This window comes from Solea senegalensis, linkage group LG7 (assembly GCF_019176455.1).
Source record: "Solea senegalensis isolate Sse05_10M linkage group LG7, IFAPA_SoseM_1, whole genome shotgun sequence".
NCBI classification, from domain to species: domain Eukaryota; kingdom Metazoa; phylum Chordata; class Actinopteri; order Pleuronectiformes; family Soleidae; genus Solea; species Solea senegalensis.
This window is the reverse complement of record NC_058027.1, coordinates 21406509-21477242: the sequence shown is the minus strand read 5'-3', so window position 1 is coordinate 21477242 and position 70734 is coordinate 21406509. Positions and strand designations below refer to the sequence as shown.

At 39.9% G+C, this 70734-nt stretch overlaps 6 protein-coding genes across 7 annotated transcripts in view; all 6 read right to left on the bottom strand.

Annotated features, from left to right (window-relative positions):
- tcf25 (transcription factor 25 (basic helix-loop-helix)) overlaps positions 1–10148 on the bottom strand; it is a 16442-nt gene extending 6294 nt beyond the window's left edge. The window contains exons 1-14 of the mRNA XM_044030522.1: positions 9794–10148; positions 8926–9066; positions 8754–8825; positions 8542–8663; positions 7929–7994; positions 7738–7820; positions 6428–6558; positions 5895–5994; positions 4036–4129; positions 3834–3926; positions 1280–1385; positions 985–1144; positions 763–850; positions 504–662 (exon numbers count right to left, since the gene is read on the bottom strand). Coding sequence (XP_043886457.1) covers positions 504–662; positions 763–850; positions 985–1144; positions 1280–1385; positions 3834–3926; positions 4036–4129; positions 5895–5994; positions 6428–6558; positions 7738–7820; positions 7929–7994; positions 8542–8663; positions 8754–8825; positions 8926–9066; positions 9794–10009 — 1631 coding nt within the window. The 5' untranslated portion in view covers positions 10010–10148. The remainder of the gene's footprint in view (positions 1–503; positions 663–762; positions 851–984; positions 1145–1279; positions 1386–3833; positions 3927–4035; positions 4130–5894; positions 5995–6427; positions 6559–7737; positions 7821–7928; positions 7995–8541; positions 8664–8753; positions 8826–8925; positions 9067–9793) is intronic.
- A 1320-nt stretch (positions 10149–11468) lies between these two features.
- On the bottom strand, positions 11469–15124 carry LOC122771932 (cytochrome b-245 light chain). The gene is made up of 6 exons (XM_044029512.1): positions 14975–15124; positions 14695–14764; positions 14062–14136; positions 13877–13960; positions 13660–13741; positions 11469–12932 (listed from the first exon to the last, which is right to left on the bottom strand). The coding sequence occupies exons 1-6, from the start codon at positions 15030–15032 to the stop codon at positions 12747–12749; spliced, it is 555 nt and encodes a 184-aa protein (XP_043885447.1). The 5' UTR covers positions 15033–15124; the 3' UTR covers positions 11469–12746.
- An 875-nt stretch (positions 15125–15999) lies between these two features.
- On the bottom strand, positions 16000–19459 carry mvda (mevalonate (diphospho) decarboxylase a). The gene is made up of 10 exons (XM_044031110.1): positions 19144–19459; positions 18863–18933; positions 18187–18301; positions 17953–18099; positions 17556–17755; positions 17378–17452; positions 17018–17236; positions 16726–16841; positions 16530–16638; positions 16000–16428 (listed from the first exon to the last, which is right to left on the bottom strand). The coding sequence occupies exons 1-10, from the start codon at positions 19211–19213 to the stop codon at positions 16348–16350; spliced, it is 1203 nt and encodes a 400-aa protein (XP_043887045.1). The 5' UTR covers positions 19214–19459; the 3' UTR covers positions 16000–16347.
- A 128-nt stretch (positions 19460–19587) lies between these two features.
- On the bottom strand, positions 19588–24539 carry pdcd5 (programmed cell death 5). Its single transcript, XM_044031111.1, has 6 exons — positions 24350–24539; positions 23233–23273; positions 21854–21915; positions 21676–21767; positions 20588–20659; positions 19588–20495 (listed from the first exon to the last, which is right to left on the bottom strand). The coding sequence occupies exons 1-6, from the start codon at positions 24413–24415 to the stop codon at positions 20448–20450; spliced, it is 381 nt and encodes a 126-aa protein (XP_043887046.1). The 5' UTR covers positions 24416–24539; the 3' UTR covers positions 19588–20447.
- Positions 24540–25414: 875 nt separating this feature from the next.
- On the bottom strand, positions 25415–27657 carry LOC122772059 (5-hydroxyisourate hydrolase-like). Of its 2 annotated transcripts, none has more exons than XM_044029719.1 (5): positions 27574–27657; positions 27159–27256; positions 26232–26368; positions 25999–26134; positions 25415–25663 (listed from the first exon to the last, which is right to left on the bottom strand). In XM_044029719.1, the coding sequence occupies exons 2-5, from the start codon at positions 27210–27212 to the stop codon at positions 25574–25576; spliced, it is 417 nt and encodes a 138-aa protein (XP_043885654.1). In that variant the 5' UTR covers positions 27213–27256; positions 27574–27657; the 3' UTR covers positions 25415–25573. The 2 variants fall into 2 exon arrangements, with proteins under 2 accessions (XP_043885654.1, XP_043885655.1); XM_044029720.1 differs by having other exon boundaries at positions 26232–26365.
- Positions 27658–29457: 1800 nt separating this feature from the next.
- Positions 29458–70498, bottom strand: si:dkey-234i14.2 (heterogeneous nuclear ribonucleoprotein C). The gene is made up of 7 exons (XM_044031222.1): positions 70220–70498; positions 65446–65521; positions 41805–41855; positions 35135–35304; positions 33215–33328; positions 31399–31556; positions 29458–30808 (listed from the first exon to the last, which is right to left on the bottom strand). Exons 1-7 carry the CDS (start codon positions 70239–70241, stop codon positions 30770–30772), a joined length of 630 nt encoding a protein of 209 aa, XP_043887157.1. The 5' UTR covers positions 70242–70498; the 3' UTR covers positions 29458–30769.
- Between the last annotated feature and the right edge of the window lie 236 nt (positions 70499–70734).

Sequence of the window (70734 nt, the reverse complement as noted above, 5' to 3'; positions counted from 1 at the left end):
TACGTAAACCGCCCCATCATCCACTGATTGATGATGAAGTCATAATTCTACCAAAGCACGCTGTAACAATGTCACTGTTCTTAATCCATGAGTGAACGACATGTGTCACTGAGCTCAACTAAGTAAACCAGCTGGAAGCAAAATGTAAAAAAAAGTTAAATGTTTTTGTAGGAAAAACGAGGAACACTGAGCCCACACAAATCCAATCACTTCATCCTCAAATCCAACTAGATATTTGGACCAAATCTGAAAATATTCCCTAAAGCTGTTCTTGAGATGTGTTCAAAAGAATATGACAAGATGTCTGGACAACCCTGGTAATCCATTGATGCAAAGAAAATTATCTGGTCCAAGCAATACACCTGCCAAATTTGAGGTTGACGAGGTGAGAAATGTTTGAGGAAATTAAAAGACTCTCACAATTAAAGACATCAATAGCAAGGATGAATGTCTGAGATCAAAAAGAAAAAGCAGAAACGAGTTAAGCAGCATTGACTTCTTACCTGTTTTGACAGTCCAGCACCAGAGGATCTTTGGCATCAACTCGATGCAACACTTCTCTCACCGACTCTTCCAACCAAAGCATTACTGCTGCCTCCTTCCACATGATGTAAGTCCTCCCCACGTACAGAGCTGTCAGTTCAGCCAGAGCTGGCAGCTGCCTAGAGACAGACATAGCAAGACAACAAAAGATTAAGAAAAGCAAAAAAGTGCCTTGTGAGGTAAATTATCATGCAATGCTTAAGATTGAGGGGACTTTACCCTATGCGACATTTTGGACCAAAGAAAGCATGTGAGGTGACTGCTGCATCAGGCTGCACAGTGCACAGATCCAGTAGAGGCATCAAGACTGAGGAAAACACATTAACAGCAACATAGGTGAGAGGAAATTCACATTTACAACTTCCTGGATGTAAATGGCAAGAAAAGAGAAGAAATGACTGGAGGGTATTAATTCATTAATGAAATATTTGCTGGTCTAACCTCCAGGGAACATGACGAGGGCTTCCTGCAGCATCTGGTCAGCTTTGCATCTTTGTTTGACACTTTCCTCAGGATCCAAATCTTCCTCCTGACTGAGATGAAAATGGCAAAGTGCGGCGGAGAACGCAAAGTTCGGCAGCTGGGACAGGTTTCTGTGCTCCTAGAATTGCAAAAAAAAACAATAGATTTTAGCATTAGACAGAAAAATAATGAATAAATATTTAAATGAGTCATTTCATTCTCAGTTTAAAATCACATGTTAAGACACACATATGCACATAATAGCACTCCTTACCCCCCAGTCCTGATATAACTGGAGGAGAGACTGGTACTCTCTGGAGCGCAGCATCAGAAAATCAATGAGCAGGAGCATGCAGAGTGGGTCAGAGTCTGGGTCCAAACTAGAAGAAAACAGTCAACAAGACCACAAGCAAATCGTTAAGACAAGCAGCGCCTCACCAAACGGGAGTCACCAGAAAATGACACCTCCATGTGTCGAATAATAGTAAAGGATAGACTGATTTTAGTTCATGTTGCTGGTTACCTTCAAAGCCAGAACAATGTATTTAATACAGAGAACACACAATGATACAGATATCTATATTTAGTGTTAAAAAAAATAAAAGTGAAGCACTTCTTCAGGCTGTTTTTTCAAAAGATTCTGTTATCGATCACATTTTAAACAGTGATTCAAACACCACTAGATGGAGAGAGACAGCTGTCAGCTTTTATTGTCACACTGCTGCTTTACAAAAAGACCAGACCATCGTCGTCATTGTTACGGCCATGAAGTCAGGAAGCCAGAGTTTGATGAAAATCATAGATAAAGGTTGACCATATGTAATATGCATAGGCTGCAGATCTCAAGTTATGGCAGACCGATGGTACAAAAGCAACCCAATGAAGCCTTATGTTAGTGTTATCAGTACCAACATGACACAGTGTTGTTGAAATGGTCGACTTTAACAAAAACATTTCCTTTTATTTTTTTTTACATATACCCAACATCAATAGCAAAAATAAGTAATGTTTTAATCAAACCCATGATAAAATAAGCCTCCTTTTCACTTGATTTATAACAATACCTGAGGAGTTCATGGTTTCAATCACTAGTTTTAGGTCTTACACAAAAATGACATTCAATGACTGTGATCAACACACAAGACTAGGAACAACATCATATACATATTAATGTTCATTCATTATTCATCATCATTCATCATGTGTACATGGGATACAAAAATTATTCGTGCAGATTAATAATCAGTCAACTTCACTTTATTTTCAACACATGTGGCTATTACAGCTGGCCTCCATGTAATATTTGAAAGGTTTAGATTTGCAACAAAGTTCTCACTCCTAAAGTGCGTACTTAACCATCAACATAAATAACAATTAACAAATTAACATTGAGTGCAAATACTTAAATATTAAACCCAACATCAGCATGAAGAAGCCTTTAACAGTCAGAAAATATCACATAATTTAAACATCATGGCTTTGTTTTATTCCAGTCTATCGTAAATATTTTACAGCAAATTAAAACTTAATTACGAAACTGAAAATTAAAAACATTTTATTGATATTTAATGACCCACACTGTGGGAATCACTGAACTAGACAAAGCACAAAGAGAGCACAAGCCTATGCCACAGACACCCCAGAGTTTGTCACAGTGTCAATATACTCCAGAATCTGTATCTGTGTCACCACTAAACAGGGCTGTCACTTTTAATCAAAACTCAACAAGCAACCCCCTGCTTGTTGGTAAGATATGCTGTGCACTGAATAATCATTAACAACTTAACCTAATACTTTCTGTAAGCTGGCTCATAAATATCTGTGTGCCAGGAACATCTGTGCACTCTCAGTAGGTGTTCTCCTCCCGGGTTATATTGTAAATATAAAGAAAGGAGTCACAACAATCAGGTTGAAAGGGGAGTTACAGATCATTTATACATTTTGTTTGAACTTGATTTTTGAAAAAAGTGACATCCTTACTACCAAAATATAAAAAGAGGTCCTTCCTTGAACAATGACCTACATCCCCAGAAATGTTGGTCCTTTATTTTTTTAAGTTGTGCTGCTCACAAACACAAACAGGCAATCCATTCAGTACAATAAATGTCACTCAGTAATGGTCAGCAAGCTAGAGGCCACTTGCTAAGCACTACAGTTAAAATCCAATCATGATATAAAGCACATTTAGTATGGCACACTGTAGATTTACTCACAAAAAAAGATGATTTCAGGACAGAGCACTAATGAGTTTTGCTTTCTAATGTCAATTCATCACAATACTAAAGTCATTCAGAACCCATGGGAAAAACCCGTCCCAATATCTAAATGAACACTCTTCTATTCCTCAAAGTCTGATGACTACTCTCAATGGTTCTTTAATCACGGAGATAAGAGTTATTTTTGTTCAAAAATAACTCATGTGATCATATCTACTAAACTTCAAACAAGGAAACTACAGACACAATTAAGAGAACAGTTTCCAAACCCCCACCCCACACAAACAGTACTGAAAAACACAGTTGAGTGTGTGTGTGCTTGTATTGTGCGAGAGAGTGAGAGTGAGAGAGAGAGAGAGAGAGAGAGAGAGAGACACAGCTGAGTGGGTGTGTCTGTAAACTACATTCTTGGTACTCCCAGACATGTTTTCTGCTAAGCTGGTGGAGTAAACTGATCATTCCTGCAATTACTACCACAGCGGGAGGCATGTGTGGTGCAGCAGTGAAAAGGTTCCCCCCCCCGTCCAGCAGCATTTTGCTGCGTCACATTCCGTTTTGCGTCATAAAGAGCATTCAGTGTTATAATTGATAGATAAAGGGTAGGAATCTCACCTAAGGATGAATTTGCAGAACTCCAAAGCCGTCCGTGGGCACCCACGCTTCTCCAGGAACATCATGTGCTTATACAGAGCAAGATAAAAAGCCCTGCAACATGAAGTAATTCAATGAATACATTCCTAAATCATGAAGACACATTTTGATTTCTGAAGGATTGCAAATCAAAGTTAAAAGGAGAAAAGAGGGAGCAACCAACCTGTTTTCGGGTCTCAGATAATCGAGTCTGCTGGCACCTGATGTCAAGCTAAATAATGGGTGACAAGCACATTCAAAGCAGTACAAGCCCCTTTCTTAAAAAAGAAAAAGAAAAAAAGATTTTAGCAGTGATAGCTTTGTCAATAATTGGACAATTACTGTGTCCAAAGTTCAGACAGACAGACAGACAGACGACTTTATTGATCCCTTTGGGAGGTTCCCTTGGGGAAATTAACAGCTCCAACATCAGCACACAGCACTGTAAGGATTAGAGTCACACTTTTCAGGAGACTGGAAAGAGTAATTCCCCAGTTACCAAACACCATAGAATATAGAATAGAATAAAATAAGCTAAAAATAAAGTTAAAATAAAAATAAAAATCTAAGAGAATATAAAAAATATAAAAATACAAACATAAATGACCCATGCTATATATATATGTATGTATACATACATACACACAACACATATATACACATATACACACATACATACATATATATATATATATACACATATACACACATATATATATACATACATACACATATATACATATATATGCATATACATACACACATATACATATATATGCATATACATACACACACAGGTACACACACACACCTACAGTTACCCCGTATTGCCCAGGGTTTTATTGCACTGTCTATAAGGTTTTATTGCACATGTTATTATGTTGTTATTGTTGTGGTTATTGCACATTTCACTGAGTTGTGATTATGGACATATGTTTAGTTCATACTGCTTGTTTTGTTTGCCCTCCTCCCCCCCAGTGAGGAGTTGTACAGTTTGATGGCCCGGGGGACAAACGAGTCCCCCAGCCTGTTGGTCCTGTACTTTGGGAGGAGCAGCCTGTTGCTGAGGCTTCTGTGGCTCCTCTGTTCTGTACAGTTCTGTACAGTGTCAGCTTTAAGGTCCTGAAATAGAATGATCTTACAAAGACGACTTAACAACCTGACCCGACCCAAACAGGAAAATACTGTCTTTCTTCTCAATGTGACTTCTTAGTTGCGTAAAACTTCCGGGAACCATGTGGTAAATTGTCTGTTTTAATCCTTTTCCTAGTCTTTTTTACAACTCAAACGCGATTCATCCACTTTACGCAGTACTATTTTCTATCATTAAGCATTGCTGACACAGCCACTAGTAGCAATTTGGGGTTCAGTTTCCTGCCCACTGACAGTGTGCAAATTAGATGAGCCCGGGATCAAACTGCCTATCTTCTGAAGGAATTTGTATTAATACACGCACAGTGAATGCCTGGTCCTTTTAGAAATGACGAAAAACAGACTTGGACTAAGGAAGCTTAATCATGTCTGAGTATCGGTCGTACACACGGAGCATGTCTGCTGTGAAGCCTCTGTGCAGCTTCTGCTATGTTTTACACAGAGTTTGCCTTTCAAATTCACCATGAACTAAAACAATACAGGGAACTGAAACGCTAGGGCACTTTTACTTTAAAACAGGTGTTGTGTTTGTGACATATGCATTTCAATGTACATTTTTGCTGTGAGAGACGAATAGCTTGAGGTAAAAATAGACCAGAGGTCTATTTCCAAAAAGAGCCATGCAGCTTACTCGTGTGCAATGCACTTGAGACTACGAGGGCAATGTGAGTGCTCTCATCAATCGCCATGTGTGCTTAAATGAAAAGTGGGACGGCCTGCGACGCAGACGAACCGCACATGCATCCAGTGTGAAACCATCTTAAGTTGTATGTTTCATACAAAAATATTATAATCACCCTCAGTCATTGGTTGCTGAGTGCTTAACACAGACTTAGTCATCTCATCTCTTTACAAATTAATGTAATATTTGAAATTGCCAATGATCCTCACCAATCAGGTCCCTTGCCATCTCCTGATCCTCCTGTATGCGACAGACATCTGATAGCTGCAGCAACGAGTCAATGTGGTAAGGGTTAAGCTGTAGCAAGGCCTGGAGGAAGAAAAGGACTGTCAGGAAAATCCTAGCAAAACAGGATTTACTTAAGTATAAGATTTTAGTGAAAATTCACAGGTGAAGTGATTACACGGTCTCTGCAAGACTGTAGATTTGTCAATAAATTTCCATACACATGCAGCCATTAATGCAGTAACGTCTCCCAACACTTTGAACGCAAACTACTAAGAACGGACAGTTTAGTTTTCTGCCTGTGTTTCCTGTGTGTGTAGTTGAATGCTAATTGTGACTACATTATATGGGTAGTACTGAAGAACTTGCACAATTTCTAGCTGAACTAAAAAGATTAAAAAGTCAAAGTTAACTATCAAAATACTGCCACTGAGCACAATGTTAAATTCACTGGACGGAGATTCATTGTCCGTTCCAACTTTCCAAGTTGGAACAAAAGAGAGTGTATTTCTCTTACAACAATGTTGTTAGGATCCATGGACTCGACCGCATCCAGGAACTTGAACTGCACTTGTTGGTAGTCACGACTGTGCTCAAAGGTGAAGTAATGAATGCCATCCTTTGACTGCAGTAACGTCATTGAGATTCCTGTGGAATACATAAAGAAAGACATTATCAGTGTTTAGATCGACTGTAATATTTCCATTGTGCAACACAGTGTCCTAAGTTTATGGGTTGTTTTTAGAATGCTCCACGCTCAGGATGTCCTGTACATGACTTCCCATTTCAAAATATCGTTTTCACAAGGTCCACTTCAACGCAGCAACAGACACAGTAACTCGTGAGGCAGTTAGCCAGAAGAACAACGCCCACTCCTGCCGCCTCAGGAACATCTCAGGACCCATCTCACCCTGGAAACAATCTGTTTGAGTGTCTGCCTTCAGGCAGGCGCTTTAGATCCACGAAGATGAAGATATTTTGATCTTCATCATATATGCTTATGTATATTGTTTACATCTCTTTTAATCACTCAGTCATTCTTTCCATCCATCCAGCACATCCGGGGTTTATGTGTTCATAGTTCAGGATACTTGCTATGTCTGTGTGTGACTTTCTTTCTCAGTTAGTTTAGTATTTTGTAGTCTTTTTAACACATTTATATTTATCTTTTATTTACTTACTTTCTATTTTTCTATTAACTGGAAAACCTGCACTTTTAAAATTTCACTGTGCAATGTCTCGTTGTCACAATGACAATAACAATTCTGATTCTTACTTCAATCAATCAGCATAATCAACCAAAATAACAATTTCACAATACATCTATGACGACTTTGAGTGAGAACACAACAACGTAGTCTTAGTGATGACGTTAGTTTAACAAAAGCAACATTCATTCAAGAGTACAAAGGTTAAATGTAAAAAATATGTATTGCTCAAGGTACTTATAAACTAAAAAAATACAGTAATTCATTGTGGTTCCTTCTGACAACAACACAAAGAACCCTCATCAAGTCTTTGGGCTATATTTTAAAGAATGATCAATTGAGAAATTATAACTGCTGAATGCAAAGCTCAACATTGACGCACATTTGATACTGGCCAGTATGCACACTGCTGACTACCACAAAACCAACACATCATACAGTACGTCAGATTACAGAACAATCCTTTTTAATAAATTTTAAATTTTAAATTTTATTTGTGAGGTTGTTGTTTTTAGTCATGGGGCTGTCTTTATCTGAAGCACTTTGTTTTTTACTACAAATATATATAAATCAGTCTCATTCAGATTTTTATTTATTGCAATAATTACTACAGATGTACCTGTTCGGCTGAAGCGAGGCCAGCTCTCCTTGGGACTGGTCATCCAGGTGCTACGGTGAAACTGCCTGTTTCTATGTCGAGGTCTGTCAAAAAACAATCAAATAAAGGATCATGAAATATTGTACATACAAGAATTCTGAGAAGACGAATTTCAAACAATGACACATAATAGTCCCTTTCCTCTTCTTTACCTCTGATCCCCAACAACAGCCCGAGCACCAAAATATTTCTTTAGCTCCGTCTCTGGGTTGAGATTCCTGGTGAATTGGGTGAGATAATAATTGATAATATGAACAAGGATATTAAATATAACCAAAGGAAAATATAGAACCCTATTCTGTCTCACATTTATCCATTTACGTCTGATTTTGACATTCTGGAAATGTCAGTCAAAACAAACGCAAATGATTCACGGCATTATTTTATTAAGATGATTTAAATCATACGAAAAGCTTTTCATTGAATGAATATTTTGTACACTCAATCAGTGATATAACAACCTTAATAGCGTTTAACTACAACCATTACCATTTCTCATAGTGTGGTGTCAAGCGCCACCACATGATGGCATTGAGGAATCACAGACTTTCACATTACAGTGAACTGCTGTGTGCTAGTCAAGAGCAATTTAAATATTGAATGTGCAGATTAATGTACAGTTGTGTTTATTTAATTATATGTACTACGTCATATACTGTGTTTGTAAATGTATCAGCACTGCTCACACAGGCCAAGTTTATAAATTGTTTAAAAACGATTTTCGACACACATACACGACAAGACACGAGAGGTTAGTCTCCTCACCTGTGCTCCACGTGTAAAACAGATCTTCTCTCAGAGCCTCCACAATCTTCATTTTGCAAACTCAGACTATTGGGCTGGTCCAGATTCTCCAGCAATACATCTATGTTATCATCCTGAACAGCCTTTTGAAACCACATAGAGAGGTCATTAAAAAAAATTAACAGTGATTTAGAAGTTCTAATGGCAGATATGGAGCTTCTTTAAAAACGAACCTGTCCATTCTCTGACCTTCCTTTTGTCTTCTTCTTTTTCTTCTTCTTTTTAACTCTGTCTTCAGATGTAGACTATTAAAGAAAGGAGAAATTACTAGGTTGCAAATTGAGATCAAGAATATTTGAGTCAAATCAGAGGTAAAGTACCTTTGTCGCTTTATTTAATCCTTACCTTAGAAGATGTTTCCTGTTCCTTTGCGTCAGGTTTGTCAGGGTCTCCATTATCATTCTTTTCCATGCCACTTATTTTGTTTACATCTGGTTTCTCCACTTCTTCATCAGGTACGATTTTCTCATTGTCTTGATCACATATCTAAGAAAATGTGAATGTGGTAATTAAGGGTTCCGGATAAATTGGCACCAGTGCCCCCTCAGCCCTCATATGGAGGATAAAACGGAAGAAAAAAAAACTTAAGTTGCACCTTGCTACAGAGCTTGATTTATTCAACAAGTATTCCATTGTTCATATAAGCTTTATCAGTCAAATCCAAAATCCATTTGACAGAATTAAATCTGATGTGTTTACTGTCTCCGAAACAGCAACAATAGAACTTTGTCATGGCTAAGAGAGCAGTAACTTAAGCTAAAAGTAAAGCAATAAATTAATTAATTAATGGATAAATACAATAAGATAAATTGACTCCAGACATGTATTGTACATTTGACTAAAGGAAATACCTGAAGTGAGTCAGTTACTTAAAAACACATACAAGTACTATGTACTGTATATTTAAAAAGTACCAGTGCAGACAACTACAGTAAAGGTTGAGTAAGTAGAGGTTGAGGAATAAGTTCGATTATGTGCAGCATACTGTAGAGAAACTATGTCTCTATGTCTATGTCATAATTTTATTACTAACAGTGATGTTCGAAGGTGGAAAACACCCGTTTTGACAACATTGTCATGATACAAATAACATGTTTACATAGAAGAGCTAACTTGTATTAGCAGCGGCTAGCTTGTTTTAGCAGGGACTATCAACACATTGATAATAGTTTAAAGAAAATTATATTTCAGTTTATTTGTAACGTCCTCTTACCAGCTCATAAATGTTGCTGACGTTTTTCTGCGCCTTGCTCTTCTTTGCCTTTCGACCTCGGTCTTTGTTGTCAGTCGGGTGAGAAGTAGTAGCCTCTTGCGGCTGTTCCTCCTCGGACTGCTCCTCTGGGCTGCCATCCAAAGCTAGTTCCCCGAGGTCCAAGGCCTCCTGACCCCGCTGTTTGCCTCGCAGCCTTCGCAGCGCCCGGCTAGACATTGTCCTCTATCCGCGGGACACATACACGTCAATGTCCGTGATTAAATCACTTTTACATAAGCTGCCAAACACTGTCAACCCAAAATGCTCGATGTGCTTCTTCTTCTATGTGGCCCTTTTCTTCTTCGTGGAATACATTTCCGGCAGGCTGTACGCTAACAAGCGCAATGCTGCCCTCCATCGGCACGAAACAAATGAGCTAAAAGCAGCTGTGCCCCGATTTATTTTATAATCGCCAACAAAAAAGCAACAACTTTAAAAACAACAACAACAGGATACTCTGTGATACAAGTGAGTAAACTTTAAGTTTTACTTTTATATGAGTGAAGAGAACATGATGAACTGTTTCTGAACTCCCACATGAACAAAAAACACATCTTTGCTTCCCTAATACTTACAATATTACATTACATTACATGTCATTTAGCAGACGCTTTTATCCAAAGCAACTTAAAAGGGAATTGAGTACAACCTGCCAGGGGTGGAGCTGAACTTGCAACCATGAAGTCTTTTGCACACCACTGAGCCACTCCACCCCCCAATGCTACAATCTATACCACAATGACCTTATAGCAACTTCATCTTTTCAGTTTGATCTGCAATAAAGCCTTTCCTTTTCACTGTGCTGTGAAAGGACAAATAAAGTTCAAAATATCAGAATACCAAATGTCAAATTAGATAAATCCATAGAACAATAAAAACACAAAGGTATCGCACCATGCTTTTTAGACAGGCTTTTTTTTTTAATTGAACAAGGGTTTTATATGATTGTTTTTATTATTATTGTTCTGTATTCGGTTATCATTTCATTTTATTGTGAAGCACTTTGTGATTTTTATCTGTGAAAAGTGCCATTATAAATAGAATGTACTTACTTTACTTACAAAAAGCAAGTAAGAATAAATAAAATAATAACTCACAAGAAGAATAGATAAAAGATAAAAGGATAACATGGACGTGATGTGTCTGGGGCAGAGTAGAGACACTAGCAGTGAAATTCACTCCAGAAAGTTTACTGAATAACAATTAAAAAATGTAATGGACTACTGTGCCTTGAAGGTGTGTTTCACACTTTACTGCCACACACAGAAAGAAATGAGGAAGTACGATTTCACCTCTGATTTCCCCAGACTCCAGCTGCTTGACAGGTCAGCTGTGACCAACAAAGAGGAAACACTGATAAGTGTCACAAGAAAGAAGACACGACACCAATGTACTGGTCTGACAAGAGGCAGAGTTATTAAATTATTATTTTTGTTATAAGCCATTGCACATTCTTTTCCCTATCGTTAGAAAACAATAGACGCCATTGTGTCAAACTACTGTACATGGGCAGACAAGCGCTTGAGAGGATGATGGGAAATTCTGCTGTATTGAAATCCATTGTGCTTGCATAAGGAGGAAGTTGCACATGTTATTACAAGGTAGAGTAAGACGGAACAAACCAAGTCAGGCAGGATTCAGAGGGTACAATGGATTTATTTACAAGACTGTAAAAAGGTACAGAATTCACTCAGCCTGTCACTTTAGTCCTAGCAAACAGTACAGAGTACAGTCCGACAATAATTTGATTATTTGGCTTCAAAAAAATAAAATATACAATGGATAAAAACACAATCCAATATCCTGTCTACAGTTGACAATATTTTGTTCTTAGATCTGTGCATTACAATGCAATACAGTGGATGTAACACAGTTTAAAATACAGTATATGGTGGTTGGAGGAAAAACACTTTTATCACAGCAGTAAAAAAAAAAATACAACATAAACTCTTTTTACTTCATTTATATGTTGGAGTTAAAGCAGCTACAGCATTAACATGTATCACTTATGGCACTTGATTTGTTTAACACTAAGCTTGATATTCACTTAACTCATCCTGTATGAATGCAAGTGTGAATGGTTTGGGTGATGATGACATGGCCAACGTGTAAACCTACCTCTCACCCAGTGTCAGATGGGATTTGCATCAGTGTCGTCGACGCAAGATTTCAAGCCAGGTGCACAGGACACCACTTTCTTAAATGCAAAGTAATTTAGCTCAGTTTCATATCTCTAGGTTGAATATTATAGCAGACGTTCAATCATAAGACGATTAAGTAGAGAGCAAGCAGAGCATCTGGCTGACAATCTTGTAGCATGAACTAAGCCTCACAGCAGAGCTTCCCCAGTTTCAGAGGTTTGAGGCCTAATAATTTTGTAAAATTTGTCCGAGGCCAGATTTGCAAGAATGCAGAACAACATGAAAGTAAAGTTACCAATAAATAATTATGATTATTCTCAATATTGATCTTACAATTTTGCTCATAAGTGAGAATCCCTATGTAACATATGTCATTAAAATTTGAATAACGAAGTGGGATATCAAGTTTTATTAAACAAATTTAAAAAGTCTAGCTGTTTTTTTTGTTCTTTATTTTCCCAGAGCAAATCATTTGTTTGGTAGATACCTGCAATACCTTTACCTGCACTTTGAGAAGTAGAGCTCTAAAGGATAAGCGGTATAGATTGATGTAATATAGATTGACGCATGCACTTTACCCATCATCCTTTGAATTCTCTCGTTGAAAAACACATTCACCTGCAGGTTGAGGTATATTGAGGTATAAAGGCGTGGACAGAACATGGCGTCCAGTCAACGGTAACTAAACTTTGTCCAGAATCACAGAACTTCATTGTTGAGGATCTCAGGCAGTCAATGGAAGCCAAAAACACAGGACGGGACACACGCACTGGTTACTCATCTGCAACAGGGATGGGGTTGTCATAGGCTGCTCCCTCCAGGTCGTCTACTCGTTTCCTGCGCATCTCCAAGGGAGGTCTCGGAGGTGGATTCTGAGGAGGATTCTTCATGCTTTCCATTGGCTTTCGAACCTCCTTATGTGGAAGAATGGGCACCCATTGTTCGCCGTGGATAGCTGCCTGTTAACGCAAGCAGATGACAAGAAATACATAAACAAATTAAAAGTTAAAGCCGCAGAAAAATAGTCAATTGTTCAGTCGTATCCCTAGGTCAATACATACGTGAATATGCCACAGATAACCAGAGGTTATGCCTCAAGCTCCGAAACACCCATATTTACTTACTGAGTTACTGAGTCCCATTTTCTTTTCCTTTTTTAGGTTGCTTTTCAGCATAGACAGTTGGTACAAATGCTGTAATAGGGACCTTTTCACTGGTCAAAGGTTATTATTATTGTTATTATTAAAGGTTCCCATCATGGGTCAGTTTTTCTCCAGGATTGGGAGCCGAGTCTAGAGAAGGTGCAGAAGTCTAGTTCTCTCTGATCACGTGGAAAGGTTATAATGGCAGTCTTAATCACCCACACTAACCGTAACTAGATGTTGAGCGAGTCTGCACACTTTTACTCTCATCATGTCATGTATCATTAGTTCCATTTCATAAACGTGTGAAGCCTGGAACGCTTTATGACATCATTTGCCAACTTTTGAACTGTAAAGAATCCAGACACACCCCTGACTGTCAGCTTTCATAACAACGTGACTATGTCTCAATTGAGGTACCAGTAATGAAAGCCTCTTCCTTGTTACCATCAACCAGTCTCTCCCTGCTAAGAACTTTATCAGAGTTGCCAATATACTGAAGCTTTTGGTTTGGAGAATATTACGGTGAATGCTGCCAACTTACTCCAAGGTAGATAAGGCTGGCAATACCGAGGCAGACACATCCGAGGACAGTGGCCAGCATGAAACCTCCAGGAACACACACTCTATGGAAGACCAAGGGACAGACAGACACTTTGAGATAACAAAGGCCATAAAGACAGGTGTTTTTTTCCCTTTTGTTACAGGGCTTAGCTGTTAATGACAAGAATGCTGTTCAGCAAAAGGAGGAGTTAACTCACGCTGCGTGTAGAAAAGCTCTGACATAGTAGTTCCTCGTCAGCGGTCCAAAGGCTTTTACACACACAGTGAAACAGTACTGACCCCTGAGGGAAAAACGACACACAGTGAAGGGACAAATCAGCTTTGCTGGCGACTTGAATCCATTATGTTGCAAAAAATATCAAAGTAAAACATAACATCTTACGGTCTCGCCATACTTGTTCCCTTTGACCTTTTGCTTCTGGGATACTCAAGAAGGCACACAAACACTCCAGCAGCTCTAGTTATCTGTCAAGGCTGATTCACGCTCTCTAATATGACCTCAGTGTCAATTTAAATCAACAGTCGTCCTGACTAGGTACAAGAGTTTTAATCTAATTTACTTACTTTTCTCTTGAAACATATTTTTGCTCTTAGTTATCTGATTTAATAATTATGTAAAAGACACAGCTTTCAATCACACATTCATCACAGAAAATCTTTGCAGGACTAAGAAAAAAAAGGTTTATTTTGCTTGCATACCTTTATCGGAGAGCATTTCCTGATTCTTGTATAAGTAGAATTTCAGGATTTCTCTTTTTTATCCTTGCAGTCATTTCCTGATAATCATTTGACGCACTAGTTTTAACTACTGCCAATTAAGTTCTTTGTAATATGGGGTTTGAAATATAAATAAGACAAAAAAAGACACATTATATTACATTTGTGGCATATCATATCATATCATATGACAGAGCCATAAATAGGGCAGCTAAAGTCAGGCAAATACTCTGCTCACTGAGACAAATATCAAATACAGTTTGCTGTTATGGTTTGTGTTTAAAAGTATAAAGGATACACTGCATATGCAGCAAACTGCCAGCCTCTGAACTGCCCAGCCACCCCCACAATGCCTCCAGTGAGGAGAACTGAAAAGAAGAAACAGGAAGTTAAATTAAAATGAAAAACAAAAGTACAAATGTACACCTTTTATGGTGGAAAGAGAAGTAAGCATTGAAGTGATGCCAACAGAGGTGACTTTCAAGATGAACACATTTCCTGTATGTATCTTATCTATGCCCTGAAATAAAGCTAAAAATCAGAACACAATCACAGGTTTGTCATCATTTAATACTCACTGAATCCTGAGGCCAGAGCCTGCTCATTGGCCCACATCGCCCACTCTATTTTCCCCATAGTGTTAAGTTCAGCAGCAGCTTCTCTGCACGAAGACCACACTTGACAAACTCACTCGCAACTTCTGATTCGTTTCAACGAGGAAGAGAGAAAAATGTAACTCTGAAGTGTGGGGTGTGTAGGTGTGCGGCAGTGGGGGCGGGGCATACGTTGACCACTCCCCCTTTCAGACGGGAGGAGAGGGCGCCACGCAGGTAAATAAACCTGTTCACCTGTTCTGTCCATTTATCTACAAATCTAATCTAAATGTTTCCATACAAAATAAATAACTTCAATCATCAGCAGTTCAACTATTCCTTAATCGAATAATCATTGCAGCCTTAAACAAAATCTGAATAATGTCCAATTCAGATTTTGTTTAAGGCTGCAATGATTATTCGATTAATAATTACTGAATGAATTGTCAACTATTTTGATAATCAATTAATCGGTTTGATAGTTTTATTTAATAATTAAAACTTAAAAGTTTTCTGATCGTTTAGGCTCTTAAATGTGAATGCTTCCTGGTTTCTTTGATCCAGAAATAATTAGAGCTGAAAAATCATCATATTGAGGTTTGGAAATCATTTTTCAACATTTTATGGATCAAAAGATTACTCAATTAATCAAGAAAATAATCAACAGGTTCATCCATTATGAAAATAATTTTGTTTTGATTTTGTTTATGTGAGTTTCTTAAAGTCGGATTATGATGGTTATTTTACCATCGTTGTGAAGACTCATTATAATCCATAAACATGTCTACATAATGTGATTAAAATCGCAATAATTCAAAGCTTAAAATGACCGGTCGTCTCATCTGGTTAATATTGGAATGTTACTGTTCTTGTAAACCTTTACTGACTTCTCTTAACCATAAAGTATTTGGCTTACCGTATAATTAACATTTAATTGCCATTTGCACCGACCCTGTAACATGGAAACATCACCTTCATTATTACAAATATTAAGACACAAAACATGAACATTTGTATAGACTAAAATATATTTTATTCAAGTTTACAGAATAGAATGTTGCAGTGTACTGCTCAAAAGCACAGTGGCAGTGTCTCCTCCTGCATCTGTGAGCAAAGCCTTTGGTTACACTTGACTACTATAGATGTTAAAAGACATTAGAGAATTCAGTGGGGTCTTGAGACCTCTTTGATAAATGAAGGGACAGAAATATAAATTCCTCGTGTAAATTATTAAAAGAGGTGAAGGCCTGAGGTGTTTTTGTGCTTTATAAAATCTAATTTAAGAATTTTCTTTTCTTTCTTGTATGTCAGCTTGACTCTTATGAATCCAAGTCATTTTTCTTCGGGGCTGCATGAAATCATACGGTTATCTTCGGCAAACCATCAGGTCCAAGCAGATGCTGAGAAGAATCCTCCACAATGCAAGGGCCTGGTCCAGCCTTGAAAACAAAACGAGAAAAGAGCTGATTTTACCAAGCAAAAGACTCGACCTCTGCAAGTGTCTGTGTGTTAATATCTAAAATCTTGTGTTTGGCAGTACCTTTGTGCTAATCATGTAGCTTATTCCCTTTGGCATGGGCTCCAAACCAATAGCCTGTTCTAGATCCTCAGAAAGAGACGCACAGTCAACTGGAAGGCCCTTGATAAACCTGCACAGAAGGAAAAGTCACATGAGATGAATTTATTTTGTAAAGATAAGAGAAGGAAATCTTGGTAAACCTCTTGGTAAAACTTACTGTCCTCCGTTGGTATCTGGGGGAAAGAAATGTTGAACCACCTTAACAAACTCAGGAACGTGTTGCTGCAGAGTGAAGATTACAGCGTTGGGCCCTGCATCAAAAGTGTAGGCCACCTTAAAGGAAGCAAACAAATGGTGATAATTATATAAAGAAGGGGAGTTTTTTTGGCCACATCATCCAGCAATTAAATAGACAATGATCCCATCAGATGAGTGTAACACAAGACGTAAAAGTACAAAAAGAGGAGTTGGCCAGTTAGTTTCTGGAACTAAACAGTGAATAAGCTCACCCTGGTCTCTCCATAATGCCTGTTGTATCGATGCACCAGGTTGATGACCTGTCTAGACACATGATTAAGGTAAAAGATAGGAGGGTATGTGTCGAGGCAGGTGGCATGGAACTGGTTGCTGTCCTTCATGGTTAGTTCAGCGAACACAGTGAAATCCTTTCTTTTTACTGCGTCGATCATCTGTACCATCCGGTCCGGGACGACAGACTCAGCCCGGTGCTACACACAGAGAAACAGTAGACAGTAGGTTTAAATGCAGCTTAACAACAAACAAACCAGTAACCTCAAGACCTATTATCAACTGCATTGACAATAATGTTAGTACATTCAATAAAGCAGGTTGCAGGGTGAATAAATTACCTTCAAGAGACAGCTGGTTTGTACACTGGTTTGCATCCCAGAGGTGCTGCCGACTGGCTTACGTTCAGCACTGGCCTGTGACAATTGAAAATTGTATCACATTCAAAATCAAAAAGGTAGCAGGGGTAATATGGAAATAGAATCGGAGTCACACACAACTGCACATAATCAGACCTACCACAAGTACAAGGATTCTGAGTTCAGGCCAGTAATTCTCTGGCTCCACCTGCTGGGCTACACTGTCCTTGCCGTCATCTTCTTTTCCCATAATCCACTGCACAAAGCCACCATAAATACTTCTGCATGCACTGCCTGAGCCTTGCCGAGCAATTCCAGACAACTCTCCTTCCACGCCGAACGCCTGAGCCAGAGTGTAAACTGCAACAGTGGGACAAAAGAGACACTGATGTATCAGATAATGACAAATTTTAATTTCTAAGTATTATTTATAATATCGTTTGACCTCTATGCTGTTCTGAAAGGTAACTGTTTAGTTCTGATTTAAAACAAAAGCAGTGTTCTTACATCAGTAGTGAATCTTTAGTCGTTCAGTGAAACATTGCAAATACACTCACCTAAGCAAGCGAATCCAGCAGCTGAGGAGGCAAGACCCGCAGCAGTGGGGAAGTTATTAACCGAGCAGATGTGGACTCTGTGTGACAAACCATTTGAATTCAAACCAGGGTCCCCATCATTACGCCTTTTCCGCGCAAGTCGTCGAACTAAATGCAGAACAAACGAAACGTTTACTTCAACTATTTACACCTCACCATGTCCTCACCTGGAAAATCAAAACGGACAATACTCACTCTCTCTGAGACAGGACTGTAGCCTCGGGTGGGTTATGTCCTCCTCTTTGCCATTGAGCCATATTCGATCCTCCTGAAATGATCTGCTTGTTGCAACTGTTGTGGTTGTTTTCAGCTAAACAGAAGTAGGAAAGTGCAAATGTATTACAAAAATAGAGCCATATTATCACTAATATTATGTCCAGTTTGTAAACTTAGAGAGATAATGCATTCATAAACACATTCATGCTTGTGTTAAAAACACATTTAGAACCAAATTTATAAAAACAAATAGAGGTTGAATATGACTTATGACACCATCTAGTGTGTCACAGTAGCTTGGATTTAGTGGGGGCAAAGCTGACAAACAGTGGGATTATCTCCACGATTAGCCCCTTAACCTTAATTTAACCATCACATTTCAGTGCCTAACCTGTACCCTAAACTAAACCCAATTTTAACCCTAAAAGTCGTAACCCTCAAATAGCCATTTTAAGGAGCAACGGACTAACATTAATTTCCTGGTGACTTACTCTAACTACTACTGGACTGGCCTTACCTACCTATCTTCACCTTAAAATGTAAGAATTGAAATTGTGGGGACTTTATTTCCATAAGTGGCCATATTGTGCCTGTGTAAACACATTTAGGTCACCACAACATGAGTAATACCTGGAACACACACACACGTACATACCTGGTCTTGGTGTAATGTGACACTCAAGGATGAGTTAATGGGAAGAATCAATTCTTCATCTCTCTTCCCCCCTAAAAAGTACAGTCGTACGAGTTATACACACAGTAATATATGCTGTAACAGGCTAAAAGTATTTAAAAGGGTGTGAATGTGCTTTCTCCATTGCACGTCATTATTAGGATAGTTAGTCAGTATTCAAGCAACACAGGTACGTACGTTTAAAGATGAATTCATTAGCTTGAAGCTATACAGACCTGCTCAACAAGGCTAAAAACACTTACAGTATTTGATGACAGCTATGTTCACAGGAGCGGTGCATGTGACGATGTTCAACCGTTCCTCCTCGGGCATAGCTGCACATACAAAGCGACGTTTATACACGTTTAAAAAGAGTAATTTCACGTTTAAAAGAGTGACTTCACGGTTAACACCAACACTGCTCAGGGCTTCTCTCGACAGTTCAGCTTCCCTGTCACCAACTCAACCTTGTTGCAGCGTTCACGTGTCTCTCCTCATTGGCTGGCGATGAACATGTGACTAGGACGGCCGCCAATGAGAGCCGAGTACTTTTGACGGAGCAGACGAGGCAACCAATGAGAAATCATCTGACCACGGTCGTGCGAAAGTGGGGCTAGAACAGAGACCCGCCCACAAACGGAGTGTAGTGTTCGAGCCAGAAAAGTCCATAAAATAATCACTTTATGGCCAGTATAAGCTTGTCTGAATGATGTTTATATTGTACTTCTATTTATGTACTTACGTTTTTCCTAGGTTTATTACATGTTCTGTATTTTAACGCACAGTCGTAATAAGACACAATATTTCGTTTTTTCTATGAATATGAAATGACAGTGAATCTTGAATCTGTTTGTAATGCACCAATATCAAATTCCTTCCCTGTGTTTTGGTTATTAAATGAGGGACATGCTATACTATATGCTCATGTTCACATGTATGACATTTCTTCTATTTAATTTATTAGTTAGATGCCTTGTTTGTTTATTTTACATTTTATTATTAGTATTGTTCAGCAAAGTGAAACATTTCCAAAAGACTTAACACTTGATGTTGTAACAATGAAAATAAACATGGATTTAAGGCTTCTTTACTTTTTATTTTTGTAAACTTTGACAACACAAGGTCAGCAAAAGGAAAATAATTAAGTGCCTGATCCAGAGCTGATAAGAAATTGGCCCTGAATTGAAATCAATGAATAATCAATGATGAGTCTAGATAAAATGGATCAACAGTATGTTTTGCGTTTTGCAGTAAGTAACAATGGTGAAATGAAAAGTAACTACTGTGAAGGACAAGATGATCGCATGTTGCTGCTGTTGTCTGGGGCACAACACAAGCAGCACAAATTTATAAATGATAAGAAACACATCACAATACCATATTTGACAGTGTGTGTATTGTACGCCCGTCGCTTATGCCACAATGTCAAAGTCATGTCCTTTTTTTCGTCCTCTTAATGTGAAGTTTCCAGAGACACAAAGAACTTGTGTAGCATCCCAAGACTCAGCAAGCAGAGTCCAAGTAAAGCATATCCACTCCCAATTTCTTGGCTCATTCCAATTTTAAGTTAGTCATCAAACTCGTCGTCTGAGTCCATCACCTTCCGTCTGTTAAACTGGCAGAGGATTAAAAAAAAAAAGAAAAGAAGTAAGTCACATAAGGTACTAATAATGCATCAAACAAATGAGACATTCCAGTGGAACTTACTTTGACAGTTGTCTTTTTCTCCGTTTGCTGACTGACTTTTTCGAGGATTTCGATCAAGCCTGACTCTGAAATCTGACAAAAGGAACTCTGTAAGCTGCACTGCTACCATGAATAAGAATATTAGGGATGGGCATTTAAAGGCAAAATTCCTTTTGATAGTCACTGATATTCACCTATGTGTCAGGATAGTTTAACACTAATTGAGTCTACAGCTCACTTACATTATCACTGGGGATGGGCATTTCGGAAGCCAGTGGCTGGGCCAGGTGCAGATTTGTGCAAATTCTATTCAATAAGGTTTGGTAACATTAGGTGTTATTTGAAAGGCATGTATGTTTCAGTGTCAGGTTGTGGTACGTAAAAAACATAACTGGTAGGGATTGGATAGGGCTCAGTTATTACATTAGCAGAGGGCATGTCTAACGCTTGACGGGGGACATATTGAACACCTGGTGCTGGAGGCATCTGTCTATAGACAGCAGAGCAAAGTATGTAATGCAGGGCTGCACCTCATGACTATTTTAAAAGTTGACTAGTCATCAATTACTGAAGCAACGACTAATCTGTTAACCTGTTTTGTTTAATATATACAATGAGGAAGCTAATCAGACTGAGCGAATTGCCAAAATGTCCAGCAGATGGCACTGAGTGCAGCTTATGTTGTTTTGCTGTAAATATGATAGACACAAACACATTGAACTCTCCTCCTGAGCAGGTGATTACTACACTTGTATTTCTTGTTTGTCACTTTCAGCGGAGATGAGTAGAAAGCTAAATTTGTCAGACATGAGACAGACAAACTAGTTGAACTAGCTGTGCTTTGTGTTTTGAGGATGAAGCTTCCACTGCAAAAGTAATACACATCATTGTTGGTATGCAAAGGCCACTGTAGTTCCCAGATATGCTTAAGGGTAAGTGGTTTGTTACAATCTGCAGTCTCACCATGAGATCTTATTTGCATCAGCTATTTTATTTTTTGGAATCCAGTGACTTTTCAAAATATTTGAAACCAGTGCCCATTCCTACAGAATATAAACAGTCACAGTCACATATATAGCACTTTGAGCACCACAGCTTATTTTTGATACCTTTCCTCCTAAACTCCCCATTCGAGCCATTTGAATGAGATAGTTTTCAACTGCATTGGCCTTCTCTGGCTTCACCAAAGCAAGATTGCTTACTGAAAAAAAAGAAATAAGAAATCATGATTCATTTCCAATGGAAAAATTTAAACAGGATAAAACATAGTATTATAAGCACACTTACATCTGGCACGGGCAGACTGGTCAAGAACCTGGGCCAGTATGCTGTTCCTCATGTCAGATTCTCTGTAAATGTAAAATAATAAAGAATCTGAAAATTAGCTCCAGACACTGCAGTTGATTTATGGTGACAAGAAGTCTCTTAAAGGGGACATATTATGCAAAATCAGCTTTTTAACCATTTCAATACTTATATTCGCCAAAGTGTGGAAAAAGAATGTTTTCGTGTTTTCGTGGTTCCCCTTAGTGTAAGTATAGGCGATAAAACACTCGATGTTGAATTCCCTGCGCTTATGACGGCAGCATGCGCATTTCACCGCGAATGTAATGTACCGCCCCACCAGTAATTTTACTTCGAGAGCTCCACCTTAGCTCCACCTTGTCCCTGCGAGAGTGCAGGCGAGGGAGGAAGAGCGGTATTATGTCAACGCGGAGGGACAAGTGTGCTGTTGTTGGCTGCACAGTGGAGCACAAACTTCCAGCCTCAGAGGATTTTATATATGAAGCTAATGTGCCGGATAAAGTCAGCAAACGTGTTTGTGTATTCGCACCACTTCACATCAGACTGCGGCCAGCGGTCACCGTATTTAGTCAGTGAACGTATTTCACCGACGTACAAACACACACATTTTTAAGAAAAGGTCACATAGAGCTCATAACTGACCATTCTGACACGTTAAACTCGGTCTGATACAGTCACATACAGCAGCTGTTTATGCAGCTCGAGCTGCCTAAACTGGCGCTGTATGTGACTGATCGCCAGCTCCGAAGCATACAATCACTGGTCTGATACAGTCACATACAGTGGCAGTTTATGCAGCTCGCCGCTGGCGATCAGTGGTGGCGATCAGCGGTGGTGAGGTCTCCGGAGCACAGTCACCGCTGCTGGCGGTCAGTGGTGCTGTCCCTAAGTGTTTTTAACCGATTTACAGTTGGGCAGTGTTCGGCTTGATCCTTATGTAGGACGTCTCTTCCTGTGACGGCACTCTTGCTGTTTTCTGCACACGCTGCCATGTTGATATTGTCAGAGAACTAGTGGAGGGAGGGGGAGACGAATCGAGCGGAGAGAAAAGAAGCTGAGCGAGTGAGCGCTGTAAAGAGGACAAATCAGAAACCCCCTGGAAGAAGTGGGTGTGTGTTTGTCTGTGTCTCATTTGCATGTAAAGGGACCATGCACAAAACTGAGCGTTCTGAAAGGGGCGGGTTTAGCAGGGTTATTGAACTGCTATGAGGCTTCATCCTTATGGTATTTTAACCAAAGCATGTCACTGACATGTTCATTAGGACACCAGGAACTATTTTAATTGGGGAAATAGGGTATAATATGTCCCCTTTAAGCTTGGTGGTAAACAGGTTCCAGCTTATACAGCTTGTATTGCTTACCTTTGCTTGGCCTCCTCTGCTTGCTGACTCTTTGAACCATCCTGAAACAATAGGAAACAGGAACATGATAAATACAGTAATTTCCAACCCTCTTGTAATTAAAGACAATCGCTGGCAGATATTGGTATAAACAATGGCTGAACAAATTCATCAATCACAAATGTTGTGTGAGGAACAACAAGACCAGCAATGGAAAACACAACACTGAGGTATATTTTTCTGTTTCGTTTTTGGTTTAGCTTACGTCTGTATATTTCCTTTGGCGTTGCAAATAATAGTATTTGTTTATGTTGTTGATAATTCAACACACACACTCATGTTAACCACTCCCCATCCATAGACTGCTGATGCATGAGTGTCTGTTTTGAATGTGCACAAACATGTGTGTCACTTTAAGCTGTTTTCATTTTTGGTGTTATTAGTGCTTTTAGGTTTAGTCACTATATTTTTATTTATTAATTTGTATTTGCACTGTAAGAAGCTGGTGAAAAACATGTGTTTCAGCCTACCTATCTATCCTTGTGTCGTTGAGTTATATTTTTTAAGTGTTTTTTTTTCTTCAATTTGCCCAAATAAAAATCTGTCAATTTATGTTGCATAGTATAGTCCCAGCATATCGTAGCAGTCATATAGTGATATTAATAATTAATGTACATATGTAAATATGTATATGTATGTATACATATATGTTTATATATATATATATGTATATATACATATATGTTTTTGTGTATATATACATATATATATATATATATATATATCATGCATTCTTACGTAGCAGAAAACTAGTAATACAAAAATATGCGTCTTTTCGTTGAACAGTTCACTTCTGACATTATTACTGATTGTCTGTCTGTCTCATTTAGGAAAGGTAAAGCTATCACTTAAATTATGCTAATTTTTACTGAAGTTTATCTAACACGAGCACAGGGATTATATGCTTTATGCTTATTGGCCTCGGGTATTAATAATATAGAAATACACATGCATGTTTCCAGTCTGAAAGCCACATTCGTTGAGTTGTGGTGACTGATTTAGCAACGTTAGCTAGCAGCACACTGAGCTCAGCATCTCCATATACGGTGGGCGCGAACACGCTCATGTCTAGTCTTACCCCGTGCTTTGCCTGTAGTTCCGCCATTCTCTGCCGCCTAATCGCCTCTAATTCGTCGTCTGCCATGTTTTACAACAGAGCGGATAGAGATACAGAATACGATAACGACTTAAAAAATGACGAACTCCTTTTTTCATCAGAGCCAAGGCCCACCTAGCCCAAGGAATTGTAATCAATGTGGATAATACCGAGGCAAAGCAATCGAGCACAGAGCGGGTTAGTGTCCTGCGCTCGATTGCTTTCATCTCTTTCTCGTCGTACTTTGATGATATTCACCACCCATCATTTTTTCATTCTTACTAGTCAAAACTACAGTTACAGATATGTTCAAGTCAGTTAGTTAAAACTTTTTCTTTTACTCCACTACATTTCTTTGTTAGTCGTACCACCGCCCTACCACTGAGTCAATCATTACTCCTCACTTCTTTACATTACATTCTTTATAGTACATTTAAAAGTACATTTTATATTAAAAAAAGTTACTTTTGATACTTGAGTACAGTAAATGTCATATACTCTAAGACCTTTACTTAAGTAATATTATTAAAAGTGACTTCAACTTCTACCAAAGTAATTCTCTGGTAAGATAATTGTATTTTTAATCAAGTATCCCTTTTTTAGTTCTCATACAAGACTGCAATTGAAGATATCCGACATAGATACTCAGATATCTGAAACTGTAGTTTTAGTAGTCAGAGCTTTTAATTACTTTAATTTTGCCTTTTCTGTGTATTGTAACTGCATAATAATTTGAGCCTTTTTCCATGCATATACAGTCATTTGTTGATGCTACAAATTGACTTACCTTGTAATTATCTATTTCATGTTGCATGCAGGAGCTGTCATTCATTTGTAGTTTCTTCATGAGGACAGAGTTCACGCAATGTTTGAATTGTTTTATAATTTTCAACAAAATGTCTATTTCAGTCAGGTTATATTTCACATAAAATACAGAGCAAGTGGAGATGTTTTGAATTGAAATCGATTCCATTTACCACCTCATCTAATAGTTTATTTAAATGATGTTTTTGTAACAGTAAATACACAAGCCAAAGTACAATGTGCTGTATGTTGGCAATATGGTTTATTTTCCATAACTGTCATCTAATACTGAGACGGATGTTGCTGAAGCTGAAGCTGGCTCTAACTGTGGTGAAGAGCGCTGGTGTTAGATGGAGGATGGAGGATAAAGGTGCAGCCGCTGGAGTCCATCACATTTCATCTCTAGCTCCCTCTGTATGTACTGTAAGAGAAACGACTCAGCAGCAGAGGGACGTGGTACTTCTGCTCAGGGTCATTTATAGTGAAGACAATCTGCAGCAAAACAAAGAAGACATTTACATTTATTTGCTTATTTGTTTACATGCAATACAGTCTTATTACAGAACTGTCAAGATGACTGATACAAAGTAAAGCTGAGGACACACTACAAGATTATTTTGTCCGATTTTTCCCACGATTCATAGTTGGGCAAACACATGTAGCCAATGAAAAAGAGGAGTTGGGGCACAGGAAATACTGTCAGAAGATGAAGACGACAGGAAGTAGCCAGGCTTTCCAAAACGGTAACGACTGTGAAAGTTGTGTAGTGTGTCCCCCAGCCTAACACAATTAGCATCTAAAACAACAGTCATGATGCCTTTCCTCACCTCAACATAGGGGTAGAAGGAGGTCTCTCCCATACTCGCCCAGTACTGAGCGGTTTCAAAATGCAGTTTGTACACACCAGCTGTAAACTGCTCTTTTGTGATGAGTCCTGGGCAACGTCCGTCATCGTTGGTGGTGCTTTTAGAACAAATACATGATTCAAGGTGTGAGAGTGAACATATGAATATGGCAAGAGTAACATTAGAGATTCCAATCAGGTAATTATGATAATCACCCGCTGGTTATCAGTGTCCAGGCATTGGTGCTGGAATCTTGGCGATAGAGGACGAGGGCTACGTTTGCTGCAGGCACGCCCATGCCAGTGTTCAGCACATGGGTGGTCAATGTACCGAGTGAGCCTGCCATTGTCTGCTACAGTCAATAAGACATCATCAGTCGACTTGAATATGATCAGTCACATCAGTTCACACTTTTAAAAATACAATACTTTTTTGACAGATGAATAATTATCACACAGAGTTAGTTCTTTTCAGTTATTAAACTAATAAACATCACAGAAAAGTGATCTTTGTTTGACTTTATTTTGACTCTTAAACCGTTTGTATTCTGAATTTTAATTTTTTGTTTTGACAAGAAATGTAAATAATGAAAAGATGACAAGTGTTCCGTTTTACTATGCACAGACTGTAAAAATGTAAATAAAAATCAGTCATGTTCGGGATGTTTATTTCTTCTTTTCAGGAGAACACTATTTGCTGCACAGTTGGGGGATTTATTTCTTTGTAATGAAGGCACAAATCTGTTAATGTGTTTCATAGTTCATAAATGACTGAATAATTACTGTATCGGACAAATAATACAATCAGTAGATACTTGAGTTTGTTTGATATCGAACACAACAATTTGTATCATTCCATCCTTTAACCCTACTGAACGAAAAGTAAGTAGAAAAAAGTAAATTGTGGTTAATGTGATGTCCTTAGCTGGAACTTGCTGGAAACATGATACAGTTAGTTATAATGTCTTTTGTAAATCCCCCAAAACACAAAGTGAAAAGGAAAAATATTTCAAACCTGCTCTCTACAAGCTAAAATACAAAGTAGTTGTTAATAAATAGTCTCTGTAAATACGAACCTGACACATGTGAGTTAACAGTGAATTTCTCTTTTACATCCAATATGTTGTATATAATTATGCTTACCTGGTTTTCAGGCAAAATATGACGCTGTATATGTTGTAGTCGCAGTGCACTCATGTGTACTGATGAAAGAAATCCAAACTGGGTCAGCTGGGTTTTATCTGAGAAAATATAATTTCACGGTTTCATTTAAGAATCATCTGACTTTCATCACGTTACCCTCACTGTAGTTTGTGCACCCCATTCAGCATGACTCTGGGTGGACATGGTGTTATCTTTATGTCAACATCAGACTGGTTTTGCAAGAGTTCTTTTGCCTGCAGCGCGTTGAACTGAGAGGAAATAATGAGCCATGAGTTGCTCTGAGACTCGGGATTCGTGCAAGTTCAAGTCAGCACAAGTGACCGCACTTTTATTTTCAATTTTACTTTCTGGCATCGAACATTTTGACTGTTATTACTGAGCAATCGTCACTTACCCACAGCTTCCTTACTATATTCTGTGGACCAACTTCCTGCGTTTGACACAACCACAGGGAGTAAAACTTGACAAGGTGCGTAACAGGAAAAAAAACTACAAAATAAAACCGGAAACTGAAAAGAAACAAGGACTGTATAATAATAAAAAAGTCCTCAGTTGTCACCAAAGCGGTGCTGGGCCCCCGTAGGCAGACAATAATGGACCACACGATGCTCTTTGAGAATGGAAATCAACATAAAGAGAGAGAGAAATTATTCTTCGTTTGTTGATAACGTTCATAGATATGGCATGGATTTTTGGCAACATTGTGTATTTTTATCTCATTGTGTGATTTCCAACTCAGCTCCAACAGTAAGGCTAAAATACAGTGTGTACAAACACGTGTCACACTCAAACCTTTAAGCGCAAAAAATGTCCCATTGAAACTCATTCAAACAGCAAGTTTTAAACCTACTTCCATTAAATCACTCATTTTGTTGGAAATTATAATTTTTACTGCTCTCCACAGCAGTAATTCGGCATGTAGAGAAAAAGCATGCTACATCCACTAGATGGAGCTGTTACAGTTCCTCCTTCCCTCTAACTGACATATCCCAGACTGTAAAAAAAATACTTTGCATAACTTGTGTATTGAAAATAATTCACATGATCTAGGTTTTTCTTTCATCATGACAAAAACCTGGTATTTAAAGGTAGAATCTTTAAAACCTAAGTAGTCTTTGATATCAATCATCAGGTCAGATGTAGGTGGAAAAAAAGTAGAATATATTAATGTATAATGTTTTTTATATATATATATATAGGATAACTGCATGTTGCATGAAATCGCTTGCGTAATATTTTCTCATGACCACTCACTAAAAGTACTACTGATATTGTTGATAAAAACAAACAAACAAGTAAACACGGAAATTCAATTGAATTTATAATATCCATAATGTGAATGGTACGTTATGTTAAATATGTTAATATGTTAGCCCTCCATATTATTATCTACCATTCAGGTCGGTGGCAAACAGAATAAATTAACAAAGTCCTGGGGTCACACTATAGCTGTTTTGGTTTTTGGTCCGTTGTCTTTTGTGTTCAAAACCTTTGCATGATCATGTTTTTGGAGCATCTCACTTTTATACAGTACTGTGCAGAAGTCTTAGGCCACCATTAGATTTGTTGTTTTAGCGATGCAATAACAATACTGTACAGGATAATTATTTCTATTTCACTTTACTGGAACACATCCAGAAAATATATATGCAGTTTTTTGTTGTCAAAACATCCTCTACAGGTGTCAAGTATTTAGCATGAACTACCCTTACACTTGAACAATAACACAGCTCTGTTAATACTGGAGTAGAACCTTAATTATTGTTACTGGTAAATCCTGTGTTTGTCCTATTTCATTTAAAATGTAAAAAATGCCTATTACACCAGGTTTATTCGAGACATGTGAGTTAAACTTATTGACAGCTCGCTAATATGGTGGTGTCTGAAACTTTTGCACAGTACTGTAAATCTATTTTTTCCTTTCTTCTTGATCTCCTTCAGGCTAATGTGGCTCTCTAGAAATACATCTGGTAATGGAATGGCTGCAGGTGCAATTGTGTTTTTTTTTTTCGACCCATTTCTTACCACAGAGTTCCCAGGTTGCTTTGAGATTTTTGAGTCTGAGTGGAAAATGCTGTTGTCTGTGTGTGCGCGTGTGTGCACTGTTATTGCCCCACAAAAATACACACAGTAAAATGCAGTGTGCTGCTGCAGACTGTCTTCTGTGTGTCAGACCTTTACTAAAACCATCAGAGTATAAAGGAAAAAAAGCGGCATTGCAGGTTCAAATAGATGCTGTGTCAGACTCAGTGTATCCAAGGAAATAATAACAACTGCATTTTGACTCAATATGAAAATACTTTTACTACTGTGATAATGAGTATTTCCACTTGGCTTATCTTAAGATCAAACAAAACAACATGTAACATTATAAGAATTATAATAATAACATCATTGTTTTCTTAAAAATCATACGAGAAGTCCCTAAAGCAAGACTAAAATCAGACAAATACAGTTAAGTTTTACAATAATACACAATATTACACACTGATCTGGGCCTCAGCACGTTTCTAAGTGCCAAATACATCAGGGAAGAGAGTTGCAATGTTCCCCTTATACATTTGAAGTGGAACTGATACCTATGTTTAAAAAGCGTGTACATTTGTAAACCATTTCTTACAGTCAGAGAAGTAATATTGTGAATGTTCCAAGGAACAAACAAATGAACTCAGACACAAAAGAAACCCTGTTCTAAATCATAACTGAGAGTGCACAAGTACATTTTTAACACACTATATTCCAATTTTCCCTTTGTTGTGTGAGATAGCGAGCATGTCTCACGACAGTAATGTTCCAGGTTTGAATATTGCATTTTCTTCTAGTTTGTATGTGTGAGTATTCTCCATGTTCTCTGTTTTCCTCCTACAGGCCAAAGACATGCAGATTTGCAGAGTGTAAATTTTGGACCTATGATAGGGCTAGTGATGTTCCAGAGGGTTTTCCTGCCTCTCAACAAATCAGTATGTATCATATTTCATTATATCACCTCATAACATACTATATGACATACAAAATACCAGCTCCACCATAACCTTGAAAGGATAATAAGTTAAGATAATGGAAGGATGGATTAGAGCGTGTGATACAATCATATTTCTGTTTTTCTTTTTCTTTTTTATCTAATTAAAGGTCTTTACAGAACAGATACTTAGATTTTCTTTGAATGCTCTACTGTTAAAAGTGTGGAAACAATTTGAAACTCCTATTCTGACACGTTAACAAAAACAAATCTAGTTACATAATGTGTGATCAAAGTCCTGTTTAGTCAACTTTGAATGAATAGCGAAATACGGGTTCAACGTGAAAGTAAACTATTTACAATTACTTCTCATTCACGTTCAAATGTGTGTGTGTGCGTGTGTTATCACCGATGTCAGTGTTTGCATTTTAAATTTAAAGGACAGCCACACAAAACAAGCTGCTTCAATACCGAACTAAATATAGAGAGATATCTGATATGTACACCCAGTTGGGGAACGGAGCCAGTGATAAGAGTGTTGGCTCGGTGGTTGTTGTTGTTGTTGTTTTCTTCCTCAGAGTTTGGCACTTAATCCTCGGGCTCCTCCGTCTTCTGTTTTTTTTCCCCTCACTCATATTTCCTCCTCTGGGTCAAAGCTGTGGTTGCTCATCTGTGACACAGAGGCAGACGAACAGTGAGAGAAAAACATAAACAAAAATGACAGGGAACGCAAGTCGGGAACGTGACCTCACTGTGTCCCTCACTCAACGGTCTTCACTTTTATTCGTTATTAGGTCAAGTTCGTGTCTGCAGACGTGTTCAGGGTCAGTCTCTAGTGTCAGGGTGTCTAGTACAAATTGACACGTGTTTTTATGTTGGTAAGACAAATGCACTCAGAGGAATTCGCTCATTTACTTCGGAAAATTCAGTGGAACTCAATTTTGCCTGTTAGAAGGGGAGCTATAGAGCCCTTAAGCAACGCACAGGTCTGGGCAAGTTTTTTTTTATGCACGTTAACGCCCTCAAAAATGACTGCAAAGCCACAGATATCACAATAATATTAATAATAATAATGATAATAATAATAATGATGATAATTTGAAGGATAACAATAGGTTCCTCGCACAAATTTGGCCCCTGCGATTCGTGCACGGGCCCAAATAATATCACCGGAAATGCACTTGCAATGACAATAAATGAAGGTGCCTCATTGATGTCGCCATTCCTGAAAATGTACACCTAATCTTATGGTGCATTTACCGTGTGGTGGTCGTCGTCGGGCTCCTTCAGGTCATGAGTCTCCCTGTGGATTCGATGGCGGGAGCTGGGTGGAGAGAGGGAGGAGAGGGAGTGTTCTGGGCTGCTGGCTGACAGAGGGTAAGGGGAGCCAGCTGGACTGTCCTCCCTCAGGGGAGATCCTGCAAATTCCAAAGTAAATAAGTGTGATGTTGGATCCTAGGTCATGCTGATTTATCCACGCATATTTCTAGCCTCTTATCATATCGCATCAGCAACTACAGCACCAGGTCTACTGCTCCACTTTGCCTAATTAGCTGCAAAAACATAATTTCACACTGATGTCTTTAAAAAAAACACTTTCAAAGGTATTTTATGGCCCGTCATGAAAGAAACATGTTGTTGCTTTACAAAACCTTTTTGAGGGGTTCGAATTAAGGATCTTGTTGGTATGACCTGTATACCTCTGCACTTTACTTCATTATGTCTCTCTTATTTTTCTTCATTTTAGCTTTAGAGTTTTAGATCTGAAACAGTTTTGTCTCTGTAACGATTTGTATTTTTTCTGCTGCTATCTTGACCAGGACTCCCTGGAAGAAGAGATCTTTTCTCTCAATGGGACCTTCCTGGCTAAATAAAAGATAAATACAAATAAAATTATTATTGAAATAATGGACCACAGTATTTTTGGCAGCTTCTAATTTGTGTCCATCCCTAGAAGGGCCTTTAAACAACAAACACAAAACAACACATGCCAAAAAATTGTCGAGGAAGCCAGTAAAATAATTGACGTACAGCAGCTCCCAGATAAACAAATCTAGGACAGACAATTCTGTTCAATTGTGATCTTCCACTTCTGGATGCATTCATCCCTCTTCCCTCTGGATGCAGATACAGACTCCCAGGAGTAAGAACCATCAGATATAGATATTCAGTTTCACACTGCTTTTATTCCCTTTTCACTTTACTGACAGTTCTCCTAAACATGAGTGGGACTGCTGAGTGTGTGTCTATGTGGTCCCTTGTCTGCCCTCGTTCGTCTGTTGTTTCTTTTGAATTGTTTTTATTGATTTTGCACTTCCAACTGCAAATGTCCCCTTGAAGGAAAATAAAGCTCTGAAGTAGCATCAGAATTATAAAACTAATACAACAAAAAGACTAACGAGACTAACCCACTCGCGTATACATACACAAGTGCCTTCCCCCTGTGTCCCAGTACCAAACGTGAAAACTGCAACGAAGTCCTAACGAAGCACTGGTCTGGTCTGTGGTCTCCCAGTATGTGACAATGGTGTCATCTTATTAGCCACTTGTCCAGAGTTAATGTTTCTGGTGTCTTACGCACTTGTAATTGACTGCAGTTAAAGCAATTTCCAAATAAAGCTTTAAAACATAATTTCTTCTAAGTGGGAGTTACTGTGCTATATGCAGATGTCCACATGGGGGCAGCAGCAGCAGCTCTTTCCTTCTGTGTTTCCTGAAGCCTCATTTTTTTGTTTGATAATTGTCTCACAACCATAACTCCGTAACTACTGGCTGATGTGGCCTTGGATTGAACCTCTGTAACTTTCTTACTGAAGGGACATAATTGATTTGTCAGATATAAGCAAGGTTGACTCTGCCGATGCACTCCACCCACCACCCACCAGCCTCCATGTGGCACACGTCCTTAATCACTCTGATTGGGGTTGTGACTGGTGTGGAGCTAATCAAGCAAAAATCTAAACGTGGCATACAACTAAAGTCAACCTTAAAATGTGTTTTGATGCGCGGATGGATTATCTATCATCTAGTTTCACACCTCCCTGCTGCCAGCTGTCTGCCTCAATGAGTGTCTCACCTTTGTGGTCAGTCCTCTGTGTGTCCATCCTTTCAAGACTGTCGAGCAGCCCATCGATCTGTGTCTTTATCAGAGTCAGCTCCTTTTTAATCACCTGCAACTCCTCCATGCCCACTGCGGGGACACAGAGAGAGGATGGAAGCGACATTAGACACCACTCTCATGTCTGCACATAAAACATAGGGAAGTATAACGTTGAAGGGAGCCACTGATTAGCAAAGCTTGGTAGAGAAACACTTAAGGAACAGATCTGGGGGATTTTCATGTATAATAAATTATACGTACAATAAGTACAATGATGAACCATGTTTTCGGTTTAATCACAAAACTGTTACATAATTAAAATGTATGTTGGATAGTTCTATATTCTGACAGCTATCACTGTTCTAGAGTGTCTTAGTCAGTTTTCCACAAACAAACAACACTTCCCTATCCAATCGATAGCTAGAAGTCCATAAAAAGGCAGTTTTCTCTGCTCATGAGGTTAAGCTCTTAGTCCATGAGATAATGTTGGGAAATCTAATGGAATAAAATTACACACATATGTATATATATGTATATATATATATATATATATATATATATATATATGTATATATATATACACATATACATATATATACGGATATATATATATATAATATATATAATATTTCTGAAAGCCACAATGTTTGTCAAATGACTATTTTAGATTAAATCTTGTCCTGACCTGTACACATAAGTGTGTAAAAATGACCATTCCCTCTCATATCGCAAATCATATCAAAAGTCAAAATGATCGCAATTAGACATTTATGCAAAATCGTTCAGCCCAGAAGTAGGGGATTTAGAAAAAATTTAAATAAATAATTGGATAAAATAACACACTTAGACACAGAAACACACAGAAAAGAACATTCAGGCAATGTTTTTCCGATGTGGTTGTTTTTTTTTTTACCTTTAAAGTCATTGTGTTATTTATTCACTGTACATTCAATATGCCTTTTCTCCTGTACAGTTGCATTTCTATAAATGCAAAGGTATGGCACTATAATTCATTTCTATAAAGGATGTGGTTTTCAGGAGTCAATTGGACTTGCTTCTTAAGAAGCCTCTTAAATGAGAGGGGAAATGTCCTCATCTTAACTAAGGCACGTCCAGGTGCCTGCAGCTCCTGAAGATACTCTGACCTGGATGACAGAGAACCTTCACAGACAATAAATCATGGGCATTAAGGAAGATAAGGAAGGAATAATCTTTCCCTAGCATTTGGGGAATTCATGGTTCTTTTTTAAAACACAATACATCTGGCACATTTTAATCCAGCAGAATCCTTTTCTATAAGAAAGAGCTTATAGTCCTGTATAGTCATCAATCCTCTCGTCCAATTCAAGTCAAAACATGATGCCAAATAAGGAGTCTTTCAAATATTAAAAGTGCATCCTGCTGTTGGGCTGCTTGTACGGGATTTTTGTACATTTCGGATTTGCTGCTCAGGGTCAGATTTGGCTTTGAAGTAATCCCTGTCTGAATATAGAGAAGTTCTCCCACTACATTGTTTGCCTCATCAAAGCAGTGTTAGAGAAAACAGGGTAAAGCCTGTTTGAAGTTCAAATTCCTAGAACAGTGATTGTCACGCTGTGGGGGTGGGACCCTCACAGGGCATGCAGCTACCGCATGAACTTTCTTTCTGCTTCTGGGGGTAAATGCCAAAAAAGTTTGAGTGAGCTGGAAACTGTGTGTAGACTTACACACTGCATATTTGGGTTGTGGTTGCTTTACAGTGAAAGGATGAGAGATTGAATGAGTCTGTATCTTCCCGTGTTGTCAGAAACATTATCCTATCCTTCATTACATAAACATCTGTTGCATCTTATGTTTATGCTTTGGACCTGAAATGAAAGGAGCTTTGAGCAGCTTGAGTTCAGTCTTGTTACTCACACTTGGCTGTGGGTGAACTAGTAGAGTGGGCTCTGGAGCTTTTGGAGTGGGTTCTGTCTCGACTACGCCTGTGTCCAGAGGAGTGCGAGGAGGAACGGGGTCGCTTGGCCAGACTGGGTCCCAGGGCTAAAGGAGACAGGGAGGCTGGCACACGCTGGTAGTCATACACCCTGCAACATGAATGGATTCCATTGTCAATTGTGTTGATGCAGCAAGCTGTGTTTTTTACTGAATTTGTAAGGGAGGGAGCACTGTGATTGATTTTGTGTAATCCAGTCCTCAAGTGGAGCTTAACAACAATATAATCAGCAGTGAGCATGAGCACGTGACGGACAGCAGAGGCAGTGATTATTCGTGTGGGTCGTGTGAGGTGTCCACAGCCTCTGGCCTCTGTTAGGATGCAAAGCTTTTAAAGCCATCGACAGTTGGCAGGTGCGATCACTTTACTCTTCATCCAGATCGATACAGACTGAGCACATTGCAACGCTCCAACTAGCACGGAGTATAAGATTCTAATGTATCAAAAACTCAAAAGTGCAAAACGTTGGAATAAAAGGTCTGCTGAGATACGTGATCTTGTTCACTACAGTGACTTTGCAGTTTTAGTGCATTTTAAAGCTAAAACAGGGTTTTAACCTTTTGACTCTATAGGCTGTTAACCCCCCTCTGTGTTGTATGTTACTGTTGCATCTTTTTACTTTTAGACTTTTCCTTTTCATTTCACCTTGTGTTGCGCTTTATCGTTGTATTTGCATCTTTATTTTATTTTCCTTTGATCGTGAAGCACTTTGAGCTGCAATCCTTGTATGAAAGGCGCTGATTCTTTTCTGAAAGTACTTATTATTTATAGTTGAATGTCCAATTTTACTTTGCTTTTACTTTTGTTATTTATTTATTTTTGACTTTTGTTATCTATTTTTCTTATTTATTTTATCTATTATTTATTATTGTTTATAGTCCTCCAGCGTTGCACTGAAAATAAATATTGTTTAAATGGCATTGAATGACAGCTTTCTTCATTTGATTTGAATCCTTGACTTCACACAATGCAAATATTGATACAATGACAATGTTACTTCAATATATATAGAATAATTGTAATGTATAGCCACTAATTATAATGCATCTTAAACATGATGATGCTGCGGACCTGTACATGAGAACATTTTCTCTACCCAAAGCTAAATCTTAATTGGCCCCTGCTATACAGTAATTGAATAGTGAAATGTAAATATTTGACAAAAGGTCTTGTGTTGCAGTTTTCTATGTGGTAGAAAATAAATAAAAATAAAATATATAAAGAAACTGATACTGAAACCAGAAATAATGATGAATCAAAGGCTGTAATCCATCATTCTTTGGAGGTTTATGGAGGGAGCTGGGGGGAGCCAACCTAGAGCAGGACCAACATATACAACCATTCACACAGATCTTCAGGTTAACTTAACTGCCATGACTGTGCCACACCACATTTTGTATTTGCATTGATTAAAGGTGCAAAATACAACATTAACAGAGGGATGTGTTGTTATCATTAAATAGATTGTGTTGGTCTGACACGTTGGTGCTCAATTTTGCGTACTGCACCTTTAAATAATAGATCTATTCTGTTAGGTATGGTGCCCAAAATGCATCTTGTATCAAACTGACAGTGGCACAACAAACAAGTTTAAACAAGGGTCTGATAGATGTTAGATGATGGATAGGATACAGCAGCTATTCAAGCATCTCAGTGATAAATGTGGATGTATATGATATACATGTACAATATATTTACAGTATTTTCTATTTCATTTATCTTTTACTCTTTTACCTTCTATCTCTGCTTCTCTCTCTCTCTCCTGTGCACTGGCAATGTGCCTCGTCCCTGAGGACAGCTCCATGTTTCTATCTGTCACTGACTGTAATTGGTTCTGTCAGGGCCAATCAATAGCTCCCCCGCCATGCTAGCCGTGCTGCTGATGGGGTGGGGTGGGTGGGTGGGTAGCTAAAGAAATGAGAGTGTGTCTGTGCATTGTGCATGTGCATGTCTGTGGTGATGTTGTGACTCACTGACCCACAGACCGAGTGCAACTGGATCGAAATGAATATCATGACTGGGAGAAGCTGCAGAGAGCGTCAAGGCCAGGGCAAAAGAACAACAACAAAAAAAACCCACAATGGGGACTTTTCTGGGGTTTCTGTGGAGTTGGAACAGCTGTGCATGATCGATTCATTAAGTGAGATGATTAAAAACAAACAAGTTCCAATTAGTGCCAGTGGCTCTGTGCCTTCGCTGACCAATTCAGTCTTGAAAGCTTGTTGACTTCAGGCTTTTAACCCTGAGAACACTGCTTTTTTCCATTACAATGTTAAAACATACAGTTTATACAGAGTCTATAGTCTCATGTCCTTTTTTCAACACAACCTGGGCAATATGATGAAAAACATTTTCACTCTATCAACACACCTGAGCAAACAGTACTCAAAATGTTTAAAATCGGATTTATTTTTGGGGAAATTTGGAAATATGTCACACTTCAAAGTTCACATGGCTCGCTTTTATGAGCAAAAAGAAAAAAAAAAAAGGTCTATTTTGTGACTTCTGTGCAATTATTGCTGCTTTACATCACTACCAAAAATGCAACAAATAACAATAAGAAGAGGAAAAAAAACATATTTTTAAAGCCTGAATATGTGACCATATAAGGAGTTGTGTATTATTCCCATGGCAATTTACCATGGGTGCGCCCACTTGTAAAGCACAAAAAGGTCCATGTCCACAGTATATTAGCAATCTTTCATGCCGGTATAATCCTGATTGTCGTCTGAAAGGGGCCTTTTAACAGTTCCACACTCTTGGCTGAAAACAAATGATTTGGTTTTATGTTTTGTCTTTTAATTTGTGTTTTTATATGTGAACCACTTTGTAACTATATGTTTTGAGGCGAGTGCAAGTTAACCTTTCCGCCAGATGTAATTAAATGTCATGTGTTCGTGTTTATTAAAAAAAACAAACAATGCATATTTGATCTTGGATGCATTGGATACATTGTACCAAATGTGAAGTGTTCAGTTCACAAGATGTTTTGTAAGGTCACATTGACCTTTAACAACTAAAGCCTAGAAGAGCGTTGAAGAAGAGAGCGTTTGTGCTAGGTTTTGGCATTTCAAGCAAAACATTTTGCTGAGGTTAGAGGAGTGGCTTAAAGATGCATTCAAGAAACCTTCATTTCATCACTTCTGATGATTGCTGCAGCTTGTAGTACAATATGGTTATTGTATAATTTGTTACCAAAGTTGAGGAAATTCCCTGAACGTGTGAACAAAAGTGCATCGCACCGACAACCCTGAAACCTAATGTCTGGGGACATTGCTGTCGCCAGACGCAGAAAATCACCCAAACAAATTTCAGATCTGATGTTGAGATTTAAAAGTTATTCACAGTGGTAACAGTAATCTGAGGACAATCTGAGCAGAGTTTTAAGTATTTTCTGCAAAGCAAGGGGATAGAAAAATTCCTCCAGCTGTATTTCAAAAGCAACATGAGGTCAAAGCTGTCAGCTACAAGGACTGAGAGTTGGACAGTAATGTAGATTTACTGATGGAGCTCTTAACCAGTCAGTCAGAGCCAGCCTGGCTCAGCCTTTGTTGTTCTCTGCTCTATTATATTCTGTGAAGTCTCTACACTCAATGCAGAGGTTTGTGTGCTGAGCACATACACGCACAGACACACACACACACATGCACATGGGTGCCACAGTGTCACATGAGGATGGAGTGTACTAAGCTACCGTAAGTGTGTACGATTAGAGGCTTTGAGCAGTGTCCATGTGAGACCGAATACTTATGGGAGTTTAATGTCCTTTAGAGCAGTTTTCAGGGGCAGACAGACAATGTGTTGTTACACCGGCTTTGAAGTGTCATCTCAGAGAAGGGAGGCTCAGACAATGAGAGAGACTGTGGACGAGTGAGGATTACACAAACGTGTGCGAGTGTGTGTGGGAGAGTGTTTGTCTCTGCGGATTAGACCCCACACACCTAAAGCAGCTTTGTAAGCTCGAGCTGTTATCGGTGTGCTGAAAGTCACTTTTCTTTCATGTTTGCACAAGAGGACAGTGGACAGGAAAAAAAACAAACCCCCCCCCAAAAAAAACCTCCCTTCCCAACAACAAACAAAGACACACACACACACACATACACACACACACACACACGGTCTGCTTCTCACCCCGAGGCAAACACATGGGTGTATACCCAAACAAATAACCATGCACAGCTGTCAGTAATGCTAGCCAAAAGCATGAGAAATAATTACGTACTGTGTTAAAAGCAAATTAAAAATCAGTGGTGAGAGTTTCCCCCTGAGCGAAGGCAAAAAAAAAATGCAGAGCAAAGCAAAGCAAAGGGAAAATAAGCAAAGAAAAGATGACAGTTATTACTCAAAGCATCAGAGCATTAGGGTGTGTGTGTATGTGTGTGTGTGTGTGCATGTTTGTATTAGGCTGTGAGGACCAAACTTTGATTCTATCTCAGTGAGGACATTTTGACATTGGGGAACATTTTGGCTGGTCCTCACAACTTTAAAGGGCTTTTGAAAGGGTTAAGGCTTTATTTTAAGGTTAGGGGTACAATTGGCTCTAGGTTAGGGTTAGGATTTTTATCGTGATGGGTAAGGTTAACGTAAGGATGCTGAACGAGAATGTGAGTGTGTGTGTAGTTGTATTTATATCTCTGTGAGGTCCAGAAAACGTCCAAACCTATGAGGACATTTGATTTAAGACCTGGTTTTAGCGTTAGGATTATCATTGGGTCACTTAGGTGTGATGGTTAAGGTTAGGGTTAGGAGTTAGGAAATGCATTATGTCCACGATGTGTCCTCACAAAGACGTAAAAACAAGTTTGTGCGTGTGCAATGTGACCGCCTGCTCTTATTCAGATGTGCTGAGTGGTGTGTTTATGACTGAGACCTGAGGGATGGGGGAACGTCCCTGAGCAATTTCAGTGGAGGACCAATAATATAGAGCTCAGTCAAAACACCTCATGCATGTAACCGCTGCACTTAACTAAACTGCACATGAACGTATTTCTGCCAACTCGTAACACATTGACACAGTCCCCAAATAATCAGTCCAACACGACAACAACAGCACCGCTTGGTTTGTGAACTGTCATTTCTAAAGTCCTGGAGCTCTGCAGTTTATCCAGTGCCATCTTGTTTTTTTTGTGAAAACAGAAGAGGCCATATTTGGATGAAAAGGTAGAGACGGTGAAGAAATGGATAGGTGGATCTTACTCAGAGCACAAGAGCTGGCATTTCACCATGCTTCACCTCCACTGTCACTCACACCAAAGCTATGCCTAAAGCATACCCCGCTTTATTGGCCCAATCCCATGGCTCATTTTTGCCCTTACCACCACCCTTTGGACGCGAGTTACAGGAGGTAGTAGTTAAAATCTAACCCCACAAAATGGTACACCCCCTCAAGAACATGACATGTCATCACATATGCAGACACGACATGTTTCGACAAAAAACAAACAGCCATTGTCAGCTGTTATATAGTAGTATATCCCTCACTTCACCCTTCCCTATGGAGCTCTAAGCTAGTATCAAAATTCAAAAGATGTGTAGTTTATCAGTGTTGTGAGTGTTTATAAAAAAAACCCCAACCCATCTATCACTCATCTTCTGCCGCTTTATCCTTCTCATGAGGGCCACAGGAGCTGCAAATCCTAGCTGACATAGGGTCACATAGGTCAATTTAGAGTGTCTAATTTGCTTATTCCCAAAATCTGCATGCATGGGGCCACACGGTGGTGTAGTGGTTAGCACTCTCGCCTAGCAGCGAGAAGACCCGGGTTCGAGCCCCGGTTGGAACAAGGGCCTTTCTGCATGGAGTTTGCATGTTCTCCCCGTGTGTGCGTGGGTTCTCTCCGGGTTCTCCGGCTTCCTCCCACAGTCCAAAAACATGCAATGTGGGGATTAGGTGAATTGGACACTCTAAATTGACCATAGGAGTGAGTGTGAGAGTGAATTGTTGTTTGTCTCTAGCTGTGTGTGGCCCTGCGATGGACTGGCGAACTGTCCAGGGTGTACCCCGCCTATCGCCCGATGTAGCTGAGATTGGCACAGCACCCCCCGCGACCCTCTGGTGGAGGATAAAGCGGTTAGATGATGACTGACTGACCAAAATCTGCATGTTTTTGGAGAGTGGGAGGAAACCGGAGAAGCTGGAGAAAACCCACGACACACAGGGAGAACATGCAAACTCCATGCAGAGAGGCCCTTCTTTTAGCCGGGTCTTTGTGCTAACCCACCACACCAACTGTGTGGCCCTGTAAAAAAAAAACATGTTGGTCCAAAATGGTGGCCAATGTAGAGCTGAAACTCCTGATATAAATATAAAAGGCTTATTTTGGGGTATGGGGACCATGCAGAGAGCGGTCCCTTAAAGATTACGATGTAGTTTGAGAAAAATCTTGGTTTTTCAAAGCAGTGACAACACAAGTCCACAATCTGATCTGCAAATGACTGACAGTTGTGCAGCAGACAGGGTTGGGAAGCGGAAAGTAAAGGCAGACAGCAGGGAGGAAGTGTCTACTTCAGCTTCATCCCTTTCAGCGGCCTCTGACAAAACCAACAAACAACATGGTGTGTGAGCTGCCGTGTGGAGCTCAGCGACAGTACCTGTCATAGTAGTCCTCGTGGTAGCTGTCATAGTCCAGGTCAAAATCAGATCTGCAGCAGAGAGGGGTAAAGAGGAGGTGGTTAGTGAAGTATTACCACTACATGGTGATCACACATGTCTCTTGACAGTGGTGTGTGTGTGTGTGTGTGTGTGCAGTCATTTCATCTGGAAAGAATACTGCGCTCATGAGCCAGCTGGAAAAAAAGACATTGGATTTGTTCTGCTGCTACATCAAAGGTGGAAAATCCATCAGAATTGTCCCATGTTCCAACTGTAGCTCCCACCCACTAAACACCTCAGTGAATATATGAGCTCAGTGAGTCAAGCAGTGAGGCATGTGTGTGTGTGTGAGAGAGTGAGCGACGTGACAGTGGGGTGACCTTTTTGGATATGGGGTGGTAGCTGGTGTCTACATACTGTACCTGTGGAACAAAGCCAGAGGAAGTGGAGGAGATATGAGCAACACTAAGCCCGAGCAAACACAAGCGTTCTGGTGTGTTAGACGTCCACATTCCTCCATAATCCACGTTCACAAATCAGTCTTGCCCTCCCTCTCTGTCTCCCTCTGTCTCCCCCTGTCTCTCTCTGTCTCCCTTTGTCTCCATCACTTTCTCTACCGTCTTTGGCATTCAGATAAATGAAAGAATGACCTCACTGATTTCACTCTCGAGTTCTCTTTCATTCATCATTTCAATCCAATCCAATTTATTAACTCAATTCAGTTCAATACAATTCAATTGAATTGCTTTGTTAATGAAAGACAATACCTTTTTTTTTAGGATTTCTGCAGGATTTAACAGGTTCAACTTTAACCCGCAGGGAGTAATATTTCAGTGATTTATGTTGTTGTTGATGTTATTATTCTACCAGTTTGGTCTTTGTGAACCGGAGCCGTGTAAAGAAATTATTTATATGCCACATGCTTCATCTGAAAGCAAATAAAGAACTAAGTGAGAAGCAGAAGCACAGAGTCAGGTGAGAGCAAGAGGAATTTATCTCATGAAACTGCTGAATGACTGGGTTTTTTTTTTTCAGCAGAATTCACGTCTGAAAACCTTTCATGGTTCATATTTTGAGTCATACTCAAACCTTTCCTGCAGCCGTTCCGCTTTACTAGCACAGTTACTGTTGCCTCTATCTGTCTTGACATAAAACTGATCACTTCCTGAGTGCAGCACATTGTCACTCGTATGTGTTTACAGGTGCAGTTTAATCGAGCTAAGGCCGTAGTCTTGCCGAGTCTACATGCGATTTACGTCACAGAAAAACAAAGAGTGAGCGGCGAGATTTCCGGCAACAGTACTGCAGTTTATACGTCGTCTCCTTCTATTTCTGGGTCAAGAACGCCGAGTCTGACTCCAGTCCGACTAAGTGTATACATGCAGTAGTAATTGGACTATGAATCGCATTATCCAGGTATGTTCGTCAGACTCGGACTAGCTCGATTTTAGTCGGACTAATGTAACATCTAAACAACAAAAATTTGACAGTGGTTTGAATGTAACACATATTTATTTACATTTATAAGTTGTGCACTGTAGTTTTCAGACATTCAGGTGGACTATTATCTTCAAAATGAAAAGACAAACGGAGACACACAGGAACAGAGACAAGAGGCAGGGACGGCACAGCTCGACAGGTACGCCGAGTTTTGTCTTTCTCTAAATGAAGTCGGTCTGAAGAGAGATGGGAAATAACAGCTATTCTCCACAATATGCACTGAGGGAAAACTAAGCTGCTCATTTTCTTTGCTTTCACTGGTTTACTTCAATACAGTGAAGAGTCTGTCAGGCTTTGATGAAGACAGAACAATTGATTTATTATTAGCTATTAATCTCTGTTTATTTTTGTTGTTTCTTTCTTTAATGTGCATTCATAATTCACACTTTTTCAGACGTGATTTCCTCTATTTGCACAGTGTATCACTTCATTGATACATAATCACAGAATTTTGAATAGGAAGTGTGTTGTATTCATTTTTGTAATGAAAGTCGGGCCATTAAAAAAAAATGTCACCATTGTACAATAATTATATGACATTATGTGATTCAGTGAAGATAAATGTGTCCATTTATGCCCATTTACTCGATCTACATCCACACTGAGCAGCAAAGTGCTGGGGTCAGTGTGTGTGTGTGTGTGTGTGTGTGTGTGTGTATGTGTGTGTGTGAGAGAGAGAGAGACGGATGGACAGCAGGGTCACTAAAGGCTAATTAATTTCTTTTCATAATTTCTCAAGTGCCAAAGCAATCCATTAGACATGGCTGGCTATAAATCATTTCAGCCTCAGAATGCCTGTGTGTGTGTGTCTGTGCGCACACACTCACTCACACACATATCAGACAAAGACATGTTCCATTTTGTGAAAAAAGAGCACAAAAAGAGTGTTTTTACTTCCTTTTTTTTTTTTGCCCTAACCCTCAGATAAAATCACTTTACATTCATTCTCAAACTGTAAACATTGAAATACTAATAATAATTTATTAAAATTATAACCCATAAAACAACATTTTATGGTAATGTAGTGATGTTGCAACGACACAAACACAAGATTACTTCGTATACAACACACTTTGTTTTGTCTTTTTTCCACATCCAGGTTTTAAAGCACATGACCACATGGATGGAGACATCTTTGAAAATGGCGTCCACAATGACTCCTCTTAGTGGTGAACCGAGTAGAGCACAATACAGTCAATCTGTATTCTGTATTCAATGCTTATCAATACTGTATATGATAAATAGTGTGTGTGTGTGTGTTGGATTATCTGGTATAAAAACATGCAGAGGTTCATTCCTCTTTTTCTATCTTTGGCTTCTCCATTAATGGATGGGGTCGCTTGGACAAATTGACCATAGGGCGTTAATGATTGTTCACATTTGTGTTTTTCAGCCCTGCAATGGACTGTCCAGGGTAAGCTGGGATTGGCTCCAGCGGCCCCGCAACGCTCATGTGGAATATAAAGTGAATGAATGGTTTTAAACTGCTCTGTTACTCGATAGAGGTCTCACTCACTTGGTCTACCAAAAAAATAAAAAAGGAACACCCAAATCACACATAAACACTATGGATGATTAACCTTGTTCCTATGGCCCATGATTCACTGACACATCCTGTCACTGAAGCAGAACTGGCGTCTTCCATGGTAACTAATGGCAGAGAGCTGGGGGGACGATGTGATCAGTCCTCTGTCTTCTTCAACACCGTCAATTTTGAGATGTGAAAGTGACACTGAAAGTGTCAATTTAACACCAAATCTAATTAGGACAGGATACAATTGGGATTTGCACTAAGAGTTAAATATAAAGAGTTTACTTTAGTCTTCTTCTTACAGTTATTTTAACTCTGCTAGACTGATCTACTGTGTATTCATCATACTAGAACAACACAATGCAACAAATAAGATCAGTTGCGTTTTTGTTTAAGGAGGTGGGACACTATGTTGATTACTTACAGGCAGACAAAGAGACAATTCAGAGTCTTATAGTGTCCCACATGACTAAGCTTGGGTTTAAATTTCAGCAGCACATGATTTTCAAACGATGCACGATGTTCATGCCCTGCAGGGAACGGCGCGATCCTGAAGCCGCGCAGCTGCCGCCTGTGTTTTGCCACTGGAAATAACGAGTTAAGTGCCGATTTCACTTCTGCTCCAGAAGGTTTCACCCATAATTCTCTCTGTCTTCAGTTGTACCTCCAGCAATAAGGTGGATCTCATTCTAAAATAATGGAATCCATGGAATCCATGGAATGAGGGCTGGTTTTAAAATCTGAGAGAAAATGATTGTATGTTCTTTATGAATTTATCAGAATCGCAATTCAGCCTTCTACATATATGTATATATATATATATACATATATATATATATGTATATATATGTATATATATGTATATATATATATATATATAAATATATATATATATATATGTATATGTATATCACTCACTCAGATAAATGTGTAATATTTCTGTGTTAGTTGTTTTCTGTCCATTGAAAATTAAAAAAAACTTCCATTCATTTGTGGTTATCACCATAACCACAAATATCGACTGAAAATTATGAGTTTAGCTATATTGTCTAGTCCTGGCATTATTATGAATAAATTCAATTCAGCTGGCTATGGACATATGGACTCAAATAATGTGTAAACTGATTCCTGAATTGTTGAGCAAGGTCTTATAAACAGCAGAATCTAAGTTGTGCACTGCTCACCATTTCTTAGTTAAGTTTGGTTATGGGTCAGTCAGTCAGTCATCATCTACCGCTTTATCCTCAACCAGAGGGTCGCGGGGGGTGCTGTGCCAATCTCAGCTACATCGGGCGATAGGCGGGGTACACCCTGGACAGTTCGCCAGTCCATCGCAGGGCCACACACAGCTAGAGAAAAACAACCATTCACTCTCACACTCACTCCTATGGTTAATTTAGAGTGTCCAATTTACCTATTCCCCACATTGCATGTTTTTGGACTGTGGGAGGAAGCCGGAGAACCCGGAGAGAACCCACGCACACACGGGAAGAACATGCAAACTCCATGCAGAAAGGCCCTTGTTCCAACCGGGGCTCGAACCCGGGTCTTCTCGCTGCAAAGCGAAAGTGCTAACCACTACACCACCGTGTGGCCCTTTGGTTATGGGTGTTTAAAAAATAAAGAAAGAAAGTGGAAAAACAGCCACAGGGAGGATGAGTGTGAGAGATACAAGTAGGAAAAATAATGAGGAGGATTTGGTGACAGGTCAGGAATTGACTAAATAACAAACACAAGCAGATTATTAGGCTTTTTCATGTTCCGTCTGGTTTTTACTGCCCCTTAAAAGTCCCCGCAGTGACTCCCAGAGCTCCATATTCTCTGTGATAAAAAAAAAGGTAAAGGTCAAGAGTGGCTATTACACTGTGAACGTCAGAGCTGAGTGGAGGAACACGTGATTAAAATCCAGCTGATGAAACCTTAAGACAGACTAGACGGGTGAAAATAGAAAATGCCCCAGACAGGCTCAGCTCACACGGAATAACAAGACTTGGAAATGTTTTACAACATCAATAAAGGAGGAGAGCGTGAAGCGTCAAGGGCAGCTCACAGACACTCTCTGACGTGATTGTTTATGAAGGGACACGGCGGGTTTTATTTCCTGTCTGTGGCCTGAAACTCAACCTGAAACTTCTTACTGGCAAACGACCTGTTGTATTGCTGCAGGATTTCAGTTCCATTCATCTTGGTCTTGAAAAACATGTTTTTGTGTATCTTGGCCACTTGTTTTCTCCTCTTATTGTTTATGTGGTTTGTCTTTGTTTTGTCAGTTTTATTCTTTTTTTGTCATTTCCCTGTGCTTCTCCATGTCATGATTGTGTGGTGTGTGTGTGTATAATCCTTGATAAACCTTACCTTGTCTTAACCCTCTGTGCTTATGTGGCACAGAGGGTCAGTGCCACAGGTGCACCCTTGGTAAATTGCCACGGGAATAATGCACAACTCCTTATATAGACATCCTGTGTTTATCTTCAGGCTTTACAAAACACTTTTGTCTTCTTATGTGTTGTTGAGTCAAAGTTATGATTCATTTTATATCGGGAGTAGCAATAATTGTGCAAAAGTGACAAAATAGACCCTTTTTTCCCCTTTTTATTCCTAAAAAACAGGCCAAGGGAACTTTGAACTGTGACGGATTTCCAAATTTCACAAATTCAATCTGATTTTATGAATTTTTTAGTACTTTTTCATCAGATAGCCTATTAGTTGCACTGGAAAAAAAGGATATAAGACACTAAAAATTTGTCCATTTACCAAATTGTACAAAACATATAATCTTTGATCTAAAACTCAGCAATAAATCTTATTTGATTAATCAGTTGTTCGGTCCACAAAATGCCTGAAAATTTGGATCAGTGTTTCCAAAACATTGATACATAGATGATGTTCTCAAATATCTTACGTCGTCCACAATGATTTGATTAATGTGGAGCAAAGAAACCAGAAAGTCTCAGAAAATGTGTTTTAATTATGGAACAAAAAACATCAACACTGAAATCGATCACTTGTTGCAGACCTATAAACTACACTGTCTCACTAAGTCATTCAAATTTGAATATTACAGAGTAGACTGTCTTTAATTTGTAAACAAAACACCACATTTGGTGTCTGAATTATGGCCAAAATGGGAATAGCAATAATTTATTGTGAGTGTGGGAGTCAGAATATTGACTAAATTATAGGGACTGGGAAGCTCTCCCATGTGAATTAATGCTATTGTTTATTCTTTGTTTTTCCAGTTTACAGAAGAAATAAGACTTGTTGGCATCAGTGAAACATTTTTCATCAAATGTGTTTCAAATGAATGTGGATCTCGAGCACAAAGTAGAACAGTGAAGTCAGTGTTTACGGGGTTTATGTTGCACGGAAGGATTCATTTGGTGATTTAAGTTAAATTCAAGTTGTAATCGCTGACGAATGTAACCCACAAGAAGTACGTTCACTTTCCAACAAGAATAATCGAGCGAGAACACACACACACACACACACAGTGGAATGAAACCTGCAGAGAAACAGTGTGCAGTGACGGCAGAGTTAGACGTGTGTGCACAAATTGCATGGAGGAACCCCCCCCCTTAAACGGAGAAAGCTATATTTGTGGTAATGAAGATAGTATTCGTGGGGAAAGAAGAAATGGAGAACATGAATTTGAGGCTGTGATTATGTTGAAAGTACGGAGGCTTTGATGGAGGATGAGGAGAAGATGAAGGGAGTAGTGGCAGCTTGTTCTCCCGCTCAGACACTCTGTGGACAAACTCGGAGCAAATCTTCTTAGCATCTCATCGAATCGCAGTCGCTCTCACATTCATGACTGTCTTTGCTGTTTTTTTCCGCCCCAAAAATCAATGAGTGACGCTCCATTTACTCACATATATATATCCAGTACAACAAATATGTGCACACAGACACAAAAGTGGATCCTATTTAGAGACGGCTCAATACCACTGTTTCACGTCTATGTCCAACCCAGTGATTTTGACCAGTATGAAAACAATATGGAATATCGGGTTGGCTTGCATTTCCTGTGAATGTATATTAAATTAGTTGTAATTTCCTACATCTATCAATGAACATCAATGTTTATATGTGTATTGTCATTATCATACTGTATAGGGCTGCAACTATTATTCCAATGAATCGATTACGAAATGAATCGTCAAATATTTTGACAATCGATCAATTGGTTTGAGTGTTGTTTTTAACAATTAAAACAAGCTGTCTAGTTTTCCAGCTTCATAAATGTGAATATTTTCTTTGCTTTTTCTTTGCTGCGGACAAAATAAGACATTCAAGGACATCATCAAGTCGAGGTTTGATCAACATTTTTTTCATCAATCATGAAAATAATCGATAGTTGCAGCCCTAATAATGTATGTACCAGGTAATTACACATACTTCTTTAGAAATGAGTGAATGTACATGTTTTGTTTTTTTAACTTCCTTGACATGCCCACATGTTTTTTTTTATCTTTCATTTCACTCTAGTGAATTGTCATGGTGTATGTACGGCCCACAGTCAATAACTATATTGCATAGATTGCAGCCTTCACATCTCACCCTGACGGAGATGTAACACTTGACAAAGAGCATCTTTATTATTTCTTAAGAAGCTCCTTTAACGCAGTGATCCCACACCCACCGATGCTTTAATCGATGGCATGAAGGAACGCAGCCGATCAATATCACATCATCGCGTAACCTGCTCCTTGACATCCATTACTGCTCAGCCAAGCGGTCTGCATCATCTGGATATACTGTACCGTATGCAGCACAAGGCAGTGATATATGTGTATATACTCTATATATGACTCCACACCAGAGAACGAGAGGTACAAGACGTGTGGCAACTCAAAGAGCTCGTGAAATACAGGCACATAGATTAGGTTGAAGTGTCAGAGTGCACTCATCAATCCTCCGCTTTAATTTACGTGGCCCTGAATGGCTGACAGCCTTTATTTACATTTGATTGCAGTCACACCGTCAGACAGAGGAGCTGAGGAGCAGAGTACAACCGACGCTGCTGTGCTCTGGAAAACTCATTCTTTTCAATAGAATCTGCCACAAGAGGACGTTTTCTCTCAGCGCAGAGCACTGGTGCAGCATGTTGGGAGTGTTATGTTTGTCCATCAGAACAAATCTTCCATGCATGAATGGAATACAGGATGGAGAGTACATTAACGGAACGGTGGGAGTTCCTCTCCCCAGAAATTCAAACGTTGCCAAAGGTAGTTTGAGGAACCAATCCCACGTAAATTAAAAATCAGATAAAAAATAAAAACACTCCTTTTCCACAACATAAACATAAGCAGTATTTACAGACTGCAAATTAACTTGAAATAAACTGGCTGACACAATGCACCATCAGTGACGCATGTTTCTCATCTCTGATGACATATTATAGTCATCACTTCATTCGGTAAACAGGTATGGCGTCAGATTTATGTCATATTGCCGTACACAGGATGCCTAATAAAGTGGGCAGGATTGGCCTCTGCTGCTCTAACTCATCTGCTTTCTTTGTGTATTCAGAGAAGGTCTTCCGCAATCCTTGGTTGTAATGAGTGGCTATTTGATTTAATGGCGCTTTATAATAATTCTTTCCTTTTTTTACCATTGGGGTTATTCTGCTCTGACCTCACAGCAGGTTTAACCCGAGAACTGACTTTATCTCCATTCTCTGTAAAACCCTAGTGATTGTGTTGTGTGTGTGTGAATATACTTGGAAAGGAAAAGGACCTTTATCGTCATTATTCAACCAAAAGTGCACAACGAAATTATGAGGTCAGATGGAGGGTTGATCACACACGGCCACAACGGACCAACCTGACCGAACATGTCCAACATTCATAGCATTCATAACACAGTAAATCAACAGTTTCTGAATGATGAGATCTTTGCGTTAAAAAGCAGTACAACCTAATAACACCTGTAACAGATCACAGTTTTCTAAAGAGGTAAAGAGGTACTTTTACAGGCAATATTTCATTACTACGGATAATTTGTCACATTTTTCCCATCAGTAAGTTAGCAGTGTAGTTCCTGCAACACAAATAAGCACCTAATTAGCTCTGAATCCAGCGGAAGGTGCAAACGCAAGCCTTTTTCTATGTGAAAGGGCCGTAGGGCTCCAGATAAAGTTGCTGTTTAATCACACTTCAGACTCGTTTGTTTATTTCACTTCCTGAAAAATGCTTCTAGACTTTTTTTCTTAGTTTGTTTTTCAAGTGAAAACACTGTCTCTGCACTGCCCCCATTGGCCACACAGGTATTGCATCATGCAAATGGATCGTGTTCATTTGTGGGATGTCAAACACCGGATGATGTGTTCCCATATGAATGCGTAAGTACAGTACAGTACATCCATGGCCTCAGAGGCAGCAGAATATGTCATACAACAGGTATGACTCAAGGAGCATGAGCTGCAGAAAAAGAGCATTTCTTTACTATATCATCTATCAAAATACATCCATTACGTGCCCTCATAGGTGTGCTAGAGCCCTTCAGCAAGAGTGCATTGAGCGGATGAGAAGGGAGGATAAGTATGCATGAGTGGAGAGTTTGGGGACAGAAAGACGAATGAGTCAGATTCTCCCACAGCTGTCAGGGTGTGGACATTCCTGACTGATGCAGTGTGAGCTTGTAGGATAAGCTAAGGCAGGCACGAGGCGTGCCATAGCTCGGCTTGGTCACTGTTCAGTTCGCCAACCAGCTAAAGAATGTCAGCGACGGCGAGCTCATGAATAAGCCCGTGTTTTTAGTGTGCCGTGACAAAGGATGGAAAACATGACTAAGCCGTAAGAGACGGTGTTTTTTTTTTTTAAACCGTTTTCCCACGAGGGACAGATGACAGTGTGCGAATCCATTAAGCTCGCTCACCATTTACAGCAGGACTATGATCCCACAGCAACTGGAGAAGTTCAAAAGATTGGAGGAGGAGGAGGAGGAGGAGGAGTAGAGGAGAGGAGAAGACAGGAGAGGAGAGGAGACTGTCAAATGTGTTGGACCAAAACAAAGATTAACATAATCTGCCTTTGAAAACAGATAATGTTGCAGGTGTTTACTGTGTAAAATAATGAATAATGCCAAACATGTTTTGGTTCCACAGAAATAATAATAAAAAAAAACACTATAAATTTAAATTCTGATCAGGTGTTTCTGATTCTGCTGACCTCTGTTTAAAACATAAAAAAGCCTGTAATAATAAAGGTCACGGTGCAAAAAAATACAGTAAATGCCATGAGTGTATGTTTGCACAACATACAAGTGTGTGTACACGTGTTGGTTAAGCTCCATGTGTGCTTGTACAATTGTGTTTGCATCAATGTGGCCCAATCCTCCTGGAGGCAGAGTGTTTCGAGTCAGATAAGTCCAAAGCTTCTGTGTTACATTAGACCATCTGCACATAACATGTAATGAAAGCGGCAGATCACGCGTCTTTTGTTTTCATGCTTTTTTTCCAATCAACAAAGCATAGAAAAACAAACAACACTGATTTGATGCAAATGATCAAACATTTTTACATTTCAGCCTTCAGAAAGAGAGAGGATATTCCTAGACACGAAAAGAGAAGCAGACAATGAACGCAATACGTGTCAATTGAAAAGTGTGCCTAATCTTTATCCAACTTTTTGTTGGATTACTCACGTATTCTTATAACCAGACTTGGTCTTCAATATTAACAGCCATAACTTAGGATAAGACACAAACTAGGCACCTTTCAAGGTTCCCTCACTCACAAGGAATCACCACTAAAATACAAGCAAGCACAAAATGGCTGACCACTGGATACAATTAAAGACATATTAGGATCACAGCAGACTAGAGAGAATAATCCTTTCCCCCGTGTGCTAAATCTTGATTTAAGTTTTGTGGCTTCTCACCAGGAGGGCCAACTGCTGTAGCATTCATCAAAAGTGCAAGGTCCAGCTGGGAGCAGTAATTGGAAATTTCCAAGTTCAGAATATTTAGCACTTATTAGCAGCATTACACAGCCGTAAGGTGACATCCACAAACCCCTCCCTCTTCAACCATTACCCATGGAAAGCATGAGGAGATATCAAGACTCGTCCTCCAACATCCCCGTCAAACCCAACTAATAGAGCGCAAAGTTAAAAGGTTACTCAAGGCTGCCTCGAGTAATTAATCCTCCTAGCCTTTCCAGCTCTGTCAAGTTCCTGCATCATGTTCATGTGTTAAACTGCACTGTCGTCCTGAAATTAGTGAAGAATTAAAAGCTAAAAGTCATTTCAGCGCAAATGCATGAAGGGCACGCTGAGCTAAAATTAACGCCAAATGACGAGACATTGTCACAAAATACCAAAGGGTTCTGTGTGCGTAGCTGTGAGTAGTTAGACTTTGTCTTCCTGCCAAACCAATCCAGTTTTGTCCTCGGACGGCGAGGGAGGATCAGAGCATTGAGGAGATATCCCGAGCAAATAATAAGCTGCCACTCAAAAAGGCCCTCACGAGAGCAGTGTGTGATTTTACCGTGATCGACGGCACTGACATTTGCTGAGTCAACCTCAGACTGAAGTCTGCCATCCTCACTGGGAGAAAGCCTGACATCGGCGAGCACAGCCTCCCTGTATCTGCCACATTCATGTTCCGATGGAGGACTGAGACACAGCATTGTCAAATCTCCACCACTGGAATGGAAATGCAAAGTGGCGTTCTGTGAATGCAGACTGTGGGAAGTATGAACCCCATCCTAAAAGGTTCTCAGTTTAAATCCCGGGTTAAATAACTTGATTTTTATTGAAAAGTCCTTCAGACTACACTGCAGTTCACAGTGATGCATTTATTGCCATTTAGTTCATTATGGCAAAATGGAATGAAGAAAATGTGTAGAGGTACGGATTTTCCAAGAACAAGGGTGACGTGCTGAACTGTAGTGATTACAGAGCACGCACCATGAAGATGTGGGTTCAGGAAAGAGGTGAAGATCAGTGAGCAGCAGCATGGGGCCGTGCTTAGGAATAGTTCCTTAGATGTGATTTTTGCTTTGAGGGTGCTGATGGAGAAGTATCGAGAAAACCAGACAGGGTTGCACGGTGTCTTTGTGGATCTAGAGAAAGCTTATGATTGGGTGCAGAGAGAGGAACTGTGCGAGGAAGTCTGGAATGGCAGAGACGTATGTGAGGATGATGCAGGACATGTACTGTACGAGGACAGTGAGACAGTGCAGTTGGAGTGATGGATGGAGGTGGGATTACATCAGGGATCAGTTCTCAGTCCCTTCACTCCCTTCTGGTTTGCAACGGTGACGGACAGGTTGACAGATGAGGTCGGGCAGGGATAATCTGCAGGAAGGAAAGTTAGCGGGAGAAAGACACAGTGCGAATGACAGTGAGACAGATCAACTGGCATCAACCATCCAACGCAAAGCAGAGAAGAAGAGAGTTGAAGGCAGGATGGAGTGGGTGGAGACGAGTGTCAGAGGTGGTGTGTGACACACGTAAGGCTAGATACGATGGCTTGGACACAGTGGCACTGTCTGAAAGACAGGCGGCGGAGCTGGAGGTGCTGAGAGTGACCAGGATGGATGAGTGGTTTGGAAATTAAGTAAGAGAGTCAAGGTTGAGATGATTTGTTCCAGAGCAGAGGGGGGAAAGGGAATATTTCGGACAAAGGATGTTCAAGATGGAGCTGCCGGGTAGGAGGAAAAGACAAAGACCACAAAGAAGGATCATGGATGGTGTGAAGGTGTAAGCAGAAGAGGACACAACGGGTAGGGGTAATGGTGTGGAGCCCGTTCTAGGTCTGTTTGACCAGCCATATTGTCAAATGAACACTTTCCTCACTCCCCATGTCTGTGTTGGATTTCCTTTGCTGTTACTCTGACAGCGTTGCAGGGTTCATTGAATATGTATTACATTCACAGCTAATGAAACCGATAGCATGCATGTATGCTTGAATTTGCCTACCACAAGAGAGTTTCCACACATTTATGAGTCACGCAGTTAGTTCACGCTTGTGTTAACCATCACTGTGGTGTTCCCTGGGACATGCAGCTTGTACCCACACTCATACACTGATCTTCTCCCCCTCTGTTCTATTAAACCCCATTACCCCTCTGTGCTGACAGAGAGCTTTTCCAGTCCAGGCCACAGAAAAGGCTCTCCTGCTGCCTTTCAAATGCTGACATGCTCAAACACACCCACCTCACGCTCACTGTTTTTTACACCGCATTCCCTCCGGCCTCTCATTGCCTGTGCTGCACCATTGAACCCATCTCTGTGTCATTCTCTCTATGTCATCAAAATGAACTTTGAGTTTGCTTTGTGTGGTCATAAAGTTGCTGCCAGACTCAATCTGGTGACCCACACAAAAACAAGCGTGGAAAGGTCACCGCAAAAGTCCACAATTACACAAGTCGTTTCCAGACATGATCTCCTGAAAATGCGGCAAAATTGGACCTGGGAATGTCGGGGTCAGACAGATTCACAACAGAGGTAAAATGTCCCGGATTATCCAGGTGAGGGCTGCAGCGTGCAGCATACAGGACACTCAGTCAGTCACTCGCTCGACGTCAATTATCCTGAGCTTTTCCTGCAGTGTTCTCAAATGAGACGATCACGTCTACTTACTAGGAAATGACATAACTGGGAGAGGAAGGACAAGGACACGTTGTGGAGAAACATCCTGAGTGACCTTTGCAGACATTGTGTTCTCAAACACTTCTGGAAAAACCTCAAACATTTCTGAAAGCTGCTTCAGAAACACAAACTGGAACACTGACAAAAAAGATGAGATATATCTTATAGTATCGTGGCCAGCGGATTCTTACGGATACACATTTTCAATGGAAGCTGTGGATAAAAGGCAGACTTCCTTTACTTCTGCCCTGGAGTTTCCCGAGATATTGTTTGGTGAAAATCACTTCTGAACAATTGTTTATATGGTTTTATTTTTACTGAGCCTGGAGAGGCAGGTTGCTCCCCTAAGCTGACTGACTGTCTAAATGCAGGATGGTATTGATCGCCTTTCCTCTGGCCTTTCACATAGCTGTGCTGAGGACACATTAAATGGTTTATAAGTCATTCTGAGCTGCAGGCCTGAAATCTTACCTGTCTAACTTAGAATATATTGACATATTGTGCTCTGACAAACTTATTACTCATTGAGGAAGCCTCCAGGTGTGTACTGATGCCTCGGCAGAGGGAGCGAAAGCTTGTGCAAGTGTGTTTGTTTATGTGACTGTGTCTGTACACACTATACCCCTCTCTGTACTTTGCTGAACACTGGGTAGCATGTGAAGTCTATGTGCATGTGTGTGTGTGTGTGTGTGTGTGTGTATACAGGGAGCAGGCTCGTCTTCTTGCTGCCCCGGGGGCTCAGAGCCCATTTCCTGTTGTGCAGTGTGATAAGTTTCCCTGTCAGATCCTCCCAGCACCACTATATTTCTGATAAGCTCCACTGCTAGTTTTCCCGACCTCTGGCACACAGATCAATTTGAGATTGATTCAGAATGCCCTGCTGGGCCGAGCTAGAAGATCAATTTGAGATGGATTGTTCACGCCAGGGGGCCAATGGCACGCAGTGTAGTGCTCACTTGCTTTCCCTCTTTTGCTTTCATCACCCCTCACTCTCACCAACTGTTACTTCTTTCACTCTCTGCATTTTTCTCTGTTGTACATATATATATATATATATACATACTTCTCTCTCTTTCACTTTACTTGTCCTCTTTATTGCTGTTCTCTACTCTAAACGGCACCTTGGCAATTTGCGCCCCTTTGCATCAAATCTTACTCTCACGTCTCTTTTTTTGCCTCTCACACCTGCTTTCCTTACTTTTCCCCTTACAGAATACAGGAGGCAGCAGGGATAGAGATGACTTCATTAGCAGAGGGACCAACTCCTGTAAAGTGATAAGTCTGCAGGACAGGAAAGATAGTGGCTCATCAGGCTTGCCATAGAATATATATAGACCCAAGAATTAATGCACTAACCCATGCAGTGCAGACTCCGATTCAAGTAACATGCACTTTTTTGACTATGGGATGACATGAGACAGGAAGGTTGTAGGTTTGGCTACATGCCGATGTGTCCTTGGGCGAGACACCATGATTCCACGGCTGTGCCGACAGCGTGTGAATGGGTGTTTGCGCTGTATGTATGCGAGTGTGAAAGGGTCAATGGCAAAACTGTACTCTCATGCAGCTTTGAGTGGTCATCAAGGCAAGAAAAGCTCTGTATACATAAGGTCCACTGGGTAACATTCAAGAGGGTTAACTGGGAGATAGGTTTGTAAAGGTTGCTTTAAAATAAAAATGGTTTGGTTTGCATAGCCTTGCCCTGACATTTTTTTTATTATATTATTATTTTACAGCCAGAATGGATAAATATGTGTCCAGTTACCTTGGATGGTTGTGCAATATGGAATTACATTTCATACTGCGTATATATACATACATGTATATAACTTTATGTATATGAACTTTAACCATTTGCTGAATATTTATTCCATTTAGGAGAAATTCTACAAAGATGACCATTGCCTGCACAAACAAACTTACAGTCAAACACATAGACAATCCAAATCATAAAGCCTCCAACATTCAACTACTGGGTGAGAGATGCATTTTCTGACTAATGTGAGTGTAGTTACTTCCACCGTCTTGCTCTGAGCTCTTCATGTCACCACCACTGGCTTGTGACCAACCTGTCTCCTATCTTCGGTTGTTGTCTGTGCTCTCAAAGGCTTTGGCTGTGGCCCTGAGACCGACAGGTACACTCTCCTCCTTGCTCTGACCTTTCCACCAGCGGAACATCCACCTGTGATTGCAATGACCTTTACCCATAGTACAGCCCCTGTCACATCTCCCAGGAACGGGCTGTGGATAGGAACACGGAGGAAAAGCCAACAAAGGACAGAGGGAGAATGAAAAGAGCTAAATGGAAGTAACAGCTACAAGCTATAACATATGCTGAAGGAAAAGGGGAAGGAACAGTGGGTTTTACTGTAGTTACTGGGTTGTTTGTGACCATAGCGCCAACAAAAATAGCCACCAAATTGATATGCTTGCCATTCAGGTAAAAAGGGTCAGTATTTGAAGACATTGTGGAGAAGTGGTCATCCAAAGTGTCATCCAAAACAAGTGCTCATGGTTTGTTTTGTATTTGTACAATCCTGTAACCACAAAGATTCTCTTATTCACAGCAGTGGTACAAAAATGACTACAGTATGTACACACAAAACCATTTTGAAACATTTGTCTATAGCAACACTGCAAACTCACACTCAAGACTATTTTCATACACAATGACACACTATTTCATTCCATGGGTCCATTATCTTTACTGCTTATCCATTGAGGGTTTTAGTGGTACAAACAGGACATCAACCTATCATACTTTAGGTTCAATATAGAGAGACAAATTATCATTTACACTCAAGATCAGCTAAAGGTAAGATCTTGCATACTCCACAGAAGAAGGTCCTTGTTGGGCCTGATTGAAAGCTCTACCACTGTGCATTCACTTACACATGCAGTGACTGAATACATACCCTGCATTATCTCCAATTTTACTCTAAATGGGACCATCATTTACAAAGTGGGCGTCATAAACTGCCCAGAAAAACATTTACTGAGGTTATAAATCAAGTGAATTTATATTTAACTTATTTTTACAACCATTGCAGTTGCCCCACTAAATCCATTCAAGAGGTCTCGGTTTGAGGATCCTTGATTAACACCGACAGTACTTTGTGTCTAGATGACTTTCCTCCTGGTTTTCTAGCGGCTAATTGGCTGCATTGTGTTGGACATGTCTAGGACAAACATTGCTGCTTACACTGAGTATTATTCAAACAGGCCAAGAACTGTCTCCACACTTCATTTAACTTAATTTTACAAAAGGTGCAAATATAAGCAGAATGGTCCTGCTATTTGTGAAAACAATTTTGGCAAGAAATTCATCACTGTAAGTGCAGTGTAGTCTGAAGTGATTTCCACTCTATGACAAATGAACAGCATAAACCAAAGTAATGCTGCTTTCTTTCTTTTGAAAGCAGCACAGTTCCATCCAGCATTACAGCATTGTGGTGGCATCATTGTGATGAAAGAAAATACAAAGTGATGCCTGATGCCTTTATGTTATGCATATTATGTGCATATACTCTGATGTAATGCTGCAGCCCAGTGAGAGCTAAAATGGTTGCTCAACACAACTCAACAATGACCACTGTGTACATAAGAGAGCAGGTCATCAAACCAAATCTGGCAAATAGTTACAGTTTGGTCTGTGGTACAGTTTGGTTTGGTACAGTATGGTACGGTTTGGAACGGTAAAGCCCCCGGTCAGGCTTGCGTTTCGACTGAGAACAGTATCTTTACTTGGTAGGGTTAGGGTTTAGGGTTAGGGTGTGCACTGTGCTCGATGGCCGTATCGGCGAGATACGCAGGGGGACATTGTACCAGTGCGCAAGCAACACAAAAGACATTGAAGGAAACACAACAGACAACAAAGGAGGACATCCAGCAGCTCGTTTCTTTTCGGTCTGTGGCTGTTAGTTTCAATTAGACGTCAAGCTTTGTATGAGAATAGACTGCAGGTGTTGCAAAAACACCGGTGGCAAGGGAGCCTATTCTGACCCTCTTCTGTCGCCCCAATACAGTGACTGTCGTGGGTCCAGCTCCACCCTTACCATACGCTACCATTACTCCGGTACCCTAAGGGAAGCCGAGAAATGGAACTGTTTGGTACTATTCCTAATGGAAACACAAAGAAATTTGTACCGTACTGTACCGAACTGTTCCACTCGGTGCAAACACGGCTTTTGGGTTTCACATATCTCACTGTCCACTGAGAACCTTTTACTTTGAGCCCATTTTCTTCTTGTTTCCCCCCAACAGCTTTAACCTATTGGAAACAGCTAGTGTTCATGTCATAATCTGACATCCACAAGTTTAGGAGAATTCACAAAACTTTGTATTGTGTTGGAATTTTATCTACTCAGAACTGGCATTTGGGTAGCCCAAGGTCCCAGAAATCTCAGAACACCGACTGTGTATTTTCCTGTATACAACCAATATGCAACTATGGAAAAACAATGATGTCAAAGTCCTACCTCTGTACACTGTGTGGAAGCTTTATTCTACAGGCTTTCTTCTTCATTTTTGGTGTATTCGTGTTGCAGCGTTCCTACTACTACAGAGTTTAAAGTTGTTTCGGGGGGTTTTGTGTGAATGACGACATTTCTTGAAACAACGCCATGTTCATGGAAAACCTTTTTAGAATGAAAAAGAAAAGGATCATATAGGGAAATTTCTATTTCTGTGTGGATAAGGCCTTATCAATGCATGAAGTGAAAGCTGACACTGGCAGAGGTTCTGTAAGACTCTTGAGTTTGGAGTCAGATTTTACAATATACAACGTTCTTTTAACTACAAGAGCAAACCCATTAACTTAGCTGACCTAGCATTAATTACCCTTGCATCGATTTTTGTAATATCTGTCATCAGACTTGCCTTTGAGTTGCAGCACACTGTTCTTAACATAGGACAGATCACCCTCTGGTCCTGCCAACTGCACAGTGCATACTGCAGTGCTCCACCTGTCTGGACTCCAGCCTTGAGCCAAAGGGACAGGTGGGTCAGCTGCAATGTTTCCACCCTCACTTGAAACTCACACTTGGCTCTGAATGATACTTTAAAATGAAAGGAGAATAGTAAAAGAACGAAGTGCACAGAGAACTCAGACCAAACTATCAGAGACCAGATGCTCACTCCACTCCATTCAGATGAGCGACCACTCCTCCCTCTCTGCCTCACTCCTTACCTCCACTTGAACACCACAGTGGAGCAGTTAATAAAAATGAGCACGTTAAAAACCTTGACACAGGCCGAGCACGTGCACCGAGCAATTTAAGAAAGAAAAGTAAGGTTGCAGGGATTGACTTAAAGGTCAACAAGCAACCCAACTTAACATCAGCCATTGGTTAGTCCCCCTTCAATAGAGGACGAGTTTTAAGCACTTCCACATTAGCTTCACCTTCTGGACACAGTGATCACAACCATTATTATGTCAATGGGTAGCAATCAGTGCTGTGATAATTATAGGTTTAGGACTAAAGCAGAAATGAATGTATGTGGTGGAGAAATCTCTTTGAACGGAGTGGTGTCAAGCATTGCCAAACTGCACGGAGGGTGTGCGTTGCTTTGCTCACATTACAAGTTGAGAACTGCTCAACTTTCCAAGCATCAGCATCGAATCACAACATGCTATCCAATTGTCCAAACAAGGCTCTTGAACAAGACTGGTGTCCCCATTGCTGGTGTTTCTTGTTGCACAGTGCACCCAGCAGCAGCAGACGTCACATCGCCATCAACTCAGCAACATTAGCTACTCTTAATGTAACTAGTGAGGTTCTTCGTTGTGAAATTATGCTTAACACTATCCTGGCTCCTCTTTAACAAGAACAATACAAAAGCAAACTACTTCAGCAGAGAAGCCCTTCGGCTCGTTAACCATGCCGAATTTAACACTGACACACAAACACACCTGAGGCACATAAAGGCCACACATTACAATGAACCTTTGTATTAGTGCACCGAAGCATGCAGGGGCCGCGGCTGTAGCAGCATCTGGGCTGTGAGATGCACGCCACTCTCTCGCTGCCCCACCTCTCCTACCACAGCTGGGGACTCGCCAAGCGACAGAGAACCTGCCACAGGGGAGATTGTGAGGTCAGGTGGACGGTTGATCAGAGGGACAAGGGACCAACCTGACTGAATGTGTCTAACATTCATAGGTAATATTCATACATGTGGGAGGAAAGCGGAGAGCCCGGAGGAAAACCCACACAGACACAGGAAGAACATGAAAACTCTGCAACAGAAAGGTTCCAGACTGGAAATCAAACCCAGCACCTTCTTGCCGTGAGCCAACAGTGCGAACCACTGGGGCCAGTCAATTATGGAAAAAATTAAAATCAAGATTACTTCAAACGATTACTCATTGACAAATTTACTGCACCTAAAAAAAAATCATGAAATTTTGAATTAACCTCTTTAATTAACATTAAAAATAATTATAAATTACAATATATATATATATATCTTTACTGCGTGTTTAACCCAGGTATTCCACTGAATACCCGCGTTCAATATTTGGTGAGCGGGACAGGAAGTCAAACACCATTATGAGAATACAAGTGGTATTTTCAGAATAAAAGCTCCCATCATTTTGGGCCCATAATCGTAATTGAAACACAAGTTTTGATTAATTGCACAGCCCTGCTAACCACTATTAACCGCTACTAACCAATACCAACCACTACACCATATTTGTGTGACAAGAAGCATTTATACATCAAACTTCTAAAGGACCAGGTTTTTTTTGAGCAGTAAAATTCACTTTTGAAACATTTCACGGGGCTCTTTAGTGTTTTCCAGTCGTAATCCGAACCTGCCTGTCTGCAGCCGTCTCACATTACTCGTGCAATACTGCTGTTGCCTCCATCTCTCTCTTGGCATCAAAGAAATCACTTTCTGTGTGCGGTGCAGGAATGTTGCCGAGTGACACAACGTCTACACACTGTCACACTGACAGACACAGAGATAGTCATGTGGAGCTGATAGTCTTAATCAGTTTTGGTGTGAACTCATTTTACAGTGGATTGAATGAAAAAGAAACTGATTTCTACTTCAGAGTGACGCGGTACCATTTTTAAAAACAGCAGAATCAAGAATCTTTCACTGGGTTTAACGTAAATAGAGGTTGATATTTACATTTATTTGAGGTGGATTATCTAAAATCATCACAGTTCATAACTGCAGGCGACACGCCTGGTGTTGCATCAGCAGATTGCACTGCTTTCGAAGACATGGGCTTGAAAGTAACAAAGTAATCGAGGCCACAGGCAGTAGTTTGTTTGCCAGCTCTGTGAAATCAGTGGGAGGAGGGAGGAGATGGGGTTCACTGCTGCCAGCAGCTCAGAGCAGGATTATTGGAGTCTGGGCAGAGAGATTTTTGAAAGCCGTCTCTCACCGGTTTACATTTGTTTATGATTTACATTTGGCAAACTTGATGGAAAGGTTTTGTTTTGCCCACGTACGGCAACGTTATCATCACCCATGAGTCATGCCTTTATTCAACACTGTTTGTAGTGTGTTTACTGTCAGAGGAACAGCTGTTTCTTTAGCTGCAGAAGGCTTCACTGTAAGTTCAGCAGCTAGTTTGCTGTTTGGTGCTGAGCAAAGAGAAAACAAAGAGTTTTACTGGCTCTGAGCTACATAAAAGTGATTGAACCAAAAGAGAAAAGCTGTTAACCAGTCAGTTAAACGGTGAACTGAATGTGGCTATAAAGCTTCATGAACCCAAGCTGCTTATGGAAGTCAGTTCTCTGTCGGTTCATCCCTTAATGATGTTACATTATGACATTATCTCCTGATGCACAGACTTACTTATAGCAGTTGTAATTAGGGATGAGACTCGATATTAGTCCAATACAGTCATTTTGCTGGTATTTATTTACATTTTTAGTCACATATTTACACATAGGGTTTTTGGTTTGTATCGGATTTTACGTTTTTATCCGGCCAGTGATTTTGACCGATTCCAATCCCAAGTTGTAATGATGTGTTGATTGTGAAATTCTCAACCAGTGTTTTTTTTGTCACATTGTGGAAGGGACACAAATAAATATCACTTATAAAAACAGCCCTTATTTCAATTTTCAAAAATGCACTTTGAACATTCAACAGGATTATTCATTAAATATTCAAATATTCTGTGTGTGTGTATAAACTAATGACTGAGCTCAATAATGCATAGCTGCCAGATAACTACATGGTGGAATGGGTAAATAACGTTTGGAGGATTAAGGTTGCGGGCAGACAGGGGACAGAGCCAGATTAACGGTCCTCAAGGACACGCTGAGTATATACAGTGTATTGTTCCATACTGCAATATGTCTATTTCTACATATGACTGTACATATGATTTGAGGGAAAGGAGACTGAGCTGTCAGGAAGAGACGAAAAGCACATACTGAGATGCTGCAAACCAGTGGTGTCGCAGTTACGCAGAAGTGTATTTTTAAGGCACAGTAGACGAGACTTTTTTTTGGCTTACTGATCTATTATGACGTACATTTTCAGCATTAATGTAAATGAAGTGATCTTAGAGGGAGAATGATACTTCTGCACTTTGTTTGGGCTCAATTTAGAGCCTCACATCTTTCTGTCTATCTGTCTATCTTAACCCGAAACAAAGGAAAAACAAAAGGAAAAAAAAACGTCACTTTGATGAAAAGAGGGCAGGAAACAAACCTGTGATCCCATCATGTGAATATTTCAAACGCTTGCAGGTAAACTTAGCAGTCAACTATGTAATCATCAGACTTATTATTATCACTATTATTATTATTATCATCACATCCATTTGAGTTTATTTCTTACTCTTGTTTGTATTCCAAACACTCCTAACATGCATTTTTGTGCACGTCCTGAAAATGACTTCAACATTATTTATTATGTTTACTCAGTCTGCTTTAACATCAGCAACTCTCTTCTGCACTGTCAGCAAAAAAAAAAAACAACCTCTTCTCTGCACGGGTGAGGACATTCACAGCTATTACCATTCACAGCTATTTCATTATTACTTTTCAGCAAATATACACTCAACATATGGTTTCAGAGACTCCATAAATAAGTTTTTTTGCATGCCTTTCTGATTTAGTGATGTTACTTAAGTGCATTCCATTTTTTTTTGCACCTGTGTGGAGGACAACATTCGGGCCTCTGGAGGACGTCCCGGAGAAAATGCACTGTTGGAGTATGAGCTAAAAAAATGAGATGTGACTCAAACTTCACACAGACTATGGTTATTCCACTGCAATATTTGCAGGAGGAGGAGCTAAATATTGGCCACTGGCCCTGGGGGCCGTTGGTGCTGATATTGTTCATCTTTCCTTAAAGGTGGCAGTTCCATTCAGCGTTACCACCACCAATCAACCACAAATTATAGTAATGTGCTCTGATTATGGGATAAGACGGGAGCTTGGTACAACCAGTGTAAAATTAAGAGGCACAGCGTGCAATTTGGGTGAAGTCGCCTTTCTCTGCTAAAAACATTTGGTGCGTGACAAAATAACAAAATAAAACACATTTCTTTCTTTTTCAGCTTCAGCAGTCAAATCACAAAGCTTCAGAGAAACAAGTCATAGAACAGGATGTGGTTTGAGGGCTGTGGAAGTAATGAAGGCACTGATGAATTTAAACAAGCCCACACAACGTTGTCTCACCACCAGCACGCACGTAATGTTAGTGTAGCGCCCTGACTCCGTATTGAACCACCAGCAATAAACAGTAATCAGCTCCAATCATATGTGGGCACTACATCAACAGACAGATTAAAACATTGACTGATGGAGACAGCACCTCTGGCTGGAATCAATACAGGCGCTGACACACACACACACACACACACGATGAAGCTAATAATGAACAATGCCGCACTGACTGCAACGCTAAGGTGCAGCTATTGAGTCGCAGATAAAGGGCTGCAGCAAATAACAGGGTATGTGATTGTCTGTGAGAGCACAGGGGTGTGTGTGTGTGTGTGTGTGTGTGTGTGCGAGGAGCAGCAAGGTTCATACTCACCCATACGTGGTGTTGCTGGCCCTCTTACTCGCTGCCCTGGAGCGGCCTGACTTCAGCTCTCCACTCATGCTCATGTCTGCAACGAAGAGCAACTGATTCACTTTGCGCTAACACAGTTAAGAAGCAGCGTAACACAACACAACACAACACAACACAGCAACACAAAGCATACATGTACACTAAGAGGGATATTCAGGTGGTTAGATGTGCGGGTGGGCGGCATACTTTACTTTACTAATTGGAAAGAAAGGGTGTGTTACAATATGCAACTTCACCAATAACTGTGACTAAATGTCACATGTGACCCCCCAGTCGATTACATGCGTTCCACTGCTATCTTTATATCACGTTATAAGGCCCACGACCTCCTCTTCCTTTAAAGCGAGGTGAGAGAATCCGGACAAACGATAATACTAAACATATTTGCAAGCAATATTTTTGTAATAATCAGGCACTCCGTTGTAATTTTCGCATTATTAAATTTACTACATTCAACATTAAATTACATATATGAGCTTGTTTGGTGTTTTAATCACAGTTGACAAAGTTATTATTGACTTAAGTTTGGATTTATTCAATAATGTATTTATTTTGCATCATTAAAAATGCTTTTATTGTGAAGTATATGTCATTCCATAACCAAACAGGGACTTTTTATATGTAATTCTGTGAAATATTGTCATGAATATCTTTATTGCATTATGATAATTGTATATTGGGTTATAATTTTAATCTCATATTGCCCACCCCGCTACTCAACAGTTTTTTTCTCTAGACCGGGCCCCTCTTGATTACACTACATGCTCATTGGCACCCAGGTCATTTGAATTGCAGGGGTGAGTCTAACCAGGAAGTTACAATTTACTAAAAACACACCAGGGTTCGTTCGCTACCCGTTGTTGCAAAAAGATCTGTTTGCAAATTTCAGGTCTTCTTCAATTGATCATAATGTTGATTCTGTGAATTATTTTCTCATTAAGAGTAAAATCGACAATAAAACATGCTATATCTGCACCAGCAGATTTCATCATAAATTACAAATCCTCAATCATCAACTAAGGACAACTGGGATTCAAATGAATTATTTTTTGATTTGCCACATGTGAATCAATAATTCCCAATTATAGGGCATTGAGCATTCTGTTCTTTGTATACATGTTCCAATGGGACAATTAACTGATCCGCCTTGATTACGATACCCTCGTTGTTCGAGAGGAGAGGAGAGGAGAGGAGAGGAGGAGACGACCAGTCTGACATGGACAGATGGATGGTGAATAGAGCGTGACCGGGCCAGCTGCACATACACTCTATCGGCGTGGCTGGCAAATGGCTGGAAACTACAATTAATTAAGTATGGATCTGAATGTGTGAAAAGCAATTCAGACACGTGTATGTTCCTTTACCTCCCGCAGCGAAGCCCATTTTCAGACAGTTTAGGAACAGCCGGTGACCTGCTCTCTGTAGCCAGAGATGTACCGGAGACTTACATGCACACCTGCACTCCAAATACTACTGCACGGTCGATGTGAGGGAGATATTTAAAGACGTATAAGTACATGGTTTAATACAGCGTTCCCAACGTAATTAACTCGGTCTATACCGCAGTGATTCCACCTCAGCCATGATGTGCTACTGAAATGTAGCAGAGAAAGAGAGAGATGATCTGATCTGATTCTTATACAGTTATAAAAAAAATATATAATGAGAATGATGTTATTGGCTGAGATGTAACTTGAGAGCCACGCTGTGCTGCTGAAATAGAGCAGACACAGAGGAAAGAGCTGGTAAGCATCCTCTACTTCCACATTCATAAAGATTCAGAACAAGAAAAGCATTTCTATATTGTCGCTGTATAATATTGTTTCCAGGGAGTGTGAATAAGCCACACTCAAGCACTCAAGACAATGTTATTTAATGCAATTTAGTGTGGAAAAATGTGTCTCTGTGTTTACTTGATGGCACTCGGTGACAACCACCTGAGCTCTTGAAGTAACACGATTATCACCAACGCTAAAATATTGCCAGCATGTTGGGAGGGTAGGTGGGCGGAGCTTCCACGCACGTCTTGTGTTCTAAGTGAACTAAATGCGGTACGCTAGTGCAGACATGGTGTTGTCCTGTTTTAATACATGCTTAATTAGATTACTGCTACTACTCTGGGTTTTCTCTGAATGTGGTGTCTTGCTCAACACTGTAAGTGTCAAAAATGAAAGGCACTTCCTGTTCAAATGTGATTTTCTCTACTCATTATTTTCTACTGCAAGTCAAGCTCGCCACAATACAGTGGCGTAAATAGGTCGAGCAAAGTCAGCTACAGACTTTTCACAGGAGGCAGATTTATTCCCAATTTGCTCTCTCATCGTCCTCCTCTTCCTCCCATTACCTTCGCACACTGGTATAGTGAAATTAGATTAAGATGGAGCGAGCGATAAGGTGACTCTAATTATCGTTATTTAATTTGTTTTCGTTTTCTACACACTCCAGTCATAAATCCTCAGCTCCACTCCGATCGCATACCCCCGCTTAGTAGAACAGTATTTCAGATTTTTTTCTTAAAGTACCACCAGAGGAAGTTCCATAATGCTAATACAGGTGACGCAGATCTGCTCAGGCTTTGACAGAGGTGACATTCACCCTGTTGTAAGTTGATGAACCATCAAAATAATCAAGGAGACATTATTATTTGAAGGTTGAAATGCTGCATTGTGTCGCATGAACATTGTCCACTTATGATCAGATCTTTGAGGACAAACGTAACACAAGGTCTAATCCTGAATGACACATCGGTGCCAGCCCATGTGTTCTGAATAAAAGGATTTAGATGCTGACCTCTTTGTCTTTCATTTATTAATAGCCAAGTGGGGGGAAATAAAAGAAAAAAAAAGGGAGCGAAAATCATTACTAATGTGTCACACAATTTACAATATACAACCAATAATTTGTACATTTAAAAACAAATATATGTATATATATATATATATATATATATATATATATATATATATATATGTGTATATATATGACAGTGAGTGTGTGATGGTGTAGGGTAAATCTGCAGAACTTTGTCTGCAGATTTACTAGTATTATTAGTAGTATTAGTCTAATCAGTTTTTAATGTTGCTCCTGTCGCACGAGAAAACTGTGCTTTTCCCTGTTTCCTACATGTTGTCATGCAGATAATCATGGGCTTCTCGCTGCGTTGCAAAATATCAGTAAACCTTTTCTTGATTTCCTCTGACGAATGTCTGACTCAAATTTTTTTTAAATCTAAAAATAAACTAATCAATTGTGCGCACATTTCTAATCATCAGTGGTAAAAAAAAAAAGAAGAAAAGACAGTGATTATTTTTGAACAAACCAAAGTAGGTTAGATGAAACAGCAAATTTGATTTCACATTAACCAGACGAAATATTTTACAAACCTCTTTTCTAAACAAACAGGTTTTCTAGATTAAATGGATTGTGCAGAGCGACTTTGCTTTTTGTTTTTCTTCTTAAACTTATAAAACGCAGGCCTGGTAAAGCTCTGTTGTCACTCTTTGTCTTTGCATAGACTTTTAAACAGGTCATAGATCATAGATCAGAGACAGCCCATTCATTTCCACAGAGCTGGTTCATCAAGCCACAGTCTGGCAGCCCATGAGAAGCTAATCTGTCAAACGTGGATGCTGGAGTACAATGTGCATGCGTCCCATCTGCTCCGTGACACTTCCCAGCTTCCATTTCCTGCACTGCATTTGACTATACGACTGCAGCGGATGATTATTGTCAGGATTAACTGATAACTCGTCAGAGACGAGCAAGGAAACCACTGACGCATTCACATGTAAGAAACAAAAATGACATAACTACAGTTGTTTTTAAATAATTAGGTTTTGCTTCCATGGTGTACTGTTGTTTTTTTCTTTTTCTTCAATATTATAATCTTATTTTCCTGTAATTGTGTTTGCCATGCAACAAAAACACCAGAAGTAAATCCCTTGAAACTACTTGGCAATAAGACTAGTGGGCTATCGCTGTGGGAGTAGATTATTAATTGATTAATTGCTGTCTCTCTACAAGTGACCTCGGGTCAGTTTTAGCACTAAGTGGCAACAATGAGGCATTATTATTATTATAGTTGACACTCTCAGGATTAAATAAAGTAGACTCACAGCAGTGGCAGCCTTGGCAGCATGAAACATGGATTATAATCTTACGGGATAAAAAGAGCGATTGTATGACTGCGTGGTATTTTGATGGAGATTGGATCTTATACCACCACAGCTATGGAGAAAGATGAAAATGAAAAGCGCGACAGTCAGAATAGGAAACACCTAACAATCCTAAATTCACACACAGACTGTCACTGTGAAGTATTTGCTTTTGGAGAGCAGTTTCTGAACTTGAGTTGAAGTTGTGCAAAACTGACTCTCTTTTTTTTATACAGTGATATTAAATCTGCATTAAAGACAAACATGTGTGCTTACTTCCATCACACCTCTGTCCCAGCAGACACTGTGGCCACAGAGAGAGTGCTGACCTTGCCAGTGTGGCCCCCACATGTATCATGTTGTGTTTAATAAACCTGACTGAGGCACATGTGTAAAAGGATCCTGGCTTTGACGCACACAGATGGAGCTGATAAGGATGAAGGTAAGCAGAGATGGATGTGGGGCAAAGATGAGAGGGGAAAGAAAAGCAAAAAAAAAAACAACTAGGGACACACTTGTCTTTCAGTGAATGTTACAAACATCCAACACACACACACGCATAGAACAGCTGATATACTCACATCTTGGGCTGAACAGGGTCATATCGACGATGCACAACAACACAGCAGACCGTGAGAAGAGGAGAGAGGATGACCGAGGATTTGTTTCCTGCTCCGCTCTTTAAACTCTCTCCCTTTACGTCTCCACTCTCGCTCTCGCTCTCTATGAATGTGCGCTCGCGCGTGTGTGTGTGTGTGTGTGTGTGCGCGCGCGCTCACAGGATGTCGTTCGACTCACTGACTAACTGACTGACTGACTGACCAGGAACCTGCAACAGTGACCGAACTGAGTCAGAGACAAACCATCCAGAGGAGCACCAATGGGATGTACCAAATGTGTTCCTGTGGCAGGGGTGGACTGATCTATTAGCAGGAGAGCTGCATCCGGAGTCCCCCACAGCAACAGGAGCTCAGCTGCAGCTTAGAGTGTGAGTGTGTGTGTGTGTGTGTGTTCCAGGTACCTAAATCTGTTTGCACCCTCCATGGTTCTCAAACTGTGGTACGTGTACCTCCAGTGGTACGTGAGTTTCCTCTGG

Excerpts from the sequence above, each read along its gene's own strand:
- mvda (XM_044031110.1), bottom strand. The coding sequence starts at position 19,213 with ATGCCCGAGGAGGAACGGTTGAACATCGTCACATGCACCGCTCCTGTG. Across the intron at positions 17,756-17,952 it reads TGCTGGATTCGCTTGCTTAG|TTTACACTCTGGCTCAGGCG; the intron begins GTGAGTGTATTT and ends CCACTGTTGCAG. Across the intron at positions 17,237-17,377 it reads AAACCAGCTGTCTCTTGAAG|CACCGGGCTGAGTCTGTCGT; the intron begins GTAATTTATTCA and ends CTCTGTGTGTAG.
- pdcd5 (XM_044031111.1), bottom strand. The coding sequence starts at position 24,415 with ATGGCAGACGACGAATTAGAGGCGATTAGGCGGCAGAGAATGGCGGAA. Across the intron at positions 21,916-23,232 it reads GCAGAGGAGGCCAAGCAAAG|AGAATCTGACATGAGGAACA; the intron begins GTAAGCAATACA and ends TTACATTTACAG. Across the intron at positions 20,660-21,675 it reads TGGGGAGTTTAGGAGGAAAG|ATTTCAGAGTCAGGCTTGAT; the intron begins GTATCAAAAATA and ends TCCTTTTGTCAG.
- si:dkey-234i14.2 (XM_044031222.1), bottom strand. The coding sequence starts at position 70,241 with ATGACCCTGTTCAGCCCAAGAT. Across the intron at positions 41,856-65,445 it reads GCCAGCAACACCACGTATGG|ATCTGATTTTGACCTGGACT; the intron begins GTGAGTATGAAC and ends TCTCTGCTGCAG. Across the intron at positions 33,329-35,134 it reads TAGTTCACCCACAGCCAAGT|TGGGCATGGAGGAGTTGCAG; the intron begins GTGAGTAACAAG and ends GTGTCCCCGCAG.
- LOC122771932 (XM_044029512.1), bottom strand. The coding sequence starts at position 15,032 with ATGGGGAAAATAGAGTGGGCGATGTGGGCCAATGAGCAGGCTCTGGCC. Across the intron at positions 14,137-14,694 it reads CAGTTTGCTGCATATGCAGT|AGCTGCTGGAGTGTTTGTGT; the intron begins GTATCCTTTATA and ends ACAGATAACTAG. Across the intron at positions 12,933-13,659 it reads CCAGCCTTATCTACCTTGGA|GCAGCTATCCACGGCGAACA; the intron begins GTAAGTTGGCAG and ends TTGCGTTAACAG.
- LOC122772059 (XM_044029719.1), bottom strand. The coding sequence starts at position 27,212 with ATGAGTGCACTGCGACTACAACATATACAGCGTCATATTTTGCCTGAA. Across the intron at positions 26,369-27,158 it reads ATATTTTGCCTGAAAACCAG|CAGACAATGGCAGGCTCACT; the intron begins GTAAGCATAATT and ends TATTGACTGTAG. Across the intron at positions 26,135-26,231 it reads TGGACACTGATAACCAGCGG|CACCACCAACGATGACGGAC; the intron begins GTGATTATCATA and ends TTGTTCTAAAAG.